Raw genomic sequence first — 54,374 nt, 5'->3', positions numbered from 1 at the left:
GGTGTCAACTCCTGAGGATAACAAAAATTCAGTTGCATGTTAAAGAAAAGTGTTAATCCCTTAGAAAATGTGTCAACCACTCAAAATTGAATGCAAATCAAGAACGAAGTACAAAAGAGTCGACTCCTAAAAAGGCAGTGTCGAATCTTGGACAAACCAAATGCAACTTAAATCTGTGAGACACAGAGTCGACTCATAAAAATCTAGTGCCGACTTCTGAATGTAAAAGTCTTGAAGAAAGTTCTCACCAAGACATATAGGTGTCGACACTCGAGATTCAGTTGTCAACTCCTACGGTAGTCGAAAGTTTCCAACGAACTTCTAGCCATTGCTAACGACCATATTTTCAAATCTAACGGCTCTCCAACATCTATTCAAAGAAGAACTATAAGAATAAGGTGAAGAACAACTTATTTGATGGAAGAACAAAAGCATATTAAAAATTTATCAAGAAAAGCTTAAAAGAGAAGAGCATTCAAATGTCCAAGAGCTTCAATGATCTCCAAAAAGCAGCTTCATTTGTTTTACTCATTCTTGTTGGATTATTTGTGTTATTCTTGCTTTAGGTCATTGCATTTTACTCTTAGGAATTGTTTTAAGCCAAACTTGCATAGAAAATAATGAATCTTCTTATTATAAACTTATTTGTAAAAGCTCTAAGGTTGAACTTGAGTGAACCGAGGAGGTTCACATTGTGAGTTTCACAAGGAGTGTGAAACAAGTGGTTGCTAGCACCGTTAAGCTAGTGGTTGGTTACTAGCACTGTTAAGCAAGTGGATCAAGTGGATTTGACGGAAAGCCAAGAAGACATAGGCCAAGTTGGGCCGAACCTTTATAAATTCTTGTGTATCATTCATTGCTTCTCCCTCCTTCTATAGCATTGTGGTTGTGTATCATAATACATTTTAAACACAAAATTCACCCTCCTCTTAGGCGTTTTGCCATTTAGGGACTCAAAAAAAACATCATCCTCAAGGTTTTTGTCTAAAAGAATTAAACTATAGGATTTTAGCCTTTCAACAAGATAAAAATTAGATCATTACGGCATTGGAGTAGAAAGTTATGACTAAAACAAGATAGTCACTTGTTTAGTAAAAGATCGATTTTTTAGGTAGATCTCACTTTCAGTGCATTTGTGACAACCAAAAATACCAAATTTATTTTTTACTCAAAAGATGGATTAAATTTGAGGATGTTATCTTTTCAACGCATCAAAAATTACCTCAAATGAACATTTGGGTAGGAAGTTATGTCTGAAACAATTTGATCTGTCAGACTTATTTTTGTCTAGTAGTAATAACGACAAATCATTTATCTTTATTACTTTCATAAATTGTCGTTATAACTCTTGGGTAAAGATATAACGACAAATCATTTATAGTTAACTCTTTTTTTGTGTTATTAACTCAAGTATCGTTAACTCAATTATCATTAACTCAATTATCGTTAACTGTTTTTGCATCAATTCATGTCAACAACTTCAAGATTGGTGCATTTTGCCCATTTTTGTCTATTTTTTTTACATCTCAAGCAATCTTCTCACTTAATGACCTCCATAAAAATCAAATCTTATCTCTTAATCACCTTCTTAAGATCAAATCTTAGCTCTAGGTTTGAATGCTTTCGATTTCATCCGTAGATCTTGTTTTGAATCTCGGATATGTAGGAATATATCCAGATCTATTTCAAAACCTATAAATAAGGGGGCTATTCTCCCTATTGAGAAGATTTGGAATCGAACTCTCAAGCAATACTACTCTGCAAAAAAAAATCATAGCCCAGCCTAGCCGAACATAACCTAAGATCCAGATCACCTAACTTACCCCTTCTTGGAGTTTGAACCTAGCCGAAGTGTCTTCCGTGCTCCCACGTGCTCAACAATTATAGAAAGGGCTACCTAAGTCCATGGTAAGTTCGGTTTGCTTATCTTGTTGCATATTGAAATTATTTTATGCATTTTATAAGTTTGAATTATTCTAATTTTTTATTATTTGTTGTTTTCTTTATCTTTTTTAAGTTTTGATGGTTTTCACCATCGAACTCGATTTTATAGATTTTCGTGTTTGAGATATGTACCATTGCAATGCAATCATTCTAGCAACAATTGATCCGACGTCCCTAATCTGGATGATCCTTGATCAATGGAGGAGGAAAGGCTTGAGGTCTTGAAGAATGCTTCTCATACTCTTCTCAAATTCGGAATCATTTTCTAAATAAAATTTTAGTAAAAAAGCCTTTATTTTTGCTTTCAAAAATCAAGGATTCCACAATAGGAAAAGAGAATGCCAGCATACTTGACAAGTTGCAAGCTTGTCTTTGCAATTTTGAACGCTTAGACAAACAAATTCATTAAAATAGGTTCTCATATTCAACAAATTTAATGATAAAAAATTTGATAAATAACAAATTTAATGATCAATGCACTAAATACGAATTTTCTGTGGTGTTAGCTCATGACCACATTAGATAAACAACCACATGAAAATGAAGGCATGCCAAATTATGAAAATACAAAGAAAAATAAAGACTCACATGAAATAAATTAAATAAATAAATAACAAAATAGGCTATTAAATATGCAAAGATAACTTGAGAACCATGCAATTTTTTCATAAAATAACTAATACATACCAATGTTTAGTTAAAATAATAAATTCATGCCAAAAAAATCAAAAAATAATTGTTTGATTTGTTAAAGATGTGTTAAACAAAATATCTCGTCATTGATGATATGTCAGACAATCAAAAAATCACTGATGAAGTGTCTGTGAAAATAATCATCGAAATATCTCCAATTTTTTTTTTAGGGAAACATGGCAGGGAAAAGGGGGTTGGGGACCACAAACAAAATCCTAAAATGTGAACCATGGAGTTTTAAATTATGAAACATCACATTTAATGCTTGTACAGTCATTCACCAAAATATGGGGAGATCACATTTAAGTCTTGAGAGAATTTGTGAATCTCATGTCCAATGTGCGAATATTCAGAAAATTCACAAATGAATAACAAGATCAACATATACATATATTTGCGAATGTCACACACATTTGCGCTCACCAATGATACTGCAACATTATACTAAGTAGGTGTAGGTGATACGATATAGGTTGTGTATCACTCAGAATCGGCATAAGAGTTATGCAGATCAACGACATAAAAAACTCATTTTTAATATAGAAGATTTTATTTTTGCAAAGTATCTCTTAACTAAGAATGTAAAAATTATCTTAAGAATCGTAAGTCAGATATATCAAAATTATTTTTTTAAACATTTTTAACATTACTAACTTCATTTTTATCATTCCCCGTTATAATCATGTCATCTAAGTAAAGTAGAAGGATAACTATACCAGTAACTGTATTTTTCACAAAGAGAGCATAGCATGAATGAAAACCTAAATTAATCAATCTATCATACCAGGCAGTAGGAGCCTCTTTAACACCATAAGAGTTTAAGAGATATATAGGTCATTTCTTAATTGATGCGTCTTATTTCTATTAAGTTCAATATATATATATATATATATATATATATATATATATATATATATATATATATATATATATATATATATTCGAATATCAGAGAACGCTGTAAACCAATTAAACCATGGAGGGCCATCCGATCAACTCAGATCGGACGGTCCACATTGTATTTGGGTTTCCCGACGTTAGGGGTCGGGTCGCTTCACACGAGATTCTCTCTCTCACCTCTCTCTCCTCTCACCCCATTCGCTGGCCACTACTGTCGTCGTCGCCGAGCCCTTGCCCCCATCGACGGCCCTCTCTCTCCGGCCAGCATCATCACCGGCCTTCTCTCTCAATGGAGCCCCCTTGCCCCATCTCCGGCCCTCTGTCTCTCCGGACACCTCCATCGCCGGCATCCTCTCTCTAAGCTGAGCCCTTGCCCCTTCTCTCTATCTCCCTCTCTATGGTTCTTCCGTTCGCTGCTGCAAGTAACCCTCTTTCCCTTCCCCGTTCGTCCATGATCTTAACTACGCGAATTTTTCTGCGATATTGACGAACCCCCACTAAATTTCAGGCGGTTCTTTGATCGTCGGGTGAGTTGTCTTTCTATCGTATTGAGTGCTTGAATCTCTGTTTGTTCTTGGTTATTGTAAATTTCATTTTTTCCCTCGGTAGTCTGTAAATTTCTGTAGTCTGTTCGTTCTTGGTGATCATCGGTTCTTGTTCTTTGGTGTACGGGAAGTTGCTTTCGTTCTTCCTTAAGTTCTTTTATGGTGTTGCTGATGGGACTAGGGACTAAATAACAGAGTTGGATTGGTTCTGGTTTCTGGAAAATTTTCCATATGTAAGCTAAAATTTGTGCTTGGAATTATTAAAGAAAAAATGGAATTATTAAAGAAAAATAAAATAAAACATAAAGTGGAAAAACTCTGCTTGATCTTGTTTGTTGGATATCTAGTGAATGAAGATGGTGTCCTTTCTCTACTTAAAACCTAACAATCAAACGGCCATCTCATGTTAGTATAGTGCTTTTGTAGTGTTTGCCATAGTTACCATCTTGGAAATTTTAAATGGTTTGAATTTTTATTATGAGTGAGCTGCTTCGTTCTATTCAAAACTTCCCCTACTGCATGGGAAGATTGTGATTAAATTTTTTTCACACGTCCAACATTTTAAGAGCAATAATTGTTGTTTATTTAGTTTTGTATTTTTTTTTTTGAAGTTGTGAAACGTGGGGATTTGGGTGATATTACCTTTCCTATATTTGTCTAGAGAGATGTGGGGAATTGACTATCCCAACTTCTCTAGATCTTTGAAACCCCCTTAGGTTTTAGAGGGGTGTAGCAGCATTCTTCATGGTTGCTATTGCATTTCCAAGCGGCGATGATGATGGTGGTGATGTATTAGTAGTCACAAGAACCCACAGTCACTGTCCCAAAGTTTATAGATAACCTGAAAATTCAAACTTTTGTTTGGTAAAATTAGTTGAATTGAGTTAATCTTTTGTTGTAGAATAGCTCTAATGAATGACATTTTCTTGTCTTGTGATCAACAGGGGTGATGGAGATTATGGGGCTGCTAAGGTGATGTTGTGGCTTGCATCACTTGTTGGTACTGGTGTCATTGCAGGTAGAGCTATGAGGATTGTGTTGGAAATGGCGGGTGTCAAGAATGCACTTAGAAAGCAACTGGATAGCAATAATCCACTCAACAATGTCAGGGCAACAGTTGGTATCTCAAAGATGAGGCATTTCCGGATGTTGCTCGTGAACGTGTGAACCCATTGGTGGTTTGTGTGCAATCCCAAATCAGAATCTGAAAATGTTGGTTATTCCCTGGTCTACATGGGTTATCTAGTAAGCTAGTGCAGGCAACTCCTCTGATCAGAGGGACTTTTGCCTTTCACTACTGTGTAAGCAAGCATTACGTGGAATGTTAAGATAAAAGACATGCTTGGTGCTGAATTTTATGTGCGGATTGCTGAGAGAGAAGCTCAGAGGAGAAACTCCCAGCCCAAAAGAAAGATATGAAGTTTGATTTTGTATATGAATCAACATAATGTTGTCTTAATTCAATGAAAGATGTTTCTTTTTAGCAATGGTCATTCTGTTAAATGGCAAAAAATGTGGCCAAATTATTTAGAAACTATAGAACTAATTTAATTTAATTTAATTTGGCCAAAGTCTTCAAAAATTTTCTATGAAAGCAAAAGTGCAAAAATCCATCTTTTCATCAAAAACCTGCTACAACAAGGAAAAACAAAAGCAACTTCCCGTACACCGAAGAACAAGAACCGACGATCACCAAGAACAAACAGACTACAGAAATTTACAGACTTCCGAGGAAAAAAATGAAATTTACAATAACCAAGAGCAAATAGGCATTCAAGCACTCAATACTATAATACTATAGAAAGACAACTCACCCGACGATCAAAGAACCCGACTGAAATATATATATATATATATATATATATATATATATATATATAAAGTGATAGCTGTCCAACTCTTAGGTATGCAACTACCAGGGCATCGCGCTGCGCAATGAACAGTCGGCATTGTTTTTGCGTTAAAACACTTTTAGCGGCGACAAAAGTCGCTGCTAAAGATTTCAGTCAGACTCGAAGCAACTTTTAGCGGTGACTTTTGTCGCCAAAAGTGTTTTGACAGGCTGAGTAGGTGGCAGCTGCGCAATTATTAGATGCGCAACAAAAAGCAGGACGACGCTGAGTGTCCATCGCACTGCACGATGAAAGTCATCACCAAAGTGTTTTGGCGGGTTGAGTAGGTGGTAGCTGCAGGACGACACTGAGTGTCCATCACACTGCACGATAGACGTTCAGCGCATTTTTCTGCCTAAACACGTTTAGCAGTGACTTTTGTTGTCTCTAAAAGTCTCGCCCAGTCGCTTCTAAAATTCTCGTTAAGACCTTTAGCAGCGATTTTTGTTCGTTGTGTTTTGGCAAAAAAACGATACTGAGCGATTTTAACATTTTACTACCGTTTGTGACCATCTGATTTACTGCCGCTTATTAATATTATCCTTCACATTGTTTGGAACTTCGGTGAACATATTGAGCATTTCATTACAATCTGAAGCTTAGCACAATCCCTATGAAAAAAGCCACAGATATAACAGCTTGTTGCAACAAGCGAGTCTAAGCTCGTGTTGGATCCGGATCAAATGAGATAGCTGGATGGCTAGGTCCACTATCACAATCGACGGACCTCATGTTCAAATTCAAATCCATAGGTGTAATCATAATTGGCAAACTCAGCTAATCAACTTGCGACTTTACTGAGTCAGTGAAGTCTCGATCTAATTTTCTTTTTAATAATGAGTTTTTCAGATTTACGAAACACAAAAGAGTATTTCCGCTTGGTTTTCAAACTTACGAAACCCCAAAATCGTATTTCTGCTGGGGTTTAACCATCATACACAGAACCTTTCCAAAAAAAAACCCAAATTTTTCTGAACATCGCATTTCAGATCTTCGCATAAAGGAGCTCAATGCACGGATGTAACCACAAAATACGAACTAATTCCAGCCCAAAATGCGAAGAGAAATCCCGAATCCGGGCAGCCCTACACGCGAACTCCAAATTTTCTTCTCACGCAAGGCTGGTCCACGCTCCGATATCGATCCTTACTAAGCCCACGCCCTCCACCAATTAAAGAAGAGGAAGAAAGGGGGTTCGTGGGGGATGGGGCCTCCCACGGCCAACAGGCGGGTATAGGTGAAGAGGAACGAACGAGAGGAAAGAAAAGGGGAGAGAGAAGGAGAGAAACAGAAGAGAATGCATAAACGAGAGAGGGAGAGGGTTAAAGTTTTAACTTAATAAGGTTTTAGTTAAAAAAAAAAAAAATTTATTTACCACACGTGAGATCGTATTTGAAACATGGTGCCTGATCTGCGTGTATTTATGCCAGCTGCCCTTACTTATAGATGTTGTTGCCTTGTTAAAAAAATAATTTCCCCCACTGTGCCTTTTTTATACCCATTATGCCTTTGGTTGTCTTACTATTTACACATCTACCCTAATCCTTAAAAACCAAAATCTTTTCCTAAAATTCTCTATACACTCTATAGACACAACTATGGACTTACTTTTTTTAATAATCCAGTACGGCATGACGGTCCTTCCTTACTGTCACAAGCCTATCTATCGCTCTGTCACGAGCATAGAATGCTTTGCAAACTCGCAATGCATCAAGCAATCCAAACTGACCAGCCTAACGGCTAAAGGCCACATACCAACATGTTTCAATATGCTGAATCATTTTCATTGGCCCTGCGCACCACCATGTGCACAACTTCTTAGCGAAAGTTGATTAAGCATATTTCAAAATATGCATTTCATGCTGCTTAGTGCATAGATGTCCCATATCAGCTATCACTTCTGAAAGATGTACAAACATTGTCTTAGCCTTATGTGTCATGAAGCGTATTGTGACCTCATGCGCACGACATACCAAAACATCATCATTGAAGGAGCAAGACCTTATGACCCCCAGTTGATGATTGAACACCATAGCGAAGAGCACCACCTAGACTCATTCGCCGGTGCCTAAGCATTCACTCGCCTAGCTTCGAGTCACCATACTCGGTTGGAACCACCTAAGGTGATTCTTAGAGGAATTAACCCTAACCCACACGCACCCCCATGCATCCAACTACTAAGCGTGGGACACATCTTACAAGCTGAGAGGTCCTTAACCAAATCTCCAAAGACAACATCCTCTGATCCGCTGACACTGCTTAACCGAACAACACTCCACTTCTGTGCCGCAACACAGCGATACACTAATGATGATATTGATGCCTATCGCATATCATGCTACAACCGCACATCACTGATCAAGCGAACGCATAGCACATGTTTCTACACTCAATGTATTCTCTACTCAGTAGAGCTTCGCACTGCACAGGCCCCATTCCGAAAGATTGGCCCGAGACACCGACATATGTTGCAAAAATTGCAGGTAACTCCTTTCTTTTTCAAATTGCCCTTCACAAGTGACAATGAATAATTTTATCCCAAAATAAATTAAATCAAATTCGAACCTAACTTCAATTGGAACATCGATCCAAAAATCTAAAAATTCCTTCAAAAACCACCTTAGTACTTCAAAAAATGTTTCATATATGTCTATATTTAATTTAGTTGAACTATTACAGAGCTTACAAAAATCAAGAGTGTTACATGGATAGTGTTCCAAAAAAAGAAGATGAACATGAACCGTTGTGCCTAACCCAATTATTTTATGCTATTTTTTAGTTACGTGCATCAAAAATAAGAAAAAATAATATAAAAGACAGATGTATCAGTGTGTTAGCTTTCGAATGCCACTAAAATTGCCTTGATTTAACGACTGATTTAGTTGAAACATACTTTTAAAGATAGACTTTTCAACTGTATTACAACCTCAGACTAAAATGTAGATTAACATGATTTTTTTTGCAAACATCACGAAGTTCGTATAAAATATAAGCGAAAATTTATCAATATTTGAGAGGATGAGGAAGTCCATATAAAATATAGACAAGGATGAAGAAGTCCACATATTTTATGTAAGATTGAGGAAGTCTGCATATACTTTATGCAGACTTTGTAAAGTCTTCCTCATAAAATATATGGAGACTTTCTCATCATCGTATAAAATATATGTAAACTTTCTCATCATCGCATAAAATATATGCAAACTTCTTCGTCCTCGCATAAAATATATGTTGATTTCCTCATCCTCGCATAAAATACATGTAGACTTTCTCATCCTCGCAAATATTGATTATTTTTTGCTTATATTATATGCAGACTTTCTCATCCTCACCTATATTTTATGTGAATTTCATGAGGTTCACAAAAAAATTGAGTGAATCTACATTTTAGTCAGATGGTGCAATACAACCGAAAAATCTATCTTTCAGAGAATGTTTCTCTCTAACTGCTCATTAGATCAAGGCAATCTTGGTAGCGTTGAAAAGCTAATACACTGATTTGTCTATTTTTATTAATTTTTAAAAATTTTAATGTAAGTGGCTAAAAAATAGAAAATGTATTTTTGTTTAGTTTCTTTATCTTTTTTGTGTTTTTTTTAGAATCTTTTAATTTATAGGTTGAAAATCAGTAGTAAAGTCTGTCACGGAGAAAATTTGTATATTCTCATGAAGTCTACACATACGAAAGTTAAAATGGTTATTTTAATGCCCAACATTTGTGGTTTTGATTGTCGGGGGGATTATAGCAAATTGTGGTTTTTTTGAGAAATATGTTATTTTTGTTGTATAATACAATCATTTTTCGTTGATAAAATCTCCCCCAAGTAGGGCTGGTAAATGAGGTGAACGAGCCGAGTTTTATGTGTTGAAGCTTGTCTCATTCTTTTCAAGTTCGGTTCATTCTTGTGGCAAACCAAGCCGAGTTCGAGTTCATAATGAGCCTGAAAGATCCGAATCTGAGCTGGCTTGTTCATAGAAAAATATATTGTTTTGAAGCTGAGACAAATAGGGTTACAAAAAATAGTTTTAAAATATATCTAAAATAAGTTTCCTATTATCTAACGAGCTTCTACAAGTCGAGCCAAGCCATACATATTGCACATATTTAGTTTGAACAGCTTTTTTACGAGCCAAACATGAGCGGAGCAGCGACGAGCAGTTTCTCAGCCCTACATTTAAGGTAAAAAAAACTACCACAGGGGTTGATAAAATCTCCCCCAAGGTGAAAAGATCAATCACAAGGCTTTCGATTTTTTAAAAGTAGGCAGGGCAAAACCCGTCTCGTGGGCGTTCACGTGGGTCATTTGCATGGATGCTGGCCAGGCAAAGCCTTCCCTTAAAAATTCACAACCCCATAATTGCAGGGTGCTTGACCTTGGATATTTTTATGATGATGTCACAAGGACATGGACAGGTAGACTGACTTGATACGAACACAGATACAAGACATAAATACACAAAATTTCTAATATATAAGACCCAAAATAAATAAATAACTGTTTTTAATTGATGTAAATCATCACGTCAAACTATCGTATGGGTTGTTCATGTGTCGTGTCGTGTCACCTCAATACAGGTGCTTAACTAATGTTCCCCAATAACGTTGCTTAATCTGAACACAGTGATTAGAATTCATGCAGAGGTTAAAGTGATACTATATTTTTTGTTTTTGCTATATTGAATAATTTTATATTAATCCTTGAATCGCAAACGCCAACCCATTTGGCAAAATACCCGTGTTTGGTTGCTATTGTGCACTGTCATAAGTAAATATGTACAAGCCCACAGGTAGGGATGGCAGTGGACCGGGGGAAAGCGGGGCCCCGCCCCACCTCGCCCCGTTTGGACCGGGGATGAAGGGTATGAAACGGGGATGGAGGCGGGGGTGGAGGATAAAATCCATCCCCGCCGCGGAGGCGGGGCGGGGGTGGATGTGCACTTTTCCCCGCCCCGCCCTGTCCCCGCCACGATCCCCGCCCCGACCACTTTTCCCCGCAATATCCCCGCCCCGCCTCATCCCCGTTTGGACCGGGGATGAAGGGTATGAAACGGGGGTGGAGGATAAAATCCATCCCCGCCACGGAGGCGGGGCGGGGGTGGAGGATAAAATTTTGAGGCGGGGCGGGGGTGGAAACCCTGTCCCCCGCCCCACTGCCATCCCTACCCACAGGTGCTACGCTCTTACGAAGAAAAAGTTGTAAATATTACCAAGCTGAAGGGACGTCACGAGTTTGAAATCCCTGGGTGCACATCCCTTGCTTTGAGGCTGAAGTGTAATTCTCTGGTAGACATGACGATATATGGGCATTTACACTAGGGATGGCAGTGGACTGAGGCTGGTGCAGGGGACAAGGTCTCCACCCTTGCCCTGTCTCAAAATTTTGCCTTCCATCTCCGGTCCAACCCTGTCTCAAAATAGCTGTCCCCATCTCCATCCCTGTCTCCCTCCTTTGTCCTCGTCCCCGTCCCCATCTCCGTCTCCGTCTCAAAATAACTTTATTTTTATTTTAAGAGAAATAAGAAGAGAAAGGGTTTAGAATTATATATATAAAGATTTTATAACATATAAGAGTATATTAATAATTTCATTAACAGAAATCGGGAATGGAGACGGGACGAGTAGAGGCAAGAGTAAGTTCATCCTTGATTTCACCCCGGTCCATTCCCCGTTTTGTGTCCTTCATCTCCGGTCCAAAGGGAGGGGACGGCATTCTTTTCGGTCCACTGTCATCCATGATTTATACCAATAAACTGAAAGAGGATCAGGTGCAATCATATGGTACCATAAAAGTGTGCTGCTGCATGTGAACTTTGGGTACAGCCTTTTAGCTGTGGGGTCAAACAGTGAGATAGACGGCAGGCAGGTGCAGCAGCGCACTTTTTGTGTGCAATGTGATTGCACCCGATTAGCATTCCAATAAACTCACAATCTGAGGTGGTTTTTATGATTAATTAAAAAAATTATTTACAACAACCCGTTTCAATTTTAATATTTTTGAGATCACTTGCCACCTTTACCAAAGTAACCAAACATCAACAATCTTTCTTTGACGTATGCAATTAAATGGGGGCAATTTGCCACGCATTAGAACATCATCTATGGCATGGAAGAAAAGAGAGAAAATGATTAAACCAGATTTCCAGCGGCGGTATATCCGTCAAGTATTCCCGTGCAATATTACTTTAAAACGCCTTTTGCTGTGGTAGCTATCATGCATGTGACGATGTTCCTTGGGCCTTTTGATATCAGATTTATATGAGACAAATGCCATCTTGTACTAGACAGAAAATAAAAAGAGTTGTCTGTTGGATGGTTGTTTGAAACCATTTCTCAACCACTTGTTTCTTTTTCTTTTCCCTTTTGATATCTCTTCTCTCTCTCTCTCATTCATTGATCTGCTCAGGGGCCATGACCAACCAACCCAATAACAAGAACATGCAACTCATGAGGAACTCGGAAAAAATGAATAGTACAATACAGTGGTCCTTTTTCTTCTCTATTATGTTGGACAACAGGCTGTTGTGTTTTTTTTATTATTATTATGTGGGCATGTCTTGATGCATGTCTTTGTTCTCATTTGTAATGCAAACTGCAAAGCTTGAAGGTGACTGCTTTTAGCATGTGTAGCTAGTTAAGCAGAGTGGGGAATAGGCACCAACCGGGGTGGTGGTGGCTCCGCTTGTATGGTAGGAGCAGCTAGTGCATGCATGTTCCCTTGTGCTGGGATGTTGCAAGTTGGAATCTCAATGATGGTCAATAGTGCTGACTTTTCTTGCACTTTTGCCCTATTTATCGTCGCTATAGGTCTATAAAGGCGACAAAAAAAGGCCACAAATTTTTACCTTAGTTGAGTAATAACAGCGACATTGATAGGTCGACATTAATGTGTGACCCAACACCGACGAAGAATTTCCCATAACTGAAAACACCAATAGCCAAAAATACATTCTCTCCAACCCCCTCTCCTACATCCTCTGCAAACCTGCTACAAAAACACTTTAAAAAACAAACACACATCATCTCCAAACTTGCAACAAACACACTTCAAGAATTAGTATAATCTCATAATTCAAAAAAAAATTATAAAAAAAAATAATTATGACAATGTCAATGATGATGATAACAGTATGAGAATTCAGTCTGATAACTTACAAATATTTTAATCACATTACGATTGGAGGCTCGATAATATTTTTGTCTTTTCCTGCACTTCCATAAGAATATGAAAAAGTATAAAAATAACATTGACAAAACTTCTTTTCAAATTCAAGATGATATCAAATTCAGTTCAATATATATATATATATATATATATATATATATATATAATCAATATAATAAAAATGAATACTGGCCAAACAGAAAAAGAAGATATAAACAGACATGTTTCCTTAGAACATAATATGACATAAAAAACTATTACATGTTCATCCAACAAATAAGAGAGATCTAGGATGGAGAGTTCTGACTAAAAGAATGTATAAAGGTTTGCATATGCTCTCTGAGCTTCCTAGTTTTTTCTCTCTTTACCTCTAGTTATTGAAGAAACCACTCTCATTCTTCTCTCTTTTGCTCTCGTTCTTCTCTTTCTCACTCCCGTTCTTTTTTGGCCATCGTTGGTTCTTCTCTTAATTGTTGAAGCTGAGAAGATATATCTAAAACATGGGCTTTGCCTTTGGATGGAATAACAAATGCACCAATCCCTCTCACATGTCCATACCACTCTCCGAGGACTTTGGCAAAGACGTCTTGTTGTGACATCGATAGGCCTCCTTGTGAAGAACATGTTTAATTACTTTTAATCTCCACAGAGTATAGCATGTTCTCTATAGGCCAACTCTTTAATAGGTAGATGTTCAATTGCACTTATAGCAAATTATGAGTCTAGCCATGAGTCCAACAAATTAAGACTTTTTGGCAACATCTGTACGATAAGAATTTAAAAATAAGACGGGTTCAGTTTGTTGGGTACTTGAGAATTTTGGTACTTGAAAATTTTTCTAAGGGCTTGCTCATGTTTAGTGAATGACTTGAATCTTTCAAATATTTTGAATGACCTAAATCTTTACAAAATAACTTAACAGAACATATAAGTAGCAAGTTCATTTAACAACTTGTGGTTCCATACAAATCTAAAGTATGAACAAAATCATTAAATGTGAAGCAGTAATAGAGGAAATAAACACAAGAGTACTAATTTATAATTTCAAATTATGAATCTAGCATGAGGGTTGCATATGATATATCTTTGGTACTGAGTTTATGCAATTTCTAAACAAAGTGCAGAAGAAACATACATGGAGATATGCAACTTTATAAAAATCTCAAGCCTAACATGGGATAAACAGAGTGTAGTTGGCCAAAGACCAAGTTGGCTCACTGAGTCTCTATAATGGAAGAAAATTTTGGGGCACTTGAATACCTCAAATCTCAGATCCAAGGATCTGAGTTGGTGCAGATTTCAGTGTTGGATCTCTAATTTTTGCAAATAGGGCATTTTCATATCCTTGAATATGAGACCATAGAAAACCTTTTGATTTTGAGACAATCAAATCACACTTAGAAATTTAACATCTACTTGGTGTTGTTCACATAAAATGCATCTTGCCATATAAAAATAACAAGATGAAAGCAACTGAGTCCATGCATTGTACTTCATAAAATTACTTCTCATACACCAGGTGAGTTCTACCAACCTAATTCATATAACCTTCAACTAACAAGGAAAAACCTATATTGAATACATGATTAATTTAACATGACACTAACAAAAACCAAGACAAATTCAATCATGAAATTGATAGTCTTAACTCTCAACATTCTTTCTAACGGTGACTTGCTATCTCACGAGCACAACTAACAAATGATTATTCTTTCAAAATTTATAGAACTTTCTCATGGTAATAACATTTGAAAGATTCAATAGCAAAAATGGGGAATATTGGTAATAAGGGTTCTAAGGCTCTCTCTAGATTGATAATAAGGGTTCTATGCTTTCATAGTTTTTTTTCCTCCTATTTTTCTCCAAATCAAGTGCTTTTGACAAATCATTGAGCTTTTTCTCATGGTTCTACTTCTTGAGTTGTTCCTTTGAGGGAATTGTCTCTGTTTTTCTAGGAAGTTCATCATTCATAATCGCAGATCTAGGTCTATCATTCTTTTTGAGCGATTTTACTGCATGTTGATTAATCTAACAAACAAAATCCCAAACCCCATAAAAGTAAATAATTAAAAAACAACATGTACGAACCAAACAATATTTCTTTCACAACCAAATTTATCCAACCAAAGAATTAACATTAACCATTCCAAAAAATTCAAACACCTAAAAACCAAAATCAATTAGTAACCACACCCATCATTTCAAATCAACTCAAATCTCAATTTTTAGACACCAAAACTCCTGTAAAAGATAACCATAAAACCTAATTATTCAAAAACAACAACAAGCTCTGAAAAACAATAAAAAATTAAGCTATTCCATTACATTTTTTGCATAACCAACAAAACACAACCCAAAATGGATCCCTATAATCAAATTCGATTTTGAAAATCGATCAAACATCAATAGAAACGAAAAATACACAAAAAACTCTTAACCCTAAAATAACCACCCACTGATCCACCCAAATTCACAAACCCCTCAAAAATCAAACACCCATTTTAGAAATTCCCACGAAAAGAAGAAATTTTTCCATAAAGCAAAGAAATTAGCAAAAATTCAATTTACCTGGAGAAAAAAAAAGAGAAATACTTGTTGAAGGAGAGATTCTGCTACTTTGAGCTTGGAAGAAAGCGACGATAGATCATACAGAGAGAGATAAAGAGAGAGAGAGAGAGAGCAGGGAGGAGCTCCAGTGGCGACAAGCGGTGGTCCAACGAGAGTGCAGAGAGAGAGGGAGAAAGAAAAAAAATAGATAAAGAAAAAGGGTTCATCGAGCCATTTTAAAATACTAGGCTATAACATCGACACAAATGTCACTGTTATATAGAAAGAGAAAGACTATAAAAGTGACAAACATGTTGTTGTTATAGAGAAAGGCTATAACAATGATCTTTTTTTATGTCGCCATTATATATAAATAGCGGTGATATTATATGCCCATTAAATACTACGATAAATTTTTTTTAACCGCAACAATTAACATCCATATAATGTTGTTGTTATAAACATACCTATAACAGTGATATCTAAAGTTGTGATTATTGGTGTGTTTATAATGGTGACATATTTAAACAAACCTATAACAGTGATATGTAAATGTATCATTATATACTTGTCTTTAACCGTAACAATTGTGTGCAGCCAAGGCATTTACTGGAATATCTAAAGTCATCATAATTGCTATGTCAATACGGAAAACTTTTGTTGTCACCGTTAAAGAGTCATCGTTATTGACTTTGTTCCTTATAGTAGTATAATTGGTAGGGGTCTGCCTAACCTCAGCTTGCCTTTAAAAAAAAAGGAGTAGAGAATAGGCTCTTGAGTTTGGTAGGGATAACTTGAGAAGATCACAAACTTGAAGGGACGTCATGAGTTTGAAACCCACAATTATGCATCCTTTATTGTAAGGTGAAAGTTGGTTGTACTCCCTAGTGGAAGAGAGACTTGGAGTTTTTTTTACACCAATGAGGTTGCGAGTAAGTGAGATGTTTTTTTTTTAGGAAAAAAAAGAAAAGAGGAATAGCATTAATTTTCATTGAAAGCACCCTTAACATTGTTAGTTCTAGAACTTGTATGCACCATTTATGTCCTTTCGTGGAAGATTTGAGGAGTGCTTAGCCTTCCTTGCCTAGGTTGTGGTAACGGTGCAAGTGGGCCAGATCGAGATTTTATATCTGACCCAATCAATGGTGTTTTGGATAGATATAATACATAAAACAAGGTTCATATTATAAATGTTGAATTATAGTGTGTGCTTGGGTCATAGTCAAAGATCAATTTTGTCTTCTAGTTATGTGTTTAGGGCATTTTAGTCAATATGCTTTGTATTTTAAAGATAAAGTTGGCATTTACATAATTGTGTGTGCATAGCATGGGCATGCAATTTATTTAATGAGTAGTGAATGCCAAAGGGCATGTGAAAGGTTAGTATGAAAAGGGCTGATGTAGGAGTGCATATGAATGTAAAAAATTGGTATGTTAAGAGTCTCTATGCATTAGTGAGTAATTAAAATGAATTTTCATAGTTAGCGTTGGGACCTATGAAAAGAAGGTCAAAAGTCATTGAAATTATGTTAGAAATGTATAGAAAGCATTTAAGTGTTTATATATATATATATGTGTGTGTGTGTGTGTGAAACTTGTACTTTTGAGTGAACAAGTGAAAATAATAGTGAAATCCTTTTCTTTTCTTTCTTAGGTTGAGTATTTTATTCTTGATTTAAGGTTGAGTTTTTCCTATATGGTATCAGAGCTATAGGGAAGGAGGGCACTTGGTGCTCTTGGAAACCCTTGAGAATAAAAAAAGGTTTACTCTTCTTTTATCATGGAGTTTTTTGATGGAGACAAGTTTAGAGTTGAAAAGCTTACCAACTCCAATAACCAATATTTGAGGCTATATATGAAAGATGTGGTCTTTGATGAAATACTTTATATTATGAGTAACAACCTCCAACACATTGTATAAATGGTTTTTGTAGTGAAAGTAAAGTAGAAACTAAAAAATCAAGTTCATTCATAGATATGTTTACGAATGCTCTAAACATATGTTTACGAATGCTCTAAACAAGTTTCCTTCTTTTTCAAGTGGGGACTTTAAAGAAAGGGAGAGACAAGGTGAAGAAAATGATGAAGTAAGAAAAGAAAAGAAAAAAAAAGCAAATAAATGAAAAAGAACAAAAATTAAGAAGATATTATCATAAAAGAAGCCCACTGGCAAGATATAGATTTCTCTAACCTTGTAGATGTTTAATATTTCTTTGTAAGTCTTTTAAATAATGGTGAACATTTTTGTTGTAAAGATGCAAAAGGAAATGGTCAATGGGAGGTCGCCATGAAAGAGGAAATTAATGTTCTTCAAAAAACAAAACTTTAGACTTAGTTATAAAGCTACAAGAAGTCCAACTCATTTTGTGTAAATGGGTGTTCAAGATAGTGCACAAGATTAACAAATTAATTGACCAATACAGAGCTTGGTTGGGGGCGCGTGAGTTCACTCAAAATAAAGGCATGGATTTTGAAAAAAACCTTTAGTCTGGTTGCAAAGATGATGTCAGATCCCGCTACTATATCGTTTGCGACTAGCATGAGATAAAAAATGTGGCAACTTGACATGAAAAATGTATTTTTATATAACAAAATTGATAGAGAATTATAAATGGAGCAGCCTCAGGTTTCATTTCAAAGGAGTTTCCTAACCATTTGTGCTAGTTGAAAAAGGCTTCATATGACCTTAAGTAAGACCCATTGGCTTGGTATATATGATAAAATCTATTAATACCTTGTCTTTTGTGGTTATGTGGTCTTAGATTTGAACCCTTGCTTATTTGTAAAAAGCAAAGAGATTTATATGTTAATTATATTATATGTAGTTGACATGATTCTAACCGGGAATCATCAGGTAGCAAATTTTAGAGATGAATTGGCTAAAATATTTGAGCAAACTTAACTAATTTCTTGGAATGAAGGTGAGAAAGTATGATAAATGTATCTTTCTCTCTCAAAATCAATATGCAATAAAGTTGGTATCTAAGTTCGGAATGAGCAATGCCAAATATGTTTCTCCTATGGAGTAAAACTTGAAATTGTCAAAAAATGAAAGGAAGGAGTTAGAGGATGCTACTTAGTATCAAATATTTATTGGTAATCGTTTGTATTTGACTATTACTAGACCAGATTTATGATATTGGGCTGGAATTGTTAGACAATTTATGCAAGCACTAAAAAAAGCCTTAGTTTGATGGAGCCAAAAGAAGTTTGAAGTATATGAGTTCTACTTTTGATTTTGGTTTGCTTTATGCGAAAAATAAAAAAAAATTGAGTTTAAGGGTTTTGCAGATGCAAATTGGGAAGGAAACTTGGATACATAATCAGAAATTGCCAACATAATCAAGTACTTGTCACATTTTCACAAAATGCATTTACATAGTTCACAATTTCACTTGGTTTAGAAAAAAATCAAAGATATAGTATGGCTCATAATTAAAATGACAATTATACCAAGGCACTTGGGCTAAAATCAGTAAGTTTGTCATATAAATGTCTCAGAAGGGATCCACTGATCTGATAGGGGTGACTGGTGAATATCTATCGCCAACTTGACAGGCATTACAAGTTAGAAACCCACAAGCTTGCATCCTTTGCCGCAAGGTCGAAGCTGGATGTACTACTCCCTAGTGGGCAAGGAAGAACTGGGGTTTTATGCTAGTGAGCTTCCTCAGTTACTTGAAAAAGCTTTGTCATACAAACTTGCGCTCATTTGGTAGTCCCTCAAGCTGTCTTCACTCTCTAATAAAAAAATCCAAGGACTCAACAAAGGGGAATTCTTTAGAAAATTGCTGCCAAAGTTGGCAAAGTTTCTTAAAGGTTAGGGTGTTCTTTTGAAAACGCCACCCCTTCTTGAGCTTGCTATTTATTTATTGCCTGCAATTCTCTGTCTTTAATGTCATTTTAGCATGTACAGGTGATGCCAAATTTAATTGAATGGTTGACTTGGCTTCATGTAGGGCTGGACAACAGGGCCGCCCGGCCTGTGGCCCGTGGCCCGGCACGAACAGGTCAGGCTTAGACCTTGTTTTCGGAAGAAGGCCCACCTAAACTGACCCAACAAAATCACAGGTCGAGTCGGGCCAGCCCGCGGGCTTTATATGTATATATATATATATACATATATCAAGTCAAGTATGTGATTCCAAAAATGGATTGGATCCCATATATTGTTTTGTATTTTTTAAAATTTTCATTAAAAGAACCTATAAATTCAAGGTAACTAGTGAGAAATGTTGTGAATATAAGATGACTTGCAATCCCGTTCAAATTAGGCTCATGGGCCTAACCGGCGGACTATGGGTTTTGTGTTAGACTCGACCCGAAGGAGGCCTAAGCCTGACCCAATTGATCAACTTGTCGGGCTTGACCAGGCCAGGCCCCATCAAGCCGATCCATTAAATGGGCTGGGCCCGCCCATTGTCCAGCCCTAGCTTTATGTAATCATTCCCAACAGCTTGATTTCAAGTTGCTTTAATAATTTTAAAAAATTCCCCAGTGGTTTTTAAATCTACAAGCATAAGGGGAATAATTTGATGGGCTCAAACACATTTTAAGACTGATTAGATTAATGTTAGCAGTGTTTAACCGTTTGTAACAACCAAAACATTTTTAAAAGGATAGATATTTTTTAAAATATGTATTTATTTCCTTGGGTTAAAAAAGTCAATTTCAGCTTTTAAATTCAAATTACAAAATACACCTTATTACTTTTAATCTTCACAAAAAAACTCGTTTTATTTCTAAAAATAGCTATATACTTTAAAAAATGTCATTGCTTCTAAAAGCCTTCAATAAGCTGACTGCTGGCTGTTGGCTAGGGGAAGGCAACGGGCCAGGCAGCCTGATGGGCCAAGCCGACCTGGCCTGCCAAGGGCAGGTTTAGGCCATGATAATGGGCCAGGGCTGAAACCCAGCCCCTTACAAATGTGGCCGGACACGATGGGCTTGAGTTTTTTATTCCTTTTTTAATAATATAAAAATTAACTATTACATAGTAACTTGGATAACCATTACTATGTATCTAATTAGTTGCATGAGAACTTGCTATTTGTTAATTATTATTATTTACCTAATTAATTACACTAATTAAGAATTAGGTTTTTGTGTGGTATCATGAAAATAAAGAGAAATATATGGGTTTGTACTCCACTAATCAACATTGACCCGTTGGGCCAATAGGCTAGGCTATGTGCTTCTCTTCAAACCCGAACCCGTTAAGAATCGGGCTACAACCCGGGCTGTTGACTGGGCTGACCTGATCATCGCCGGTCGATTAGCAGGCCGGGCGGGCCCAATGCCCACGTTGGCTGCTGCTAACCCATCAAGTAGTTGCAAGAGTTGACATGTGGTAAGGGCCCTACCGTCTTATTGCCATCACTTCAACCTTCTTAGGTATACCCTTATTTGTCTCTATGATTAATTAGTGGGCCATTCTCGTTTTATGTCCCTAGTGACACGAGCTAACAGGCGACTGGAACACAGACATATATGACATTATTCTGATATATTTAAATAATATTTTATTACATTTTAATTTTATTTCTTTAAGAACTATTTTTCAATGTTAAAATATTCAAAATAAATTTTTATTGAATAAAAAACAAAAAATTATGCATCCTCATGTCCCATTTTTGAAAAAAAAAAATTTTGAACTAATTTTACCCAGAATGCATTTGATGGTGAAGGATAACTTTTTCCTCTAGGAAAAACCTTTCAGTTTTCGGTAGGAACCACACATGCCATCAAACACAATTTATTTCCCCTTTTTTCCTCACTTTTTGAGGAGTGAATATGTGTGTGATGGCTTGGATAAAACTTATATGGGAAAAAGTTGTGTTCACCCCCTGGATGAGTTTTATCCAAGCCATCAAACAACCCTTTTTATATATATATATATATATATATATATATATATATATATATTTACACCGAAAAACTGCCTCCAGGATCAGAGACTTAGCCGCGTCTGCCGTACTTACGATCACTATCCTGACAGCATAAAACTCAATGGACTTACCTTCAGTGAGGCACCATGCTTCGGCTTGCGCAAACAAATTGAACCTAAACTGCCTGCCTAGGGACCCAAGTCCCATCCTGCTATGCCAAATCCCTTTAGGGCCATCAAACAAGCCCTTAAGTTTTAAACTTTGTGAGTTGTGAGATGGTACCATTATGCAGTGGCCCCTACTAGATGAGCACATCCCTCATCCTCATGTGCACGTTTAATTGATAACTTTACAAAGTTAAATCCTCATAAGTGCAGAAGTAATCAATGAGTATGAATATTGGTTTCAATAAGTAATTGAAAAGCTTGGTTCCTTTAATATTTATGCAAGCATATGCCCCCACATCTTCAATAACATAGGAAGAAAGTAAATATATCCTTGTATTCCCTGCAAACATAAGGGGGTCCTAGCCTTGGCTGTCGGCACGACAATCGTTGGTATGATAGGCTGAGCCAGCGCGACTAGGTCTTCATGTCGAGTGCGATTTCTTCAAGTAATAAATCCAAAAAAAAAAATAAAAAATAAAAAAGTAACCAATTACCAAAAATAGATGTCCACATGCACATTCTTTACTTTGGACTAACGTCACTGTGGCCAAGAGTAACTACACCTTCATAAATCTAAGTATACCATAACAGTCATTATTATCACTGGTCTAACTTGACCAGAGGACAAACACATGAGTTTATTGTGGCAGACTTATCAGCATCTTATATATATAAAAGCTCCAAAGGAGTTTGGAGTATTGGGATGGGACTTGACAGCTATGCAGGCAGTCTAGGTTCAAATCTCATGAGCATCACTCGTTGTGTAAGACTCTTTGGAGGCAAGAGGTAAGTCCACGGAGTTTTACACTGCCAAGACAATGATCGTAAGTACACCGCAGGCAGAGTCTCTGATCTTGAGAGATGTTTCTCCGTGTAAATATCAAAAAAATGGTATATATAAGAAACCATAGTAAAAAGTGTGTCGCTTTGTGCATTTATTTATTTAGTTACATTGATAAAACATAGAGCCTAGTATCAGGTAGATAATAGATTTATCCTTCGAACAAGAAAACTGGGTAGCTAGGACCATCGCCCCCAAAAGTCTATATTGAGCGTGTCGTTTTGTGCTTTTGAAACAAAGAATTTTCCATTATGAATGTAACCGTCTAGTGCTAAAACCTTGCGTCCTTATAGACCAATCTTAGCTTGACTCATGAGTCAAAGAGTACACACCCAATTGACTTAAAGATGATGTCATGCATGCGTGCAAATGGGGGGCACGATTCATGACCATACCAATTTAGGGGTGGCAATCAGGTTGGGTCAGCAGGTTGGTTTAACGGGTCAGAATACCTCAACACGAGCATGACCCATTTATTAAACGGGTTGGACGTGGCAAACACAAACACGACCCATTTATTAAATGGGTAACCTGACATGACATGGTAACCCGTTTATTAAACGGGTCAACTAGATAACATAGACACGATAACCAACCCGAGTAACCCGAATAACACAATTAGAAACACAAAAAAATATATATATTATACTTTTTTCTTGCAAATCTCAATATGAAATTGTACTACCAACATTAACATAAAACTTCAACATAAAGACAACATCAACATAATTGTCTTACAAGTTACAACCATACTACAAATATATCCACCCAGTTGTCTTACAACGATCAAGATAAACATAAATAATTAAACTTGCACGTCATAATAACAATCAAACATTAATTATCATATACATTGTGTCAACCATCATCAAACAGATTGCGGGTTGATGGGTTCGTGTAAACGGGTTGACCCGCTCACCTAACCCATTTATTAAACGGGTCAAACGGGTTGGCATACCCCTAACACGAACATGACCCGTTTAATAAACAGGTTAGGTGGGTCGACCCATTTAGGACACGAACCCGTTTAAGCCAAACCCTAGCCCGGCTAATAAGAAGCTGGTTGGCGAGTCGGGTCAGATTTTGCCAACCCTGTACCAATTGCATCATGTCATACCTAAAACTATGATGATGAATGACCTTATGCTTATGCTTACGTTAACGTACACATGTATACATACATACATAACAAAGACAGGTACGAGAAGACGTGTACCTTCTACGTCTTGACATCTCTCTCGCTTCGCCGTTGGGGGGACGTTCAAACCAACCAATAAAATCTGCAACATAGTAATAGATACTGCCAAATCTGAGGGTGTGAAAAAAAGTACATTGACCGTGGGGCACGAGAAAGATGGACGAAGCATTATTAAGAACAAAAGCAAAAGATGAGAGAGAGAGAGAGAGAGAGAGAGAGAGAGAGAGAGAGAGAGAGAGATTGGGATTGGGAGTTGTGGGTCAGAGGTCCCACGTTATGCTCAGGCAATCCATGCGCCCACATGGATAGATGGTGCAATAGCAGAGCAGCAGTAAAGGGTAGAAAGGAAGAAGAAGAAGAAGAAGAAGAAGAAGAGAAGATGGCCACCATACCCAACAGCCGTTTTTAGATAGATCCCATCTTTCTTCTCACTGATCTCTTCTTTTTTGGGTCATTTTGTATCTTGGGGTTGTTGGGTATTCCGTTTTGGGTGAAGTGAGGGAAAGGATGATGAAGGAAGGGGATGGGTTTGTGAGGGCGGATCAGATTGATTTGAAGGAGTTGGATGCGCAGTTGGAGCGGCATCTGAGCAGGGCATGGACGATGGAGAAGGGTGCGGGGGAGAAGCCCAAGGAAGAGAAGAATGCGGCCGAGAAGCCCAAGGAGGATTGGGAGATCGATCCTGATAAGCTCATCATCAAGAGTATCATTGCTAGGGGAACCTTCGGTACCGTTCATAGGGGAATCTATGATGGGCAGGATGTTGCAGGTCTCTCTCTCTCATATATCTCTATTGTGGTACTGAACCACCATAACTTATGCTGGTACACAGACTTCATTTACATATATCTAATCTCCAAGAGCAAAAACACACTGTATGATCATGTTTAGCATGTTCTATGTAGTATTTTTATGTTTTAAAGTTGATGCCAACATGATGTTTAGGGCTATTTTTAAGCCATAGTTTTCTTTATGAATAGTGAGCGGCCAATTTTTCATCATCTAGAAATTGAATCTTATGGTATATTAGATGTGATTAAAGTCTACCAACATAGTAAAAAGACCATTAAACACATCTGTACGGTTAGATTTAGCATTTGGTGGCGTGATCCTTGCAAACAAGAAAGTTTTCCATGATACAGTTTAGCAGCACAGAATCACAATAGATTTTCTGATATATACTGGCAGTTAATAGTTCGAAACCAATTTTATGTCCTAAAATCTTAAACACTTCTAGAAAACATAGTTGGAAGTGGTTTTTACTTAATCCAAACCTGTAGATGTGTTTTGCCATTGCATATTTACTAAAGACCATGCTTTTGATCAAATTAATTAAATGAGAAATCAAGTTTTAGTGCAATACTAAAGACCATTGTTGATTTTTATTGCTCTAAAAACACATCAAAACTTGAAAAATGTCTAATCTAATACAAGTTTCCTGCTAAGTAAACTATAGAGATGTCTTATCTCCTAAACCATGCTAAACAGCTTCAACGGGAAAAGTTTGAGTATTTGTTTAATCGGAACTTACAAATGTATTCTATATAGCTTATTTAGCAGATGTATTGGATTAGACGTTTTTCATGTCTAGATTTTTTTTGGAGTGATAAAGAATCGATGGCTCATAATGTTGCATTGAAGATGATTTTCAGGTTACATTGATTCTATCCCAAACATGGTTTTTGGTAAATAAGCAATGATAAACACATCTAGATGGCACAGGAAATATCATACACCAACTCAGTTTTATCTTAGGACTGCAGTGCCAGCTTATGTAGATTGGACAAAACTTAGAGATAATGATCAATTACAGATTTTTCTAGTGCTATTGATTTGTTTCACTTAACTTGATACTAGTTTTGACAATAGAGTTAGTAAAAATGAAATATGTAGCACCACCTTCTTTGTGCCAAAATCCATGATCAAATACCAGTGTGGTGAATCAACAATATAGGAAGTTTTGATTCTCTTTCAGAGCAGAAGTTGTGCTGCGTAGTGGGATGTATTCAGACCCCATTGCCCATTCCTTTCAATAACCATATTTTGGACTTTTTTTAGCTTTATATTCTTGCATTATTGATTATTTTCTATTCAAATGCCCCGTTCTACTTTTCATGAGTTGCTAAGAACTGTGTCATATGTAGCTATCATTCATATCCAGAATTTTATCTTAGGATTTGTTCTATTACTTATCTTTTTAATGGCCAAATATCTCATTTACTACATCGTACTTTGTGTCAAACAGAATCTAATATCTCCATATCGTGCAAAGTTTCAATAACATTTAACCTTGTTGGTTTTTAGTCAAGCTGCTTGACTGGGGAGAAGAAGGGAGTAGGACAGAGGCCGAAATAGCATCTCTCCGAGCAGCATTTACCCAAGAAGTAGCAGTCTGGCACAAGCTTGATCATCCCAATGTAACAAAGGTAACATTTCTAATTGATGTCTGTGTCTTAATTTTGGAACAACTGCAAGACTGCCATATGGTTATGTCCTGAAGATGCCATATTCCTGTGAATTTCAATACTATTCCTTTAGTGATCCTTTAGAGAAGGGAGAAACAGACATGCAGTCTGCTCTTTGCATGTAAAAAGTAGAAATATGCTGAGGTCTATGGAAAGCAAAATTGTTTTACTTTACTGGTTCCTTTTTGTTGGTTTACCTCCCTGTACCATGAAAATGCTCAGGTCTGTTTCTGAAAATGGTTTTGCGCGATAAGTGACCATTGGATTGCCCACAGAGGAAGTTTCTCCACATTTAGGTGCAGCCTGTTACTTTTCCAAATGCCATCAACCATGAAATTTTTGTCCAAAGAAAAATTTGTCTTTATAGACTGATTTCTCGAGAGAAGCTAGCTGGATCTCATGTGGTCTTACTACTTTTCTTAGAAAAACTATATCTAGCTCTAAAGTTGAGCTTCCTCTTGGCTGTTGTTTTCAGTTCTTTGAAATGTCATGCATATCATGTTCATATACCCCTAATCTAAGTCACACGGACTCGGCTAAAAGGTTGACGCACCCGCGTCGACACGCCCCAACATGGGTGCGGACACGGACACGGTCAACTAAATGTTGGACTCGGTCAACGCACCGGGGCCGAGTCCGTCAACATTTTGGACTCGGTCAACTTTGACCGAGTCTATTTTTGTCCATATATATATATATATAGCCGTGTCCCCGTGTCCAAAAATTTTGAAATTGCTCCGCGCCCATGTCGCACCCGTACCCGTACCCGTACCCGCACCCGCACCATGTGACATAGCCCCTAATGAGTACTTTTGCATAAGGAGGAGGGAAATTCCTTGAATTGATTTTCCATCCCCTTGAGAACTACCTAGTGCAGATTTGTTCTTTGAGTTTAGATTTCAGAAATGGTCCTTTTGGAAATCATTGGAGCAATTGTGTTTCAGCCTCTTATGCAAAAGAGCCATGTTTGTAATCATTTCTGGCATTCTTTTGAAACAAAGTGTCCTTATTTTGGTTGTTCTGGAGCTAATCAAACACAATGAAATGACACTATTTTTTCATGCATGCATCAAACATGGAGAAAAAAAGTCTAGAGAAAAAATTGTCTAGGAAAAAGTAGTTGTGAGGATAACTTTCTCCAAGGGGGAATTATCCCAGAAAATCAAACAGCCTGAAGGATTTCAGTGTTCTTGGATCTTTTGCTAGTGATTGCGTTGATAGTTCTTTTTTTCAATGTGATCGCCATATTTTACCTTGGTTTCTGCAATTTACACACAAACACACACTCAATTGCACACACATACAATGAGCAGATTCTAAGCAGTTACATAGTGGATCAGTTCAAAAAGTCATAGTTGCAGATGTATTTTGCTTAATCTGAACCTGTAGATGTATTTGCCATTGTTTATTTACTAGAAAACATGCCTTTGGATGAATTTATTTCAATGAAAACATGTTTGTTTTTTTTAACTGCAAAATTTTGGTGTGTATGAGACATTAATTTTTAGATTTTGCTTTTTTGTGTATTTTTGCATGGCATATATCATATACATGTGCATGCCTTTTGATGTTTGTACCTGCATACATGTGATTTTGGGGTGTGCATGGATACGAAAGGAATTGGGTTTGCAGTAAATTTCTTTTAATCTTTCACGCTGCTTTAAAAGCATTTGGGCGTTTGATGTAGAATACCGAACAGCTCATGTTTTGGAGGTGGAAAATTTCTGTGTGCATGCATGTTGACTATGTGGCAGATCTACTTCCTACCTGTACATGTTTGGAATCACTTGGGAGTAACTAAAGCAGATTTGGGAATGGAAGCAGAAAATGGAACAGTTTAAAACCAAGAAGCTACACAATTATTATAAGTTCATGGATCTTTTATGAATATAGTGTTTTTGGACCTTATATCTTTAGTAGTTCTATTGTTCAAAAGTTGAAAGTGGGTAAGACAAGAAATGTAGAACACATGCGGTGCATAAACTTGCTGGGATTCAAAAGTTTGTATCTATCTATTTGTGATGAGAAACAAGTTTCGTTATGTCCAACAGTGGCTATTGGATATCAATATTTACCTTTGTCATGTAGGTTGTAGTTTTTGCGTTACTCCTGGCTCATTCAATATGTTTCCATGCTTATAATCATTCTTTGCTAGAAAATCATGACTTAAAAAGAAACTAGGATTTCTACATTCTGTTTATTTGGAACCTTTTCTAGTAATCACTGCACCATCTCATTTTAGTTTATTCCACCAGGACTTGTAATGTAAGCACAATAAACTATTAATTGGAGAATTCCTCAATAACAGTAGAGTGCTGTAACATTGCATTCCTTCAGCATTTAATAGAGATAGTTTTCCTACACGATTTGGAAATGGTACAAAATCCAAGTGATGTTTGTTTTTTCAGGTCTTAGCAATGATTATGACACATCCATCATTACCATGATGCTCCTGTCAGAATGATTGTGAACAAATTACAATTTGTCAAAATTGACCTGTAAGAAAGTAGAAAGATCCATGTCTTGTTTGTGCAACAAATAAATAGAAACCAAGTAAACAAATAAATTTGATGGATAATTTTGCAGATCCTAGGCTAAAACAGCACTAGGAATTGTTATCCCATCTCATCTGCAATTGAACAATCATTGGATCTCATAGCTGATGAGTTTAAACCATGATCTTGATCTTGGGTCAGGAATCATGTTATAAGTGTTAAAATATTCTTTTATTGTAATTATATATATAAACGTGTATATATTAATGTAATAGGCAATGCTCACCAGGGGCAATTTTGTCTTTTTACATATGTAATAGATTCTTTCCATTAGGGACATATTTGTCTTTTTGTTTTTTTGTATTTCTTTATTTTTGTCTTTTTGTTTATGTGTAAGGGCACTATTGTCTAACGACCATAGAGTTGTTGGGAGCAATCTATGCTATATTTATAGCCGTTGGGAGAGCTCTCAACAACTCTATTGGGAGCTCCCAAGGCTCATGTTGTGTATATATAGGTGCTTCTTGCCCCCATTTTGTTCAATGCTTTTCTAAGCATTTTAGTGAATAAACTTTATATTTTTACATTGTTGTGCTCTCTTGAGATTGCCTCTTGTGGCTCTTGTATGCACTTTGTGCTATTGTTGTTGGTTTTGCTTTGACTTTTGTATTGTCCCTCAGTGGACTTGTGCTTGTGCAGATTACCTTGTATTCTTGTGAGCCCTTAGTGGCGTCTTTTTATTTCCGCTTGTTTCATTACAATAAGTAGCTGATAGGCTTTCTTTTTACTCACGTGCGGGAAACTTTGGAAAAGTAATCACTCTTCTAGTCTTCTTCTCTTGGTCTTGAGAGCTTGAGAGGGGTGCATGTGGTGGCACCTTCAGAAAGTGTGAATCTCTTGGGTTTTTTGTCATCAAATTAGCTTTTTCTGTTCTTTTTCCAACCTGGAGATCAAACTGTCTGAAGTTTGTGAGCTTAGTTGGTCAATGTATGAAAAAAAAACAAGCAGTTCTGCCGTTAATGCATTGAAGAGATTGGTTCGTTAAGACGGTGGTCAACAGTTCTCTTTTCATGCACTGAGGTCAAAAAGGGTAAGATCATTATCATTTAATAAATAAATAACATTATAACGACCAGTCATCACAACATTTAGTTATATCAATGCAGTTTTTCATCCATAATAAATGTGAGATGAAAAGTTTAGATTTTACCTTGGAGTATTTACAGATGGAGATCATCCATCCGAACAACAGTGTCCATTGATGTGTGAACCAAATCTAATATAGTTAATTATAAAGTTATAAACTAATCAAAACAATGCCTATTATGAACAAGAAATTATTTCAATACAGAGAATGAGAAACCTAAATTGGAAAGCTTATAGTAGTATAATTGTTCTTTTACAGTATTTAAATATTACACTTTTAGATGGATGACATATTGTATGCCAATTTACATGTCCTGCTGATTTTCATTCTGAAGCACTGGAAGAATCATGAAATACTTTAAGAAAACTGTAAGTCATGGTACATTTACCGTTAAATTGACCTCTAACATGCACATGGAACCACTATCAAGTATCCTGATGTATGCCCAACATGTTTTTGGATATGCATCTTCTTTAGCAAGTATGTGATGACAAAGAAACAAACAATCATTGGAATGTCTACTCAGAGAAAGTCGTAGTGCTTGGTTTATATTAAATAGCGTAAATGTGCTTTAGCTTATTGCATCATGAATTTATTTACCTTTTGGTTTTTAATGTCATAATGTTTCTGTTATCTTTTATTCTTCAATAATATCCTTCATAAGGTCTAACATTTTTGTTATTAAGACTATGATATCTTATGAAATGAGCAAATTAGGGGTTGTTTGAGTTCTCTTCCCCTCCTTCAATAAGTTCTCATTAACGTTTGTTACACAACTACATTGTTCACATGATTGGGACTGGTATACTAAAGGACAAATCTGCTGTTTGGATTCATTAGGTCTTGGAATCTGTCTTTTGTCAGCTCACTTAAATGTTTCATTCTTGATTATTATATCATAGGTTTCAGTATCTTTGGTGTCTCTAGCATTAGTGCAACCCAGTCATTCAGAAAAATATATAAGCTTCAAGCTAGACATGATTCATGCACTACCCTTTGGTTGTACTAGCACAGAATCATGAATATGTGGAAACTGATTGCCTAACTACAATGTCAAATCGAAAGAGTTTGCAGAAATCTTTTGTTGCCACCTGTAAAGTCGTGTACTTCTCTGGGAGTCATATCAACTTTTTTGATAATTCTTTTCACTGTCCCTGTGGCTCTGCATACATGAATGAACCACAAGTTTTGTCTGGACCTTTACACATTTTCCAAAGTCAGCATACAACCACTCTAAATATATGATTGATCTAGTTTGCTTTAGTACTTGGGAATTCAAATTTGTTGTGTGGGAAGGAGATTCAAATTATTTTCTTACTTTTTTAATTATTTCCCTAAACTCAGTTTTTATCTAGAGTGAACACTCTCTATTTAGAGTCAACAGGCTACTTTTAGTGATTCCCTAATTTTCCTTTTGAAAGATGCGTTCAGCAGAAGTGGCCTTGAGTAAGAGCTGAGAGGCCCAGAGTAAGAATTGTTATGTTTTTGAGACGGCTAGGGCCTGTTCTTCTAATTGGGTTCCAAAAGATTATTAAGCCACTTAAGTGCTCTTGTATTAATATACTATGAATTTGGAGATATAGTAATGGCTTCTCTAACCACCAATCCAACCATATTGTTTCTGCCACTACTTCCACATTGTTGCCTGTTTCTTTCCCTATCCCATTCATCCAAATGCTCTATAGGATTGCTATAGGTGCTACATTACAATGCACTCGTTACTATCTTCAAGCCATGCACTCGTTACTATCTTCAAGCCATGCACTAGACAATAGAAAATTGAGTCTTGCAATATTTTTTTTATTCTCTGCTACAAAAAGACCACTTGCCAAAGCAAATATAACATTTTTCTGTTGGCCAACGTAAGTGGGGTGGAATGATAGATGGAACATGAAAAAGTTATAACCTTTAAGTTAGGTCTCCAGCAGCACGACTGATAGTCATTTTAATGTTGTTTTGCTCAATGTTCTGCTTTTCTTGCCTTGATTCCTAGCTTTATCCATATAACTATTATTGTTTGCTACCTGAAATGACAATAATGTATGGTAAAAGATATCATTGTGTGAAAATGTCTTCAAGACTAAAGCTATGTGCACCAAGGCACTAGATTCTCAGTAGACAAATATGTGCACAAAGGCAAGATGAACACTCACAAAAGAGTACACATGCACAAAGGCATGAAAAAATAAAGAACAAGTTTATTGAATGAGTGAGAGAACCTTTTACAAAAAGGATAATTTTACAAGGGGGATGACCCCATATTTATGCAAGTGAGAGGACCCAAGGAGGGGCCTCCCATATAGGCGTTGAGCCCCTCCAACGGTCATATTTATGACTGTTGGAGGGGCCCAATGTCTGTATGGTGGGCCCCTCAATGCCTAAAAGACAAAATAATAAAAAAAGAGAAAAAAATAATAAAGGACATTTAAAAATGAATATGCGTGAAATGGTGAAAAGACTATTTTACCCCTAGTATATATTTATATATATATATAAATAGATAGATACATATACATATATATGAAATATATATGTATCTCTCTCTCTCTCTCTCTCTCTATATATATATATATATATATATATATATATATATATATATATATATATATATATATTAGATACATTTTAACACCCTCCCTCAAACTTACGACGTAATGACCGAAAGTTTGCCAAGGAGAAAATTGAATCTAAGAGAACAAAGCACCTTGGTGAAGAAGTCAACCAATTGATATTCTGATGTGACATAAGGAAGATCTATAATTTTCTTCAGATATTTTTCTCTAACATAATTGCAATCCATCTCGATATGCTTCGTGCGCTCATGAAATGTGTGATTTTTGACAATATAGATTGCACTCTTGTTGTCATAACACAATTTTGTGGGCCCTTAAGCATGAATCCCCATATCGCCCAGTAGCTGGCGGATCCAGACAATCTCCATGGTTGTAGTTGCCATGACTCGGTATTCGGCTTCAGTAGATGACAATGACACATTTTGTTGCTTCTTGCATCTCCAAGAAATTAAGGATTCTCTGTAAAACACATAAAAATCAGTAGTGGAGTAACAATTATTTGGATCACCTCCCTAATCAAAGTCAATATAAGCAATTAAATTTAATTCAGAAGATAAAGATAGAAATACTCCCTTATTCAAAGATCCTTTTATATATTTGATGATTCAAGTAATTGCACTCATATGAACGGATGTAGGTGCATGCTTGTATTGGCTTGCAATATGAACAACATGCGAAATATCAGGTCTAGTGATGCTAAGATACATTAAAGATCCAACAAGTTGCCTGTAAGGAGTGAGATCTTTTAGAAGAACCCCCTCATCAATTTTAATCTTTGTTCCTATTACTTCAGGAGTTTCACAAACTTTATCATCCGTAATTCCTGACCGGTCAATAATCTCAAATGCAAGTTTAGTTTGAGATAAAAAATAGCTTCTATGAGAATATGCAACTTCAATGCCTAAAAAATATGTTAGAAATCCCAAGTTCGACATTTCAAATTTATCTTTTAGTATAGATTTTATGCTCTTAATCCCTTTAGTATTATCACCTATAATTAGCATATTATCAACATACAACAATAAAATCATAATTCTTGCATTAGATTTCTTGAAAAACAAGGTTGTGTCGGTGAAACACGAAGTGAATCCATTTTTTAACATTACATTATTAAATCAATTATACCAAGCCTTGGGAGCTTGTTTCAAACCATAAAGAGCTTTCCGTAAAAGAATTTTCATTCTTGGAGGAACATTCATATAGACTTCTTTATTTAGATCACTATTCAAAAAGACATTTTTGACATCCATTTGATATGTGTTTATTTTTTAATTGAAGCAATGGTAATAAGACATCTAACGGTAATCATATGCACAATAGGAGCAAAAGTTTCATCATAGTCTATTCCGTATTATTGACTATACCCTTTGGCAACTAGATAAGTTTTATACCTCTCAAGAGACCAATCACTCTTGGTCTTGACCTTGAAAACCCATCTACATCCTATAGTTTTCTTTTCGCTAGGAAGATTTTGAAATTCTCAAGTTTTAGCTTTCTTAAGAATTCTAAGTTCATTATCCATAGCTTCCCTCTATTCGACAATCTTCTTGGCTTCTTCAAAGTTTTTAGGTTCTACATATGAGTGAATGGCGCTAAGACAAACTCTATATTTGGGTGAGAAGGAATCATAGGATATAAACCTAGAAGAATTTTTTTTAGCCCTTTTGGTTCTTTGAGGATTTAGATAATATGCGGAGGTAGGTTCATTAGGTTCACTATATTTCTCAATTGCACTTCTAAAAGTGTTTCTATCTCTATGTGTATAGGTGATAGGATCACTATATGTTATTTCTTCGATATGATGATCAATAGATTGATGATGAAAGTTGTTATTCTCTTCTATATTTTCATTATCACTAAGATCATTATATACGAATTCATCATTAGAAATATCATCATTTTTAGATAACAACTCAAACAGAAATGAATAATCCATATTTTCTTTATGAGGTTCATATTTTTAAAAACCATTGACCTTTTTCAAAAAGGTTACATTCCTAGAAACATATAATTTATCATTTTTAATATCATAGCATCTAAAACCTTTTTGAGTTTCGGAATATCCAAGAAATGCACAAGGAATGACTTTCGGTGAGAATTTATCATTTTTATCTATAAGAACAAAACATTTGCATCCAAAGACTCTCAACTTATTTTAGTCGGGTTCTTTTTTATATAGAATTTCAAAAGGTGAGATTTTATTTAAATTTTTGGAGGAAAGATGATTTATAAGATAAATAGATGCAAGAGCCGCCTCAACCCAAAATCTTTTAGGAATGTTTTGAGAAATAGGCAAAGTTCTAGTGGTTTCAATAATATACCTATGTTTCATTTCGTCTAAACCATTTTGTTGAGGTGTTTTGGGACAAGATTTTTGATGGACAATTTCATAATTTTCAAGATAATTTTTGAATTCATTTGAAAGATATTTACCTCCAGAGTCGGTCCTAATAATCTTTAGTTACCATTAAATTGATTCTTAATCATTATGTGATATGCCTTAATGATGCAAAAATCTCGTGTTTATGTTTAAGGAAATATATCCAACAATATCTAGAATAATCATCAACAAACATAATATGCAAACCCTCCTTTAAATATAATGGGTGCTGGTCCCCATACATCCGAATGTACAAGTTCAAATGGTTTGGTTGTAAACATAGATCTTTGTTCAAAAGGCAAGATTCTCATTTTTTCAAGAATACAATCATTACAAGTGAAGTCACTTTTACAAAGATTTTTAACAAAAAGTAAATAAGAAAGCTTGATGATATTAGGGTGCTCAAGTCTTTTATGCCAAACATTTATATCTTTATGTTGAGCAATATTACAAAATGGATGTTTTGAAATTCGTAGAAACTCCATATAGTAGAGATCTCATTTTCTAGAACCTTCCTCAATCAACTTTCCGGACCGACGATCTTGTATCCAACATTTATTTGATGAGAACTTAACATCACATCCATGGTCCGCGAGTTGAGAGACTGAAAGCAAATTAAAATTTAACTTTGGTATAAACCTAACTTTGAGAATAAAAAAACTTGTTTTTCAAAGTTTTCAACTCCTTTAATTTCAAGAGAAGCACCATTCACGGTTGAAACAAAAGATGGTAAAATATTTTTTGTATATTTGGAAAGTGCAAAAATGTTGGAAGTCATATGAAAGAAGGCACCCGAATCTAAAAGCCAAGAGATTTTACCGGGAGGAGATGATATCGCGACACCAGAAATGGATCATTTGAGGAAAGGTTGAAGAGCCTCCATGACTTGACTTAAAGATAATGCACCATTGTTAGATGTAGATGGATTCTCCTTGTGTGGTTGAAACGTGATAGACATAGCTACTTTCTTCTTCTACTTTGGACACACCAGCTTAATATGTCTCAGTTCCATACAAAAGTGACAAATGATTTTACCATAATCTCTTCCTTGGTATCTTTCATTTTGGCCACCATTTTGATCACCATCTTCCCTTGCTCCTTGATTTTTATTTTGAAATTTATTGAAGTGAGGGGGTTTATAGGTTTTCAAATTATTCCCCCAGTTTAGAAACAACATAAGCTCCATTTTCATCTTTATTTGGAAGCATAACAAGAACACTTGTATTGGTTTTACTTATTCTCAATCGAGTTTCTTCTCCACTTAGCTTAGTAAAAACTTATTCAAGAGGTGGGGAAGTAAAAGAAGATAGAAGGGAAGATCTTATTTGCTCGAATTCAGGTCTAAGCTTATTCAAAAAATAAAAAACCCGATCTTTTTCCAATTATTTTTGTCGAAGCTCAATGACTTCTCCACTCTATTTTGGTTCAAGCATAGCAAACTCATCCCAAATAGATGAAAATCTATGTCACACGGACTCGGGCTAGGAGGTCGACGCACCCGCATCGATACGCCCCAACACAGGTGCGACTTCAGACACGGGGCAGACACGGTCAACCAAGTGTCTGACTCGGTCAACGCATCGAGGCCGAGTCCGTCCATATTTTGGACTCGGTAAACTTTGATTGAGTCTATTTTTGTCCATTTTTAGGGCAAAAAACTAAAAAAAATCGCTATATATATAGCCGATAGCTGTCTTATTATTGTTATATATATACATATAGTTGTGTCTCCTAATGGGCACAACTTTGACTGAGTCTTATTATTGTTATATATATATATATTTTTAAAAATATATATACATATATATAGCCGAGTCTCCGTGTCCAAAATTTTTGAAATTGCACTGCACTCGTGTCGTACTCGCACCCGCACTCATGTGACATAGATGAAAATTCAGCGATATATTCTCTAATAGTCAATTCGCCTTGTATAAGGGTCAAAGCCCTTTTTTGGAGATAATATTTGTGGGATAAATCTCTCGAGGTATACATCCTCTCAAGATATTCCCAAACTTAGACGCTTTTTTAAACTTTAAAATATTTGCATTGATTCTAGTCTCAACTGAAGAAAAAATTCATGAGAGAATTTTGTAGTTTTTCATCTCCCATTTTTCATGTTTTTTGTTATACTCTTCAAATGCTTTGACTCTCCTCTCTGTCAAGAACTTTAATTTCACCTTTTTCAGCTATAGTGATTTTTGGCTCGGATTCCGGAATCGTACCTTAGATGTAACCCCAAAGTCCCTTACCCTTGATGTGAGCCTCCATATTTCTGACCCAAACATGATATTTTGACCCATTGAGTTTGAAACCAAGGAACAAGTGAGAGTTTTTTTTCACCATTGACAAGTGAGCGTCACACCGGCGCCCGGGTGTGGTGTCAAATAGGCAAGGGTTCCCTCACTTTGTTGGACGGGTGGGGGTAAAGAAGTTAGTCCAGGACCATAAAATTAGGTTAGCCACTTGGAACATAGGGTCTTTAACTGGTAAGTTGGTAGAGTTAGTAGATGTTATGTGTAGGAGAAAGATTGATATTTTATGTCTTCAAGAGACCAAATGGGTAGGTGAGAAAGCGAAAGTGATAGAACCTTGGGGATATAAGATTTGGTATACAGGAATAAATAGGAATAGGAATGGAGTTGGGATTGTTATGAGTTGTCAGTTTATAGATAATGTAGTTGAGGTCCGTAGGAAGGGTGATAGAATTTTACTTATTAAATTAGTATTAAGTACGGATATTATTAATATTATTAGTGTTTATGCACCTCAAGTAGGTTTAGATGATTCCATTAAGCATCAATTTTGGGAAGATTTAGATGGAGTAGTACAAGGGATATCTTATGGAGAAAAGCTTTTCATCGGCGGTGACCTTAATGTACATGTAGGCATTAGTAGGGATGGATTTGAGAGTATCCATGGAGGCTATGGTATAGGAGAAAGAAATGAAAGTGGAGAAAGGATTTTAGATTTTTGTCTGTCCTATGATATGATCTTAGCAAACACTTGGTTTAGGAAGAGGGAGTCTCACCTAGTAACATTTAAAAGTGGGGTTAATACGAGTCAGATAGATTTTTTCCTACTTAAAAAGAGAGATAGGGGTTATTGCATCGATTGTAAGGTTATACCGGGAGAAAGTGTAGCTACACAACATAGAGTCTTAATTTTAGATCTTAGAATTAGACAATGCCGCAAAAGGGATAGACATAGGATAGATCCTAGAATTAAGTGGTGGGCACTGAAAGGAGCTAAACTAGGAATGTTTGTAGAACAGGTAGTTAAGGAAGTTGATTGGTGTCTCGAGGAGGATTCAGAATCAATGTGGAATAAGATAGCGGGTGGCATGAGAAAAGTGGCTAAGGAGGTATTGAGTGAGTCTAAAGGCGGTGCACCACTAGGTAAGGATACATCATGGTGGAACGAAGATGTCAAATTAGCTATTAAGGTTAAAAGAGAGTGTTATAGAAATCTAAGTAAGAGTCGTGATAATGAGAATTTGGAGAAGTATATGATAGCAAGGAAGGAAGCTAAAAAAGTTGTTCGAAACGCGAGGGCTAAGGTATATAAGGAGGTTTATGACAAGTTGGATACCAAAGAAGGCGAGAAGGATATTTATAGGCTTGCAAAGATTAGAGATAAGAAATCGAAGGATTTGGGTATGGTTAGATGTATCAAAGATGAAACGCAAAGGGTTTTAGTCAAAGATGAGGAGATTAAGGAGAGATGGAAAGATTATTTTGATAAGCTATTTAATGATAGTCATGCTCAAGATCTTGGAGACTTCTCCATTCCTTTTCATGAGATAAATCGTGACTTCATGCGCAAGATTCAAAAGAAAGAAATTGCAGAGGCTTTGAAGAAAATGAAATCAAGAAGGGCAGTTGGCCCAGATGGTATACCTATCGAGGCTTGGAAATGCTTGGGAGAGAAAGGTTTAGAATGGTTGACAAATCTTTTTAACTTGATTTGGCGAACAAATAAGATGCCTAATGAGTGGAGGAAGAGTACTTTGGTGCCTTTATATAAGAATAAGGGTGATATACAAGATTGCACAAACTATCGTGGTATAAAACTCATGAGTCATATTATGAAACTTTGGGAGAGGGTGATTGAGTCTAGGTTGAGGAAGGTTGTCATGATATCGGAGAATCAGTTTGGTTTTATGCCTGGAAGATCAACTATGGAAGCTATACATCTTCTTAGACAACTTATTGAAAGATATAGAGAGAGGAACATAGATTTGCATATGGTTTTTATTGATTTAGAAAAGGCATACGATAGAGTACCTAGGGACGTTCTCTGGTGGACTATGATGAAGAAAGGTGTTTCTCTCAAGTACATTAGTATAATTAAAGATATGTATGAAGGAGTAGTAACCAATGTCCGCACTTGTGGAGGGGTGACAACCAATTTTCCGATAACGGTTGGGTTACATCAAGGATCTGCTTTAAGCCCTTTCCTATTTGCGATAGTGATGGATGAGCTTACGAGATTAATTCAAGAAAATGTACCGTGGTGTATGTTGTTTGCTGATGATATTGTTTTGATTGATGAGTCTAGAGCTGGGGTTAATGCTAAGTTAGAATTATGGAGACAGACATTGGAAGCTAGAGGTTTTAAGTTGAGTAAGAGTAAGACTGAATATATGGAATGTCGGTTTAGTAAGCAACGAAGTAGTGATGGGAGTGTAGTGAAGCTTGGTGAGCAAGAAATACCGGTGAATGATTATTTCAAATATTTGGGATCCATCATTCAAAAGTATGGAGAAATTGATGGAGATGTAAATCATAGGATAAAGGTTGGGTGGATGAAATGGAAAAGTACAACTGGAGTGCTGTGCGATCGTAGAATGCCATTGCGGTTGAAGGGAAAGTTTTATAGGACGACTATTAGACCCGCTTTACTATATGGTACAGAATGTTGGGCTGCCAAGAGACATCATATTCAAAAAATGAGTGTAGCTGAGATGCAGATGCTTAGATGGATGTGTGGAAATACAATAAAAGATAAGATTCGGAACGAGGAGATACGTAAGAAGGTAGGTGTTGCACCCATTGAAAATAAGATGCGAGAGAATCGTTTACGGTGGTTTGGACATATTCGGCGAAGGCCTAATGATGCTCCAGTTAGAAGGTTGGAGAAATGGGAAAATATATTAGTTAAAAGAGGTCGGGGTAGGCCTAGGAAGACTTGGATGGAGATGATAGGAAAGGATATGAATGCTTTGAACCTCACCGAGGACATGGCATTGGATAGAAATGATTGGAGGAAAAGGATTCATGTGGAAGACCCAAAATGAATTTCTTTTTTGGTTCATATCGCTGACCCCAATTGTTTTGGGATGAAGGCGTAGTTGTTGTTGTTGTTGTAGAAGTTTTTATGAGAGACAAAAGAATCTCAAAAATAGAACACTTATCACAATGGGTCATCCTTTCACACTTTCTTGAAGCACCTCAAACGGGAAGAATTTTTGCAAGAGCCTTCAACGCTAGAATAGAAGAGAGAGATGAAGGCACGATTTTTTGAGGCACCAATCACGACGGCTATTGCTCGCACTTCCAATTCTCATAAACCAAGCTTTGATACCATGTGAAAATGTCTTCAAGACTAAAGCTACGTGCACTAAGGCACTAGATTCTCAATAGACAAATATGTGCATAAAGGCAAGACAAACACTCATAAAAGAGTACACATGCACAAATGCATCAAAAAATAAATAACAAGTTTATTGAATGAGTGAGAGTGTCACGGGCTTACTTTCTCAATAAGCCAGTGCGACGCGATGGTCCTTTCTTACCGCCACAACCTTCCTATCACTCTGTCACAGGCATAGAATCCTTCGCAAACCTATGATGGCGCCAGACTGCCCAGTCTCTCCAGTCTAACGGCCAAAGGCCGCGCACCAACACTTTTTCATATGCTGAATCATTTTCATTGGCGTTGCACACCACCTAGTGCGCAGTTGCCTAGCGGATTTCAAATGCGAATTCCATTTAGTTCATGCCGCTTAGTGCATAGCTGTCCCATATCAACTATCACTTTCGAAAGGGGCACAAACTTTCTTTAGCCTTACATGCCATAAAGCGTATTGCAACTCCATGCGCACGCTACAACAAAACCTCACCACCGAAGGAACAAGACAAGGAACAAGACCTTGCGGCCTCCGGTTCGAAGACCAGTTGATGATTGAACACCATAGCGAAGAGCACCACCCAGACTCATTCGTCGGTGACTAGGCATTCACTAGCCTAGCCCCGAGTCACCATACTCAGTTGGAATCACCTAATATGATCCCTGGGGGAATTAGCCCTAACCCACACGCAACCCCGTGCATCCAACCACTACGCATGAGACCTTGCAAGCCGAGAGGTTCTTAACCAAATCACCCAAGGCAACATCCTCTGATCTGCTGGCACTGCTTAACCAAATAACGCTCCACGTCTGTGCCGCCATATAGCTATGCACTAACGGCGATATCGTTGCCTATCGCATTTCAAGCTACCACCACACGTCACCGATCAAGCCAACGCACACTGCACATTTCTACACTCGATGCGTTTTTTACTCAGTAGAGCTTCGTATTGCAACTTGCCCTATTCCGAAAGATCGGTCCGGGACATTCTCCCCCACCCAAACCATTGTCGACAATGCCGGTGCAGGTAAGAACACAGTGTTCGCAAATATGTCAGTTTTTCTTTGTACTTATTGGTTTACTCTTTTTCTTCAGCCTATTCAACTTGTTTTGGTTTACATCTACCATCACCACAACCTTTAACACGTCAAGTTCTATTCTTTAACACATCTTCGATCACTTATACTGTAGTCTTCTGCTTTATCAACATCGAGCATTCTCTGCTCGTGAGACCTCAATGCAGTCTCATGCACAAATGGGTCATCCTCGCTCGCACGACAAACTTGTCGTTTTTATGCTCATGGCTGGGGTGCCTTCCAACCCTAGAAAAGGCAATTTCAAGCCCTTTGTGGTTCTCGTAGAGAAAGACGACCACCAACGCGTGTTGCAGGGATATCAACTCCCTTAAGCACCAACTTGCGGTTTTCCAACGGTCTAAACTAGACCTCAGGTGGGGAACGCCTACTTGTGTATCACCCCAAAGTGGTCCTTCAAAGTGTCTTCCTGGGCACTTGTCCTCACAAGGGCACTTTGGCCCAACACTGTAACTCCCCTCTCGGATCCAACACACTGTAAGTCTCATCCAGAGTCAGCAAAACGTTTTCGCAGGAACCGACGAGCCATGAACAATAACTTTTTCCGCACACACAATCCATAGAAGATTTGCCAACTTAAAGGACTAAAACAAAGAGTATTCTGCTCAATGTGGGCACTCCGCTAACCCACAATCTTGAGAGAGAATCTAGAAGTTTAGTTGAGTCTCCCATACCCCAAAGTGCAAATCCATCAAGTTGAATCCAACGTGCATTTTCTGTATGCACAAGTCAAACATCACGCTCCACCTGCAAGCCTAACGCACAACTGGTAGGAATCTTTGGCTTATCTACGTTCCCTTAGCCAACTGAACAACAACCTTACACTTTTGCTTAGCATGGTCAAGATGCCCCCATACCATCCTGCCAACATCTTGCTTCTGTGCTTGGTCAACAATACTTCAGCTGCGAAAATTTGTGTAATCAAGATAAACCATCATTGTCCTCTTTAGTGTCACACACAATGAACAACAAAGTCGCCATGAATCTTTCTGCTCTGATGCCAATTTGTCACAGACTTACTTTTTTAATAAGTCAGTGCGGCACGACGATCCTTTCTTACCGCCGCAAGCTATGTCACATGGGTGCGGGTGCGGCGCAATTTTAAAAATTTTGGACACGGGGACTCGGCTATATATTTATATATTTATTTATTTTAAAAAAAATTCGTGACTGTGCATACAACACAGTCCGTGCACAACACAATCACTGTGACTGTGCACAACACAACTGTGACTGTGCACAATGCACAACACAGTCACAGTGCACAACAGTGACTCTGCACAGTGCATAGTGCACAACACAACTGTGATTGTGCACAGTCACTGTGACTGTGCATTGTGCATAGCAGTCTATATATATATATATATATATATATATATATATATTTTAAAATATATATAAAAAAATCGTTTCTTTTAGTTTTTTCACCCTAAAATAGATGAATATAGACTCGGTCAACATTGACCGAGTCCAAAACGAGGACGGACTCGGCCTCGATTCGTTGACCGAGTTCGACTCCTCATTGACCGAGTCTGGGCCATGTCCTAAGCCGCACCCGTGTCCGCACCCATGTCGGGGTGTGTCGACTCGGGTGTGGCGCCTCCCTAGCCGAGTCCGTGTGACATAGGCCGCAAGCTTTTCTATCACTCTGTCACATGCATAAAATCTTTCGCAAACTCGTGATGGTGCCAGACTGCCCAGTCTCGCCTGACTAATGGCCTTTAATGGCCAAAGGCCACACACCAACACTTTTTCATGTGCTGAATCATTTTTATTGGCGCTGCACACCACCCCGTGCACAACTGCCTAGCGGATGCTGATCAAGTGCATTTTCAAATGCGAATTCCATTTAGTCAATGCCGCTTGGTGCATAGCCGTCCTATACCAGCTATCACTTTCGAAAGGGGAACAAACTTGTCGTAGCCTTTCGTGACATGGAGCGAATTGCAACTCCATGTGCACGTTACAACAAAACCTCGCCACCGAAGGAATAAGACCTTGTGGCCCCCAGGCCAAAGACCTGTTGATGATTGAACACCATAGCGAAAAACACCACCCAGACTCATTCACTGGCGCCTAGGCATTCACTCGCCTAGCCCCGAGTCACCATACTCGGTTGGAATCACCTAATGTGATCTTTGGGGGAATTAGCCCTAACCCACACGCACCTCTGTGCGTCCAATCACTATGTGTGAGACCCTGCAAGCCGAGAGGTCCTTAACCAAATCTCCAAAGGCAACATCCTCTGATCCGTTTGCATTGCTTAATCAAACAACGCTCTATATTTGTGTCGCAATACAACGATGTACTAACAACGATACCGTTGCCTATCGCATGCCTTGCTACCACCGCACGTCACCGATCAAGCCAATGCACACTGCGCGTTCCTACACTATGCATTTTTCACTCAGTAGAGCTTCGCATTGCAACTTGCTTTATTTCGAAAGATCGGTTTGAGACAGAGAGAACATTTTACAAAAAGGATAATTTTACAAGGGGGATGATCCTATATTTATACAAGTGAGAGGACCCAAGGAGGGGCTCCCATATAGGCGTTGGAGCCCCTCTAACGGTCATATTTATGATATGTGCTTGACCATATCCAAGAGGTGCTGTGGTATGTCTAGTGTCAATGGCATGTTCTTATACGTATGCAGGACTAATTGTGGTTTCTTTGGTGCCACCTTGAAGTTGATATTACTATTTTGTAATACAGAAATATGTGCATACATAGATACATATGTGTGTCCTTAATAATTTCCATCTTCCTCATTTTTTAGAAACTGGGTCCTTGTCAGCGCAAAAAGTACTGATGCTAGTTCTGTTAAACATATTCACATTAAGTTAATTGGTCAATGTTTCATCAAACATGCAATGCTAGGCTATATCTTGCTTTCATGATGTAGTTTTTTTGAGAATGCTTGATGTTGATATTTGCAGTTCATTGGAGCTACCATGGGCACATCGGAGCTGAAGATTCAATCAGAAAATGGCCATATGGGAATGCCAAGTAATATTTGCTGTGTTGTTGTTGAATATCTTCCAGGGGGTGCACTTAAGACATTTCTTATAAAAAGTCATAGAAGGAAATTGGCTTTCAAAGTTGTTATCCAGATAGCCTTGGATATTGCAAGAGGGTGAGGCTTATCAACTGCTACTGTTTTATTCTGTGGGAAAATTTCAAAATGGCACCTAAATTATTAACAATAATCAGAATCCCACCTAACTTTTGAAGATTATTAAAAGCACACCTAAACTATTTTATGGTTAATTAAAAGACCCACAGTTTACTTCTGTCAAAATTGCTGTTAAATATGCATTACAATGACCAATTTGCCCTCAAAAAGTGTGTTAGAAAAATGCTTCAACAGCAATGATTCACTCCAAATCCTTGTGGTTCACCCTGATGATTCCTTATCTCCTTTGAGGTGATTTTTGTCCTGATTGAGATTGTGACTGCTACCAATCACGACTAAAACTTTACATCTATGTCACACGGACTCGGCTCCAAGGTCGCCGCACCCGCGTCGACACGCACCGACACGGGTGCGGACACGGGTGCGGCTCGGACTCGGTCAACCCGACCCTGGGTGTGGTCAACGCACCCAGGGTCATTTTGGTCCATTTTTTGGAATTTTTTTTTTTGAATTTTTTTTTTGAATTTTTCTGGGCTACAGCTGTAAGGAAAAAAACCCATCACAACTAAAAAACCTGTACACTTTCAAGTTTTAAGTACAGAATGGGCACAACTCAAGTTTTTGTGGTTTTTTCCTGTATGAAGAAAGTGAATTATTACAGTGTATGAAGAAAGTGCCCAAAAGTGAATTATTCCTGTATGAAGAAAGTGTACAGAATGCCTTCACAACTCATCACCTGTCCCCTAATGGGCACAACTTTGACCGAGTCTTATATATATATATATATATATATATATATATATATTTTTTTTTTTTTTAATATATATATATAGCCGAGTCCCCGTGTCCAAAATTTTTGAAATTGCGCCGCACCCGTGTCGCACCCGCACCCGCACCCGCACCCATGTGACATAGCTTTACATCTAAACTGAATGTCCATTCCAAACTCTATAATTCTCTGTTGCCCAAATTGCTTGATTATTCAACCCAAGAATCCAACAATAAGAAACTCTTGGTTCAAATCTCTCTGATCAACAGCCCAACAAGGGTAAGGAAACTGATGCCCCCCCATAATCCATAACTAGAAAATAACTTTAATTTGTTCAACACTTAAAATTATATATAACCCTCAACAATCAAAGTAATCCTACTGCTTACCTCCATATTCACCACTTTTCTTTCACCATAAACAGAAACATGAATGTTTCTGCACATTCATTGCCAAAGACACCATCCAAGACCAGAACTAGAGCACATACAAGCAATATTAGTTGGAAAGCCAAAAAAATGGTACGTATGAGCAAAATAAAGTTCTTCTTCATGGGATAGACTAAAACTCCACAAATGAGAGAGAGAAGAATGGTCGTTAGTTGGGTCTGTGGGAAAGAGTTACAAATCAGGAAGATGGAGGAGAAGCTCAACAAAAGGAAAAAAAGTGAGGGTAAATTAGTAATTTTATCCAACAAACTCAACTTGGGTTAGTTATAACCCAACTTAAATGGATGGAATCGTGGTTTTAATTAACTGAGCATAAGTTTAGGTGTGTTTTTAACAAATTTGAAAACTTAGGCGTGCTTTTGATTATCACTAATAATTTAGGTGTGCTTTTGATTATCACTAATAATTTAGGTGTGTTTTTGAAAAATTCCCTTATTCTGTGGTAGGGTGTGTATGCGTGAATGTGCTTTGGTTTGCTTGTAATATATATATATATATATAGTTGTCTATGAATGCAGGATAAATTATTCAAGAAATTTCTTTGCATTCCATTCTGACGAGCATGTGGACATTTTCCTTGTGTAGGCTGAGTTATCTTCACTCGAAGAAGGTTGTTCATAGAGATGTGAAGACAGAAAATATGCTTTTGGACAAGACACGCACTGCGAAAATTGCTGATTTTGGTGTTGCACGTGTTGAGGCTCAAAATCCAAATGACATGACTGGTGAAACTGGAACACTTGGTTACATGGCACCGGAGGTATAGGCTATATGATTAAAACCAAAGTTATCAATCTACTTTATCTTTGTCCACCTGACAGAAAACAAAATTGTGTTCAACTTTTACTAGATTGGTAATGCTATTTAACTTGTCAAAACAACCTTTAGGCCCATTTGTTCACTCAAAATCATGGGAAAACATCCTATTGTTTCCTGCTATGGGTGAAACCAGCAAACATAAATGTTTTCAGAGCTCTCCCTCTAGGGAAGTGAATTTATTTTTCCACCTGATGGGGTTTCTTGAAACTCAAGACTTTTCATATGAATGGCTCTTCTCATCCCTGCCTTGCAACAAACAAACACTTGCATTTAACTTGCTTTGTACACATCATATGAAAACTTCGTGCTATTTATATATGTGTGGTATGAAAATAGTAAGTACATCAAAATTGTGCACTCAGATTACTACTTGCTTTTCAATCCTTGCATTCCATCTTCTATATTCCATAACCTACTTGTGATTTTCCTGCATTGTGTGGTGTGGAGTTTCTTGATGATGATATTCGCTGTTGGTTTTGAGCATCTGCCATTGTAAGCTGTCAACTTGAATTGCCAATCACTGCTTGAATTCTCAAATGTTCAATTTGTATAGCAGAAGAAAAATAAAGTGCTTTTCCAAACAAGATTTCGTGAGCATATCAGCTTTTACTTTGATAAAGTACTTTAGATATATTTGTAGAATTGTTACAACTCTATAGTTACTGCAGAGATGGATTGTTTGGAGTTTCCCTGGATAATTAAATGATATTCTAAAATCACGAGAAATAATTCCATTCTGTCATCTATGTTTGTTGTATGCACGTGTTTGTGTAGTCTTTTTCAATCTGTTCCATATGTTTATTATCCAAATGGACTGACGCTAGAATTATTATGAGCTCCTATATTTTGCTTATCCTCCTGCATGCCATGAATGGCTTTAGCATATAGAGCCTCCTTTGGAAAGGATAAATTAGGTAGGATATCCTTTCAACATGAGATTGACTTCTCTCGTGCTAAACTTTTGGAATGTTACTGGTTAAAATTGATCTTAAGCTTCTAGGTATGTTATGTGGTTCCCAAATCAGTGGCTCTTATATAAATCACGGTGACTTGGTAGTGTCTTTGATATGAATTGCAGGTTCTCAATGGAAACCCATATAATAGGAAGTGTGATGTCTACAGTTTTGGCATCTGCTTGTGGGAAGTATATTGCTGTGACATGCCATATCCAGATCTTAGTTTTTCGGAAGTGACATCTGCAGTTGTGCGCCAGGTACCTATCTATTATTCATGTGTTCTCGCTTGTTTAAATTGATCCTCTTGAATGTGACATCAGGAAGATTAATTGAAAATCTTTTTTTGTTTTTGCTCAATTGCAGAACCTGAGACCAGAGATACCAAGGTGCTGCCCAAGCTCTTTCGCAAACGTGATGAGAAGGTGTTGGGATGCAAATCCTGATAAACGGCCTGAGATGGATGAAGTGGTGGCGATGTTGGAAGCTATTGATACCTCTAAAGGGGGAGGCATGATCCCTCATGATCAACAAAAAGGTTGCTTATGCTTCCGCAAGGGTCGTGGACCATAAAGTTTGTATTGAATTTTCTATTTGTAGCGTTGATATGATTTTGGTGTAACATCTAAGTGGGCTCTTGGAAAATGGTCTTCATATTAGAGAATGACTGAATTTCATCAGTGCAATTGCTGACAAAAGCTGCAAAAGTCTCTCTCATGATGATGTAAAGCTCTCGGTTAAGATAATCATTTCAAAGTAATTTAACTGTCATTATATGTGGCTCCCTATGAATTGATATGCAATAGGAAGTGGGAACAATACAATAACGAATATCATTGTTAGATCAAACACAGCGCTGATTGAGGGCGCCCAAGTCTCAAATGTCAATTAACTTCCATTTCTTTTCTCTGTAGGAGACATGTTTTTTTACATTTTTGTAACCCTTAGTTTTTGTTTGTGGTACTTTGTCATTTGATATATAACTTATTTATATTTTTGGCACTGACTTTTTTTTCTATAAACTGTTAGGCTTATGTGAAGATATATAGTCATGGTTGGTTAACCCAAAACTTCGATTGGCCAAGCTTGAATTGGTCACTCGGGCAAGTCATGTCAAACATGCGTTTGTGCATGTGTATGTGTGTGGGGGTGGCCATTGCCATCGGTCAAGGCACACAAGGACCTGAAAGGCCCAACCCAGTATCTAGCAGGCTAAAACCCCGAATTGGCTATTATCGAGTTCAGATTGGGCCTGAGTCTTATAGGACTCCGGCATTGATTTTTTTTTATACCCATCCAATCAGAGTTTGGATCGGCCTGGTCATTTGAGTCAGATCCGAAATAAGATTGCCATTCTGTTATTGGAAACAGAGGAGATACCTATCAATATGAGACCAGATTTTTTTTACACAAAAGAAAGGAAAATATTAATGCAAAAATGATCATATTGTACGGCAAAAATGATGTGTTTCCCTAAAAACTCTTTTGATGATCAAAACTGCAAATAACCAATTTTGTTAGGACCTTTTTACCCTTCTCATGTGCAAAACTCATGAAGTTTGTGAGATATATCGCTTTGCTTGTTGGGTATTGCAAATTCTCACTTAAAAGGAGCTCCACACATTTCTTTTGCACGAAGTTCACATAATAATATTTGTGAACATTTTTTAAGACCAAACCTCGAAACTTTGCAAATATCTAACTAAGTTCACATATATAATACAAAATTTGCATTACATTTATGTGAACTTTCTGTTAAATTGAACCTCGTAACCTCATAAATATCCAACTTAATTCACATATACCTTACAGAGTTTGCATAAAAATATTTGTAAAGTTAATTTGAACCACGTAACTTTGCAAATACTGGACTAAAGTAACATATATCTAGCAAACTTTTTGAAACTAAAACCTCTTGAAACTTTCAGGATTCACATGAAAATAACTTGATCATACAACTTTATTCAATTCACTCTCTATGATCATACATGTATTCATTTAATTTATTAAAAAATAAACTTTTTATACATATATTCATTATAATCATTAAAAAATAAACATGCTTATACATATATTCATTACATTCATTAAAAAATGAACATGTTACAAACATTCATAGTATATAGCTCAACATTAGAGGATTCGGCTGACTACGTTGCACAAGGTCATTAATTGATGAAATAGAGAAATACTCAACATCTAGGGGTTCATTCTTTGGCTTCTTAATGCCAGTCAGGTTACTATTTTTGTTTGAAATCAAGGATAGGGTTCCAAGAACCTTGATCCAAATTTGCAACTATGAACTCATAGCCCAAGAATTCTGAGAAAAAACCCAGAGGTACTAGGGAGTTACGAGCCGTGTTAGGGTAGAGCTCCGACCTAGCAATAGTGATGACTTTTTCGACTGGGGCGGATTCTTTTGGTCATTATAATGGGAAAGAAACAAATTTTGAGGATGACGATAGAGAGGTCCAGTACAACCATGAAGTGTCGAGCAAAGGAAAAAGGTTAGTTCAAGACTTCTCATGTGGATATACCCTGGAGGAACTAGAAAACTCTAATGAAGCCTTAAAATTGATGATATACAAAATCCAACAAAAGTTCATAAAAAATGAGATCAAGCTTCAGAGTTATAGGCAAATGCATAGGCATAAAGGTTAGAGTATCCCCGCTAGGAGAAATTACATGCTAGAAAAAGTGATGCCAATAATCAAGGTTATACCTTCTCAGTCAAATAAATACAAAGAAAGGGTTCAAAACTTGGGAGAAGATTTCAGGAACATGAGCTGTCGGATGAGAGGCACCAAGGGTGAGAGAAGACCCTATGAGATTCATGATTTCATTATGAGTTAAGACAACGAACCTTTGGGTCCTATCTCATGAAAGTTCGTCAAGTTCAATGGGACAAGAAATACTGAGACCCATGTAACTTTGTTCCTAGATGCTTGCTCGGACAATTTAAAAAATAACTACGCCCTGATCTGTTGGTTCCCAAGAAGTCTCAAAAGAGAAGACTTATCTTGGTTATCCACCTTGGATGTTCACCAAATCAGGAAGTTCCAGACCTTGATGAACCTATTCATTGAACGATTCCAACTGAAGATTGATGCTCATGATCAGTCAACTTTATGATCTTTGATAAAAGAAAGATGAGGATGACCAAGACTTTATAAATCGATGGAGATCGATATACCATCATATGAAAGACCCAATCCAGGAGTCACATGCCATCTCCCTTATTATGAACAATTTTAACCAATCATTGAAAGGACTCTTGGCCAACCTGAAATATGAAACCTTTATGGAACTCATTGATACAGTTAGCTGGATGGAGTCCAACCATAAGCGGGGGATGTAGGATGGTTTGAGGGTCAAATAAGGGAACAACAAGGATTCTGGGTCTAAGAAATCAGACCCCAAGAATCAAGTTAGTATTGCCAATCGTAGAAAAAACAAGGGTCGATATGAATCCTCCCAAAACTAGAATCAACAGATGCCTTAGCGACAATATAGGTCACACGAAGATCATAAGTAAGGGCATCCTATCTCCAATTGGAACCTCAACTGGACACAAAATCGTAAGTTCACCCGATTTCGGCAATCCTTAACAGAAGTTATGGAGTCACTATTACAGGCGAGGATGATCAGGTTGTCAAAGGTCCCCAACCCTCCTCCAGTTAAGAGAAAGGACCTTATCAAGTTCTGTAAATTCTATCGAACCATGGGGCGTGACACTGAGAGGTGTATCACCCTTCGACACATCATTAAGGATCCCCTAGATAAAGGTGAGCTCAAACTCACTGGAGATAAAGAGCAACCAACTGAAAATGAGAATCTAGGTATCTACATCGATCCATTTTCCAATTATAAACAGGCTAACTTAGAGGCTGTCAAGCCTATCGACAACATGGGACAACAAAAACAATTTTCATCCTAGAGGAAGTCTAATATATTAGTGATTTTTCAAGTCAATATCAACCAAGAGGACAGTAACCAATTCCAAGCCATACCCAAGTGGACCATCATACCCAGTCGTCAAGGTGGGCTAGACGATATAAAAAGGGCAGTCAAGCCAACGAGAGGTTAATGTCATGTAGTTGCATAGGGAGATTTTCAAATTGTCTAAACAAGGGAGTATCTAGTCAAAGGAATCAAAGACACTACCCTCTATTACTATCCATTCGGACTTGGCCCCAGCCAGAGGGGTCGACCATATCACACATCCAATAGAGTCTACCAACCTGAGTACCTATGAAAAGGTGTTCCTCTCCTCCCCTATATCAAATGGGATCATGTACACAGTCGAAACCAAAAATATAAGTCTTGGCCGCCCCCATTGAGGCATATCCCACAAATAAGGGGCAATATAACATCAAGGATCATTTGTCCAAGCTCACAACTTTCATTTTTATCTTGAAACTAATTAGAGTATCAATATAACATCGACAAGCATTAGAAGACATTCTGATTAAGCTCAAAGTCCCTCTGGCAACAGAGCCAGACACTTTAGTAGCATTGGTGTCTCAACTCATGACCTAAATGCCTATTATGTTCTTGGAGGGCAATTCTCCCTAGCTAGTGTTCCCTCATATCAAGGCTCTTCACATCATAGTTCAGATAAAAGGGTTTTCTATCCTAAAAATGCCTCACAGATGGTGGTAGGGGTCTAAACATTTGTCCCTATATAATCATCCGAAAGCTTGAAATCACTATGTTCAAATTTGGAGACCATCGAATATAGATTATCAGGTATGATGGCAATGTCACAATGACTTTAGGGACTATAATATTGGATATGGGAATTAACCAATTTCCCAAAAAACTTAGTTCCATGTGGTCGATATTTTGGCCTCTTATAGACAACTCTTGGGTTGGTTGTGGATCCATGACTTAAAGGTGATCCCATCCACTTACAATCAATGTGTTATCATCTTTGAATATAGTGTCAGCACCAGAAAACACATTCAAAGTGGCCACAATCTATTGTCAAAGATGCCCAAATTCCTTAAGCTCTGTCTAAGAATCAATGACTCAGCCTTTAGAGGATGTGAAAGGTATCCAAACTTTACTAAGTGCATATAAGGATGACTGATGCTCTTGAGAATAAGATACAAACCCTTTAAAGGCATTGGAAAGGATGACCAAGGCATTCAGACCCTGCAAAACCAATTCAGGTGAAGGTATGGGCTATTAAAGAAAGGGCAAGGGGAAGATAACAACAAAAGACACTCTGGACTAAATTTGTTCAAGGTGAAACCATCCACCCTAAAGTCGCCTTGGATCCTAACCCAGGGTAAGATAGCAGGTCAGAGAATAATGAAGCCACCCAAGAGCCTTTCGGTTCCCCAGAAAATCCAGGCATGGAAGGCTTGGCCACCCTATTTCAAGAAGTTAGTCTGGGAATCACTATGGTAGCCACCTAGTCATCATCCTCTATCTATGAAAGAGACTATGTCATAGCTGTATTTGTGCTGGTTGGTGTTGATGGATTCTATGACCATGAAGCACTTGGTGACTTAGATTCATATTTGAACTCTTGGGAACTATGTGATGGTCCCGACTACTCCACATCCCCAATATCATATGAAATCTGCTTTGGGAACAAAGTTGAATACCAAGATTGGATAGGACTATAATTTGAATCAAAATTCTATAAATGAGTCAACATAATTGAAGAACAATTTTGGCAAAATCCCTCGGGAAAGAATACATCAAGAATGGGTCGCCTGAGCTCTTCCAATAGACAAGATGGGCATAATCTTGCAAGAAGACTCCTATCTCAATATTGGTCTCGAATCTTCACTAGAGGACCCATATCCATATAGCAAAGGGATCCCAAAGAAAACAAAGTAACCCTAAGAAGAAACATTAGAGGAAGATGAGTCAGAGGAGGAATTGAAAAAAACATTTGAAAATGATCATGAGGGAGCCTAGAGCATGAGCATTGCATGGATGAGAGAGAGCCTAGATCTTAGCTTTTCATAATTTTTTTTTTTTGTAAAATTTTACCGTACAGATGCGATTTAGATACTTGGTTTTATATAAAACAGACACTTGGATTATCCGATTACAATAAGAAGGATCTTTTAAGGCTTGAAAATCAACAACTCAGAATTTTCATAAATATTAAAGCAAAAAATTATATTTCTTGATCCGATTAAGATGTTCCAATAATCGATTCACTGCACAGAATGCGTATACAGGGTTAGATTTGCAAAAAAAAAATTATAAAAATCTCTGTTCAAACCAGTTTACATATTTTACTGATTTGCATAAATTTTTAATCAATAAAAAGTATTTTAAAATATTTTAACACTAAAATAGCTTTTTTCTTAAAAAAAATTAAAAAGTAATAAAATTTATTAAAATAAAGACCATACTTGTCAGTGTCCGAATCTACGTGTCCGTGCGTGTCACCAAAGACACGCTGCCAAACTGGTATTTCCTTATGACACAAGGGATGCCACCACGGTTAGCATTTTCAATACTCGGTCTTGAGTCAGCCACACCCAGTGACAGAAGGGGCTAATTTGGTGACTCGATTGAGTCAGAATTTTAAATTATATATACGTCATTATTAAAAAGAAAATTAGATCGAGACTTCACTGACTCAGTCAAGTCGCAAGTTGATTAGCCGAGTTTGTCAATTATGATTACACCTATGGATTTGGATTTGAACATGAGGT

At 37.1% G+C, this 54,374-nt stretch overlaps 1 protein-coding gene across 1 annotated transcript; it reads left to right on the top strand.

The window, feature by feature from the left end:
• The first annotated feature begins 23,999 nt into the window (after positions 1 to 23,999).
• Positions 24,000 to 48,459, top strand: LOC149814615 (serine/threonine-protein kinase 54-like). The gene is made up of 6 exons (XM_089990279.1): positions 24,000 to 24,547; positions 26,083 to 26,204; positions 44,502 to 44,698; positions 46,502 to 46,676; positions 47,814 to 47,948; positions 48,055 to 48,459. Exons 1-6 carry the CDS (start codon positions 24,286 to 24,288, stop codon positions 48,259 to 48,261), a joined length of 1,098 nt encoding a protein of 365 aa, XP_089846405.1. The 5' UTR covers positions 24,000 to 24,285; the 3' UTR covers positions 48,262 to 48,459.
• The last annotated feature ends 5,915 nt before the right edge of the window (positions 48,460 to 54,374 follow it).

The sequence above is a fragment of the Nuphar pumila genome, chromosome 15, assembly GCF_984573655.1.
Source record: "Nuphar pumila chromosome 15, dmNupPumi1.hap1.1, whole genome shotgun sequence".
Classification (NCBI taxonomy): Eukaryota; Viridiplantae; Streptophyta; class Magnoliopsida; order Nymphaeales; family Nymphaeaceae; genus Nuphar; species Nuphar pumila.
This window is presented reverse-complemented; position numbering and strand designations above follow the sequence as displayed.

Excerpts from the sequence above, each read along its gene's own strand:
- LOC149814615 (XM_089990279.1), top strand. The coding sequence starts at position 24,286 with ATGATGAAGGAAGGGGATGGGTTTGTGAGGGCGGATCAGATTGATTTG. Across the intron at positions 44,699-46,501 it reads GCCTTGGATATTGCAAGAGG|GCTGAGTTATCTTCACTCGA; the intron begins GTGAGGCTTATC and ends TTCCTTGTGTAG. Across the intron at positions 47,949-48,054 it reads CATCTGCAGTTGTGCGCCAG|AACCTGAGACCAGAGATACC; the intron begins GTACCTATCTAT and ends GCTCAATTGCAG.